This window comes from Gymnoscopelus microlampas, assembly GCF_963454915.1.
Source record: "Gymnoscopelus microlampas genome assembly, chromosome: 1".
NCBI lineage: Eukaryota > Metazoa > Chordata > Actinopteri > Myctophiformes > Myctophidae > Gymnoscopelus > Gymnoscopelus microlampas.
Genome location: NC_139962.1, coordinates 52,010,382 through 52,077,513, shown reverse-complemented (window position 1 = coordinate 52,077,513; position 67,132 = coordinate 52,010,382). Strand labels below are relative to the sequence as shown.

The 67,132-nt window shown below is 41.2% G+C and overlaps 5 protein-coding genes across 8 annotated transcripts in view; 2 read left to right on the top strand and 3 right to left on the bottom strand.

The window, feature by feature from the left end:
* Window positions 1-10,621: 10,621 nt before the first annotated feature.
* LOC311043983 (UDP-glucuronosyltransferase 2C1-like) lies at window positions 10,622-12,740 on the bottom strand (the record flags this gene model as incomplete). Its single annotated transcript, XM_084055406.1, has 2 exons — window positions 12,730-12,740; window positions 10,622-12,224 (listed from the first exon to the last, which is right to left on the bottom strand). The coding sequence occupies exon 2, from the start codon at window positions 12,215-12,217 to the stop codon at window positions 10,622-10,624; it is 1,596 nt and encodes a 531-aa protein (XP_083911532.1). The 5' UTR covers window positions 12,218-12,224; window positions 12,730-12,740.
* Window positions 12,741-16,383: 3,643 nt separating this feature from the next.
* LOC311043972 (UDP-glucuronosyltransferase 2C1-like) lies at window positions 16,384-18,666 on the bottom strand (the record flags this gene model as incomplete). Its single annotated transcript, XM_084055395.1, has 2 exons — window positions 18,624-18,666; window positions 16,384-17,986 (listed from the first exon to the last, which is right to left on the bottom strand). Exon 2 carries the CDS (start codon window positions 17,977-17,979, stop codon window positions 16,384-16,386), a length of 1,596 nt encoding a protein of 531 aa, XP_083911521.1. The 5' UTR covers window positions 17,980-17,986; window positions 18,624-18,666.
* A 5,478-nt stretch (window positions 18,667-24,144) lies between these two features.
* dhdh.2 (dihydrodiol dehydrogenase, tandem duplicate 2) lies at window positions 24,145-32,320 on the top strand. The gene is made up of 7 exons (XM_084075020.1): window positions 24,145-24,263; window positions 25,679-25,790; window positions 26,674-26,837; window positions 27,508-27,760; window positions 29,197-29,321; window positions 30,272-30,422; window positions 31,899-32,320. The coding sequence occupies exons 1-7, from the start codon at window positions 24,168-24,170 to the stop codon at window positions 32,003-32,005; spliced, it is 1,008 nt and encodes a 335-aa protein (XP_083931146.1). The 5' UTR covers window positions 24,145-24,167; the 3' UTR covers window positions 32,006-32,320.
* Window positions 32,321-32,435: 115 nt separating this feature from the next.
* pkma (pyruvate kinase M1/2a) lies at window positions 32,436-55,205 on the bottom strand. Of its 4 annotated transcripts, none has more exons than XM_084072564.1 (11): window positions 55,089-55,205; window positions 45,949-46,133; window positions 45,465-45,556; window positions 41,500-41,631; window positions 40,607-40,793; window positions 39,640-39,910; window positions 38,988-39,138; window positions 38,370-38,522; window positions 36,785-36,951; window positions 34,639-34,820; window positions 32,436-33,935 (listed from the first exon to the last, which is right to left on the bottom strand). In XM_084072564.1, the coding sequence occupies exons 2-11, from the start codon at window positions 46,103-46,105 to the stop codon at window positions 33,829-33,831; spliced, it is 1,599 nt and encodes a 532-aa protein (XP_083928690.1). In that variant the 5' UTR covers window positions 46,106-46,133; window positions 55,089-55,205; the 3' UTR covers window positions 32,436-33,828. The 4 variants fall into 4 exon arrangements, with proteins under 4 accessions (XP_083928690.1, XP_083928691.1, XP_083928688.1 ...); XM_084072565.1 differs by lacking the exon at window positions 55,089-55,205 and adding an exon at window positions 54,964-54,986; XM_084072562.1 differs by lacking the exon at window positions 55,089-55,205 and adding an exon at window positions 50,543-50,835.
* Window positions 55,206-65,664: 10,459 nt separating this feature from the next.
* Window positions 65,665-67,132, top strand: part of LOC311056450 (protein mono-ADP-ribosyltransferase PARP6-like) — a gene marked incomplete at its 3' end in the record, with an annotated part of 34,170 nt that continues 32,702 nt past the window's right edge. The window contains 2 exon segments of the mRNA XM_084073063.1: window positions 65,665-65,758; window positions 66,923-67,000. Of these exon segments, the coding sequence (XP_083929189.1) occupies window positions 65,756-65,758; window positions 66,923-67,000 (81 nt within the window). The 5' untranslated portion in view covers window positions 65,665-65,755.

Here is a 67,132-nt window from a genome sequence, read left to right as displayed (position 1 = left end):
AGGCTCTATGCACAGCAGCCGTATTGGAAATAAATTGGGCCCCTTCCCTACTTCCTTCACAGGTGTTACCAATGATACTAATTAAGGCTATGTTCTATTCTGGTCAAACAGAGTCAGGGTGCTGATAGTGTGCATATTGCTCACTGGAAACACATGAGGGGGTTCCAAATGGCCCCTTGCGGGTGTGTAACTCTGAGAGTGTACAAATGGAATTTGGTTCCATTTGCACACTCTCAGAGTTATGGGGGTCCTTGCAATTAAAAGGTTTGAGAACAACTGTGCTAAACTTGGAACAGAGCCTTCATTAGTATCATTGGTAACACCTGTGAATGAAGTAAGGAGAGTCCCAATTCCCTTCCAATATGGCTGCTGTGCATAGAGCCTATTCATGAGCCACAGCCAAGTAGGCCTACCCAAATGGCTACTTAGCATAACAGGTTGTGAGTGTGCAAAATGCATCTTCACTCCTCGCATAGGCTACACGGTAAGCAACACAGCCGCTGCCACCATTGAAGAAGAGAAAGCTCATTCAAAGCAATCTTTTTAGTTTCAGCTCCTAAAGTTCAAGGCGACGTTCCTTGAATTTGTAGTAGTTTAAAAAGACTACAACTAAGCTAAAAACTAGTCACTTCCTTATACAAATGTGTTTCCTACTTTAAGGGAAGATGATGTGCGCGCATGCACGTGAAGTCATTAAAACAGCGTTCCGCCAGGGGGAAAGAAATCACCATTACACCCCTGCCTAAACCTAAACATAACCTCAGTAAAACTGTGCCAAAATGTAACCTTAATCCTAAACATAATCTCAGTCTCAATCTCTCAAACTATGCCTAACCCTTAATTTATTTCTAGCCTTATCCTCAGTAAAGCAAATACAAGAATACAAGAACCGCTGGGGGGGTTTTGGGGCGAGTCTTCTGGGTACCGTCTCTGTGTGGTCACAGGCGTTTTAGCGCCGGAGTAGAGAATTTATAGCGCCGGTTGCCTGACAACGCGGCCAACCCAATCACAGCGCGAGCGAACGCCCATCCCGGGTATGGGATGGGACACTGTACAGGCTCTACCCGGAGGAGAGGTCCTTGGATCATCGAGTTATAATAAATCTAGAGGGCGGACTGCCACGCCCCCACCAATTCATTTCAAAGCAAATTGCTCAAAAGCGCATGAAGCACCCAGAAGTACCTCTACTTCTTATTGGAGCCAATAGAGCAGGCGCACTAGCGTTTCAGACGATTGAAGCATGCGCAGTAGCGTATTAGATGCGGAAGTATTGCAATCTCAGATTTGACCACCAGGCGACGGCAGCGTCTGTTCTACCGCAGTTCTGGGGGCTTCCCAGCTTGGATAGAGGTGTCCACGGTGCGATTCTGAAGCTTCAAAGATGCGCACACGTATGCGCATCATGATGGACGCACAGGGCAACGCGTCATCATAATTCATTAGCAAAAATAAATAATTACGATGAAAGTGCTGCTTAAATGTGTGCCGTGCGCATTATTTATGCCCTAATAGTCGTGTCCTGTGCGCAAAAGGAGAGGGCAAGGTTGTTGACACTTGGCAAGGCAAAGGACCGTGTCCCTAAGAGCGCACAGACACGCACGCAATCTCACACACATAAACACGACACCCCCCCCACCACGGTTTTAGTGTTTATCCCTTGCAGTGGTGGAAAAAGTACTCACATTTTTTTTACTTAAGTAAACGTATCAACTGCAATATGTAAATACTCTGTTACAAGTAAAAGTACGGAATTGAAAATGTACTAAATGTAAAAGTACAAAAGTATTGGCATCAACATGTACTTAAATTACCAAAAGTAAAAGTACTCATTATGTCAAAATCTTGAAAATAGCAGATCTACAAGCTCACAATGCTCACATTGCATGCATTGTGAGCTTGTATTTCGGCTATTTTCAAATGGCCGAAATGTTGAAGTGGGTAATGTTTTTTTTAATGTTTTGTAATAATAATCAAAATCTACAAAGTAACTAGTAACTAAAGTTTTCAAATAATTATAGTGGAGTATCCGAGATGTAGTGGAGTAGAAGTAAAAGTACTGAAAACTGGAAATACTCTGGTAAAGTAAAAAATACCTCAAAATTGTACTCAAGTACAGTGCTTGAGTAAATGTACTTAGGAAACCAATTAGACCCTGGCAACTACCGCCCTATTTCTATTCTAAGCTCCATCTCGAAAGTCATGGAAAAAATAGTCTATGAACAGGTCGACAAGTATCTTGCCGTGAAAAATCTAATCTACAAATTCCAATCTGGCTTCAGAACAAACCACTCCACTGACACATGCCTTCTCTATTTGAACGACTCTATCAAACAAGAGATCGAAAAGGGTAAATATTGCGGCATGGTCATGCTGGACCTCCAGAAGGCTTTTGACACCGTTAATCACCCAATTATGATCAAAAAGCTCAAAGCAATAGGTTTTGATGACACGTCAGTGAACTGCATGAGATCCTACCTGGAAGGGAGGGAGCAAGTGGTGGAAGTAAACGGCACCCAGTCCCCCCCCCTCCCAGTGACTTGTGGTGTTCCCCAAGGAAGTATACTAGGACCCTTACTGTTCCTGATATATGTGAATGACATGTCTTCAGCCTGCGACTGCAACCTGTTCCTGTTCGCAGATGACTCGGCCCTGCTAGTCTCGGACAGGGACAGGCTGCAGGTTGAGAAAACTCTCAGCTCTGAACTCAACAAGATCTGCATCTGGCTCTCCGACAACAAGCTCTCATTACACCTGGGCAAAACGGAATGCATCCTCTTTGGGTCCACTCCTAACCTCAGAAAGGCAGAGAGCTTCACGATCAAAGCGGGTGATGAAATCATCAAAAGAAAAAACGAAATTACCTACCTGGGCTCTATCTTGGAGGCTGACCTCTCTGGTGACAAAAATGCTGAAAAAACGACCAAAACGGTCCACAAAAAAACACGCTATTTGCGTAGTATTGATCGTAAAGTCAGTAAGAATACCCTGAAGACTCTTGCAGTGGCCCTCATACAAGGTCATTACGATTATGCATGTACTTCATGGTATCACAACACCTCCAAGGCCTTAAAAACAAGGCTCCAAACATCCCAAAACAAACTTGTAAGGCTACTTCTTGGCCTCAATTACAAAACCCATCTAACCCCTGATCATTTTGATAGGATTGGATGGCTTAGGGTTGAGGACAGAGTACAGCAACTTGCTATGGGCCTGGTCTTCAAGATATACCACAACATTGGGATCCCCCTGTATTTGTCAAAATACTTCCAAAATGTTAATGATGTCCATGATCACAATACCAGAGGCAGCTCCACAAACCTTGTCCAACCCTTTTTTGGCTCAACAAAAGGGAAGTAACTCGTTCTCATGCTATTCCTCAAAAATGTGGAACGCCCTACCAAAAGGAGTAAAGGAGTGTAAAACCCTACTCTCCTTCAAAACTGCCCTAAAGATACACCTTCAGGAGGCTGCAATTGGAAAATGGCCCCTGTCTAAGTCCTAACCTTACCTACCCCCCCCCCTCTCCTTCTTCTTTTGTACATATTTCTCACTCTTTATACCAGTAACCTGTAAACTGATTGTATGACATTCTATAGTAGTTGTGTATAACTGTCTGTCTCTTATATGTCACCATGATTTGTGTGCATGGGGAACTCATTTGAAACAAGCTCAGTGCTTTTATGAGTCTTCCAGTTTAGTAGACCTCGTATTGTGAATTTGTACTTCCATGTACTGTTGTTCTCATGTCTTACTAAATAAAGTACATCAATCAATCAATCAGTTACTTTACACCACTGTTTTATCCCTTGGCTATTGAATATGATGGGCACCGTTATGACTTTTGTCATGGAACAAATGGTCCCTTTTGGCTGCAGGTGGTCTGATCGCATCACCTGGCAGTGGTGGCATTTTCTAGAGAATTTGGTATTGCTTGCTTTACTGCAGACAAAAGTTCAGCTAAGAATAACTCACAGACACTGCATGCGTTCACAACGTCACTCAGCTGAGCAGCTTCGGATTTCATAGCCTGAAGCCATGTTCAGATTTGATTTGAGTAGAATTTCCCTTTTTGTTATGATCTGTTGTTCTAAAATGAACAGAACAAATCAAATGGTGTTGTCAGCACAGCAGTTTTCGAGGCTGTTTTGTTTATAAATAACATTTCACAGACATAGATACAAAGATTGCAAGATCAATGTTTCATTCACCTTCAGTATATGGCTATAAATCTGGTAGTGGGGGTGTACTGTGCAGTCTATGCTAACATTCTATACATAACAAATGTTATGTAATATTAGTACAATTCTGCACGGTGCAGTGCACATACCTTAAAGTAGTTTCATAGTGTTTACAATCTCACCATTCTTGTTTTAATTCAGTATAGGAAATGTACAGGGCAAAGGGGAAGAAATAGCCCCTATCAAATCCTGACACCAGATTGCCCTCAAATATACTCCTGTTATTTCAACATGTCTCTTCTAATTTCCCATGCAATACAATTGTTACATATGTCACAAGGTGTGTAATTAACACTAATAGTCATGACTGAGCATATCAACCTGGGAACCCATTTGGTTACATTAAAAATCTGTCCAGAGAGATTATGAGCATATAATGCAGAGCATGGCAAATTATCATTATCCTACAAATACCAAGTACCAAACAGCCAGTAGTGAGCTACATGGGGTAAACACTGCCCATAAATCTATCAACATCCTTCATGATTTATCTTGATGAAGATCCTTAGGTGATCGAAACATTGATTTAGCAATAAACATAGTGTGAGTTTAACTGCAGTGTTGGGGATTTTATTATTGCTGATTGTTGCTGATCTTCCGTAGTTTGTCCTGCACCTGATTACCAGAGTGGATGTGCATGCTCTATCTTTCTAAATTATCATGATACACAAACAAAATCTCCATTCAATTTCGTCTCACCAGACTGCTATACATGACAACTAAATCAACGTGTTGCCCCACATGTCCAGTTTTGAATAGGCTATAAGATTATGGAGAAACTCCTGAGCTCACTGAGCTCATTTGTAGATTAAGACCCGTCACAACAAAGGGCTGGGTTCAGATCTGAAGCCAGTATGTACTCTATCACATCCAAGACATAATATCCTAACATGGCCTCCTATAATCCCTTGTAGCAGTGGTGTGTTGCTGCTGCTACATGGGTGACCTCATGTGGTCAATCACGGCAACACAACACAAATAAAGCATACTTCCACAATTCATTTTTTGTGGTACAAGATAAAATTCAAAATATAGGCAAACTTTTGATGCACTGGCATTGAACTGGGATGTGCTTAGAAATATTGCAGTGTTTAACCCTTCTTAACCTATACATTTATGGTAAAAAATGTCTTTCATTCTATTTAGTTTGATTCCAAAATGTTGTGCTATTGTAGTTGCAGTGGTATAGTTCTGACTCATTCACTGTTCTAGGCCTACCAATGTATGCATGTTTTCATGTTGGAGAGGAATTGTAAAGGGCCGGTCACTGCTCAGTAGCAGAACAATGTTCCCTCCACTTTACTCCCCTGCCTCCAGTTTGTCTGTGGGACGCCGCGTTTAAAATGTAACCCCACCTGAAACCCCTCACGAGCCAATCGGCTGAGAAGATGTCACAGCACACGACACACCCTCCTTTGTTCAAAACCAATGAGAGTGGAAGTGTGGCATTTTGCCCGAGGGGAAAAACTTACCCCTGGATGTGTTAATTACGCATCACTTAACTGTTGAGCCAATGTGTTCACAACGGTGGACACTCTGTTGGGCTTTTTACCTCTACTATTCCACTTTTTTGGTCAATCTAGTATGGAAAGTAGACAACAATGGCTTACCAGGCTGAAAAATGAACTTAGCAACAGTCCTGTGGTGTCAAACGTGGCTTTCGGCTTCATCCTCATGGGACTAGAGAAACTTGTGGAGCTGGAGTTTGAGTGTCCTTGCAGTCCTACATGGAACGGAGTGTTTTCATCTGCCTTCTTCATCATTCCGGCTGTCATGGCCTTTTTCCTGATGCTGATCATCCAAGGATGCAGATGTGAAGCGTGGTGCAGGAAAACTGTGTCCCTCTCCAGCTTTGTCCCCGCTATCGTTTGGCTGATTTTACTATTCCTCGACGGCCAGTACTTTGCCTGTGCCATGACAGACTGGAAAGGTAGATTTGTGATTGTTGACAAGGCAGCTCCGCAGAAATGGTGTGAGCCAACTAGTGAGGGAGACGTCACACCTCAAGAACTCATGCTCCGCTCACAACAGTTATTTGTTTTCTCTCAGGTAAGTTCAATATTCCCCCTGCTTGTTGTATATTATTGTTTGAGTCAGGGGATGAAGGACCTCTATGAGAGAAGTAGTGCATGCACATCCACTGCATACTGCAGTGTCCGGGTGCAGGAAAACAATAGATCAACAAAAATACAATAAAGTCACGTCTGCACACTGCTAAATATTAAGCTCCCTCTGATTATTACAAGCTCACTTCAACACAGAGATAATGAAGATCCAGAATGGATCAAACAGTTGTACTGAGCGCTTGCAATAAACAGTGGGAGCATATTTAACAGTGTGTGGTCTTTGAAGGACCTCTATCTCATTGGAATTATGCAATTTAACCATACCCTTACATATTACAATGTTGCTGCCATTAAGGAAAATGAAAAGACTGTTATCATTTAGAGAACTCTTATCCATGTGTGCTGTGAGCGTGTAGTTATTTTGGAAAATGTATTCTTGAAATGACCTGTGACTTTGACCTGTGACCTAGGCAACTAAAGTTTGCTGCCAGTGTTCCTGTCAATACAGATGCATGTCAAAGTAGGTTAAACATAGGCCTACAGTAGTTTGTGTTCGATGTTGTGACAATATGGAGAAAGTATTGACATGTTGTTGTGTGGAACTATATAGTCTCTGTCGGGTGGAAACCTATGTCCAAAAACCAAAACTAATACTTTTCAGGATTCCAATTAAAAAATTGCAAAAGTAGCAGATCTATCACTTCGTGCCACGTTTCAAGCTTTTGTGTGACGCTGTAGCACGATCAAGTAGGGCATTAACTGAACACAAAAAGTTAGAATATGGAGATATAGAGGTTTCTGCCTGACAGCGATGATATAATGGTGTGATGTGACTAGCTATGCTTTGAGCCAGACAGGGTTTTCCGTCGAATTGCATTGCATTGTCTCCTGCTGCAATACTAAAATAATAAGGTAACAGGATAGGTGGGCACCAAGGAAGAGTGCACCTCGGTGTTAAATTGGCAATTTCTTCCAAAATGTTAAAACATTTAAGTGAAGTAAAGTATACATGATTAGAACATGATTAAACATTCGACAATTAAGGTCTAATATTTCTACAATTGCTACGAATTGCTACAAAACCTGTATATCCAGTCATTTTGGGGCATAAACGCAATAAAAGAAGTTGAAGGATGAAATTAAGTCTGATAATGATGTACCGTGCATGCTCACATCATGTATACTTTACATTCAAATATTTTCTTAACATTTTTGACAAAATAGCCAATTTTACATCGAGGTACCCAAATGTCCCTAGTGCCCTTATCCTATATCCCTAAAATATTGATCACTTATGCTTTGAAATTTGAATTGTTGTCTCTTGCCTTATTTCACCTTTCTGTTTTCTAAGCACCGATACAGATTTCCTTAACACTGCCCTTTGCCTACTATATCATCATTTTCTTAACAACTTAAACCTTCTAGTCTTAGTGAAACAGACCTGAGTTGCAGCTGTACTCCCCCCCCCCCCCATCTACACCAATTCTCTTGATCCAAAATAGCCGATCTAAGTTCACAACGCGTTGAGAGATATTTTTGTCAAATGTTCTTCCCAGAATAGGCATGCTGGGGGTTAAGTGGTGGTTAATTCAATTTTGTCTTGTCAATTAGTTTTTTGAACCTGGTAATATTTACCACTGCTTAACTGTGTATTTTGTGTTGCAGGTTATAGGCATAATCCTCCTGATATTCATCTGTGTGGGACTCATAGTATATGTAATCAGAGAAAGCTGCCAACAAGAGGCGGAGATGATGCGGGATGCAAATGAAACAGAGCTTAATATGATCAGGACAAGCTCATGACCGGGACATCAAGCCCTGCCCTGCCCTGCTGCATCAGTGGATTCTCATCCAGGCTCCCCTTTCACCTCGCAGGAACAGACTCTTTACTTGTAAATAATGCTGAATGGATTGTAATCATCATGTTTCATGACTTTTGTAAATAAGTGCCTTTTTACATTTTCTCCACTCCAAGAGATCTCTGGTATGGTTGACCTTTTCACATCCAGGGAAGTGATCTATTTCATTTAAGAATGTTGAATGTTATTGTAATAATCACTCGGTGGATTTACATGTATATGGTTTAAGATGTGCCTTATCATTCAGGAAATACCTGGCATACCTGTCTGTCTGACTTCACTTTAGAAGAACATTTGCTTTTCAATACCACTTAAACCCTACACTTCATTGTATGTCAAATAGCGAATAGCCGATCTACAAGCTCACAGCACATTGCAATGTATTGCGTTGTGAGCTTCAAGCTTATATATGATATTTTCGCCAAATGTTTGCCCATTTTTGACAAACGTTGTGTCGCCTATTATGAAATGGCCAGAGTAGGGACGCTAGGGTTCATGTGGTTAAAGGCCAAACTATCAGGTATAGGGACCTTGGGAAGCATGACTTTCATGGATTACATTATTAAACAAATCTATGTTTCAATTAATAATACAAATCAATGGTGCGAGCGTTTCAACAATACTAAACTTTCTTACCGGGTGCACAGTCTGGAAAAATCTCAGTAAGAGAATACCAGCACTCACGGAACAGTCCTTTTAAGGCACTTTTATTCACATATATTTAAGTAGGCATGGTATGCTGCAGAGCAGACAGGACGTACGTGTTTCAGCGTCAAGCCTTCATCAGCGTTGTGTGCTGCGGGCAACGGAATTGTCCCATTTATAGTGTCCGTAGGTAAGGCAACTTCCCCTGTCCATGTACAGATCAACAACTACCAACCAACTTGTACGCAAAGCGTAGTCATAATACAAATTCATAAACATCACATTACATTATACACGTCAGAGTCCTTGAGTCTTTGAATACAATTAAGTAAAGCTAATCTGAGTCTGTTCCAATATAGGGGTCGAAGTAAAGTAGTAAAGCATAAACATATTAATTCACTAAATACCAAATACAATAATAATGCACAATTGGCTGAGTCCTCACAAAGGGGGGTAAGGAACCCATGTATATACTTAGCAAGGAAGAAAAAAGAAAGCAAGCAGTGCTTAAGGTAAATATGGTATTACTGCATGTGTCTATCCCTTATCCAGTTCTTCTGGTATATAAAGTAAAATCATATTACTTCCACTCATATATAAAAAAAAACAAAGCAAGTTGTTTTCTTTTTTAGACTCAGATTAGCTTTACTCAATTGTATTCAAAGACTCAAGGACTCTGACGTGTATAATGTAATGTGAATTTATGAATTTATATTATGACTACGCTTTGTGTACAAGTTGGTTGGTAGTTGTTAATCTGTACATGGACAGGGGAAGTTGCCGTACCTACGGACAATAAATGGGACACTTCCGTTGCCCGCAGCACACAACGCCGATGAAGGCTTGCCGCTGAAACACGTACGTCCTGTCTGCTCTGCAGCATACCATGCCTACTTAAATATATGTGAATACTGTAATAAAAGGACTGTTCCGTGAGTGCTGGTATTCAATTAATAATACCACATTTATTTCCATTGAGAGGTGGAAGACATAACTTCTTATAGGGCCAACGCAGCCAATGCTGGATGTTAATTACCCCTGAACTTATGTGTGAATGCTGCATGCAGTAAAATGAATATATTTATATTTATTCCTTTCAGGACACTGTTTTTACCTACAGTTTGAATTATGACTACCATTTGGTAAGAGAGTATTACCGTAACCACGTAAACCTTATATACTTCATTGACCAGGTACCCCAGGGTTCTATACTTGTCGCCTCTGAACCAAATCTCTTCGTCCGAAAATCGCAGATCTACAATCTCACATGGTTTCGCGTTGCAAGCAACGCGCTGTGAGCTTAAAGATCTGCTATTTTTTTGCTGAATGATCACATATTGTGACATGCCCAGAATAGGAACGCCAGGATGCATGTGGTTAAGATGACGACCAGATCAGTGAGACAATGCTCATATAGTAATGTATAGTATTTGCCATTCATATCAAGGCTGTATGCAGCCAAAAATACATTTTCAATTACTGTATTAACTGTCTGTTTGTAATTACAGTTTTTGTAATAAACACATTATTTATTTAAATTAAATGCCCAGGGTTTTCATACAATGTCCTATCAAACATAATGCTATACATTATTACAGAATTCATAAAGTTAAGAGGTGTTTGCATATTTGTAAAAAAAAACAAAAGTTATAGGTTGTTGATTACATTTTGTATGTATATTTCACTCATAGCAAAATGTTATTTGCTAATAACCAAATAACAAAAATACCATAATATTGCTATTTCACTATAATTATTTGCTAGGAGTGATATAGTCAAGGAGTTGAAATAGCTACCAACAACTCCTGCTCAATTAGTCAGATTTAATCTTTCTTCTGAAACATACCCTGACACATACACACTTGATTAGAGCAGCAAATAGAACCACAACAAGCAGCGCCACTGTTACTAAAAACAACATGACATCTACAGAGTGGTACGAGTACCAGGGCATTTTGTAGGACTCTGTGCGGAGGTGAGCGGCACCTTTGTGTCTCATAACGAACTCTATCCAGAAGAGGGCGCTGTCCAGTGGTTTCATTGGCTTGTCTCTGTGTAGCCTGGAGAGCCTCTGCATGTTCATCCTGTAGGAGGGCTCATGAAGGACCTCCTGTAATGCCTCCAGGAAGTTGTTATCTTTGTCCACTGTGGCCATCGAGAGAAGAACCGCGCCTCCTCTCTCTTTGAGACGCAGCAGGTTGTCGTATTGGTCAAAAAACAAAGGTAGACCCACAACAGGCACTCCGTGATAGATGGCCTCTTGAACTCCATTCGTACCTCCATGGGCCACAAATAGCTTTATCTTTGGGTGTCCCAGAAGATCGTTTTGTGGCATCCAGTCAAGCAGTAATGTGTTGTTCCCCAGAGTAGCAGGCCTGTCCCCTTTATGCCTCCAAATTACTTTCTGAGGTAGTTTGGAAAAAGAGGCAGCTATCTCATCTGTTATGTCAGTAGGCAGTCCGCTGACAAAGGTCCCCAGAGACATGACGATGACTCCATGTTCCCCAGAGCTCTGGACAAAGTCCTCCAGGTCTTGAGGAAGAGGTTTAGCGGGTTTGCACTGGAATCCTCCCATATAGATAACGTTAGGCATGGTGGGGCGAGGGAACTCGAACACAAAGTCAACCCTCATCAGCCACAGGTCTGCCCCCTGCAATAACTCATTGAATTTGACCTCTGGTCCAAAGAACTCGTCACAAAAAGCCTGATATACAGGAGTGACTAAAAGTATATTTTCAGCTTGATTTAGCAAATAGAAAAGCATGTTTTTAACTCTTTGTGCAAAATTCATTTTGTCTGATAATCCCGACATAGTCATTGGGATATAAGATAAAGGTGTGGGTGCAATGCTGTTATGTCCCTCCCCACTGGTTACCCATCGCACATTGTAGACTAGAGGAAGCTTTAGATAATGAGCCAACAAAATACCACCCCCCCATGCCGGGTCAGTAAGGACTAAATCATAGTTTCTCTCCTTGATGTCATTCATCAAATCTGTGTTTTCGAACATGTTTCTAGTCATTTCACAAACCATCCTGGGAACCCTTGTGAGGAAATCGAGTGCCTCCAATTCCAAATAAAAGAAATTCAAAGCAGAACTTTTGCCTCTTTCTATATCCAGTAGTTTGTCAAGAATTGAGTTCACAAAGTCCTCATTGAACCCTTCAGTCACAGGCACAGTGATTGAGTCATAATAGGAGGATTCCTCTTTGATGTACCAGCTTTGAGTTGTCCTCACCACTGTAATGGAGTGTCCCTTTGAGTGTAGAGCTTTGACCAGGATATCCATGTTCACCCAGTGACTTCCTTCTAACGGAACAACCAGAATCTTACCTCCTTGGCAGAATGGCCAGAGAACCATTAAACATGTCACAAGGAGGCAAACTGTCCTCCATAGCTGCCATGCCATCGCTTACCTATAGTTACAAGCAAAGATATATGTTCAATATCTTTTAAATGTTGAAATCTACACAATATATAATTGTTTACTGTATCAAAGAAATTGTAGTGTGATATCAAAAGTAGCCTGTCAGAGACACTATAAGATAAAAAAATATATATAATTCAATATTAATGACTTGGGGTATTAGTACTTCTTAGGCTTACAATGATTAAAATCCTGTTCTGTTTGATATGCTTCATTCATATTGGAATCAAATAATTCTCACTGACAATGCCTATTTATCTACTATGCCTATCAGCAACATGCAATGGTTACTGTAGATATCTCTTTTTGGAGATGCAAGTTAAGCAAATTTTGTCCTGGAGTAGTTATAAGAATTGTCTGAGATTTGCACCTTTATAACTAGTATGCTAATTCAGTACATTTAACAATTGAGCCCAGTTCGAACCGTCTGACAATGGAAGATATCAAATAAACTAAAGGTAACAATCCCATGAATCATGATCAAGTTTACTTACCGATATTGAAAGTCCACGAATTTAAAACAATTGTGTTGTCACTCAACACTGTGATAGATATTGGGTTGTTTAGTAATCTTTCCTAGTGAAGTTCAAAGTTGTGTGTGTCTGTGTGAATGAATGTGAAGCAGGGCGTTGCTTAAAAAGCATCATGCTGTATACCTACCCTGAGTAAATAAAGGTTTAAATAAAGTTTTTTCTCTTTTTTAGTTCAACCTGCATGCAATCTATAGTTGTGTAATATGTCATGGGGTCAGTGGTCACAGTCCACATTCAAGGTTAACTTGTCTTAACACAACACTCACATGAGAGTTGCATGAAATGACATGCCATACAAGTAGCCTAAACATATGAACACATCATGCCACTGTTATAACTTGTTACAGCATGTCTTAGCATTTCAGCATTTCAAAGTAATATATTGGCTATAATATTATGTTTTAGTAATGAAAGTTCAATATTATGATCAAGGCCCCAACCAATAACCATTGTGTGATTCAAGGTCCATACCAATAAACCTACAGTTGTGTTTCCCTTAATTGTCTATCAAAATAATACCTCACATTCTAAATTGTGCCTGATTTATACTTAAATTTCGTGTTACATGAAAATGACATGAAATGCCATATAAGTAGCCTAAACAAATGAACACATCATGACACTGCCATAACTTGTTACAACATGTCCTAGCTAGCATTTCAGCATTTCAAAGTAATGTATTAGTAATATCATTATGTTTTAGTAATTAAGGCTCAATTTTATGAATCAAGGCCTCAACCAATGAACCTATACGGTTGTGTTTCCCTTGTCTATCAAAATACCTTAGTTGAGGGGAGCTACAGTAATATGCTTAAGGTAACTAAGGCCAGAACAAATATAAAAAAAACCAATGTGTTTCTGCAAAAGCAATACAAATATGGATTAACTGTGAAAATGATTTAAAAATATGTAGTTCTATTGGTAAATTTAAGATAAGGTATAACATTTAAATGGTAATGAAATATATTAATATAATATGATAGGATAATTATATACGTTGCTATAGGAAATATAATGATGTGGAATTGTTGATTAAGCAATTATTTAAAGTATAGAAATATTATCAATGATTGATTATGCAATTAATGTTCTGTTTTATATAGCTTAGAAATATTATATATATTTAGATTTATATAGCATAGGAATATTTTCTTTTTCAATGATTGAGTATTATACAATAGATTTTCTGTTTTCAATAGATTATTCAATGCAAGGAGGGTAGGCACTATAAGCTAATAGCTTCAGCCTACGCCTTTTCGGTCAAGCAGTTTTGTTCTGCTTTGTTTTTGTTTTTAATTGTTTTGTCTTTTATTGTATGAAATGCCTATGTGTGTATGGTTTATTGACCGAAATAAACTTTAACTAACTAACCTCACATTCTAAATTGTGGCTGATAGTTGTTATAATTAAATGTCTTTATCAATGTTGCCACTTGCCAAGGCCACTAACCCTGCTCATGTCATGCAGTCATCAGGTACTTTCAACTGTCCTGGGCCCTGCTGCCACCAAGGATGAGCCAGAATATCTTAGCTCATAGTTAAAGGTAGGGTGACCTGGGTGAGTGATATTTTTTGGTAATTTAGTTTTTTTTGTTAAAAAAGGTTTAAGTACCATATTCTGTTATCATTGCTACAGAGCGTTTGTTCGGTCACAGGGGTCTCTCCAGCTCTTTAGTAAACAGAATAACGTACATTTTCAGGTAGGTGACACAATTTAAGCCAATCAGGAGAGAGCACTGAAAATGCATTTTCTGTTTAATAAAGAGCTGGAGAGACATGGGAGACTCCTTTTACTGAACAAACACTCTATAGCAATGAGTACTATCAGAATATAGAGCTATTTAACACGTATTTTAACCTTTAGAAGCCAGAGCCCCAGGCCTTAAACCACACTCTGACGGTAAACCAGGAGGATGGACAAAATAAGGCTATAACAGGTTGATGTGGCAAAGTTGGGTGGACCTTCTATCTGGGGTAGAAATCACACATTTTTGTTCAGACTCCTGACAAAGAACTGAATAAGCTAATTGAACCTGAATTAGTTAAAATCGTAGGACTTCAACTTTTGTTTTTAGAAAGACAATCTAGTCTTTCTAGAAACATTTTTTTCGGTCCTATTGAACAACTGTATTTTACCGCACTCTGTGAAGTTTCCAAATTAGTCTTGGCCTGTTTAACTGTCACCTGATACAATTTACATAGTCCAACAGGTTTTTAGGGGGTTCTGGTGCTTTCCAGTCAAGCACCACAGAACCCTACAGTATGTCCAATCACTAAATAATTACTTAGTAATAAAACCAGTACTCTGTTGGGTCACCTTCCTGGCAGCTAGCATCACGTAGAACTCTCGTCTCAGTCCTGGTCTAAAATCTCGACTCTCTGCCTAGCAACCACCTGCACAGGGGGACCCCTGGATAGCATGACTTTCATAGATTACATTTGGAAACAAATATATATTTACGTTTTAATTAATAATACATGCGAGACCATTACAAGCAATACATTTATTTTTATTGAGGCGGTGTACATATAACTTCTGAGGTTGATTACCCCCTGAACATAGGCCTATGTGTGCGTGCTGAAAAATGAATATTCTATATTCTTTTCAGGACACTGTTTTTACCTACAGTTTGAAAATAGCCGATCTACAAGCTCACAATGCTTTGCGTTGCAACGCGTTGTGAGCTTGTAGATCTGCTATCTTTGCAGTATGATCAGAATAGGAACGCTAGGATGCATGTGGTTGAGATGACAACCAGATCAGTGAGACAATGCTCATAGTAATTTACACTACAGTATTTGCCATTCATATCAAGGCTGTATGCAGCCAAAAATACATTTTCAGTTACAGTATTAACTGTCTGTCTGTAATTATTACAGTTTTAGTAATAAACAAATTACTTAGTAAAGTCAAATGCCCAGGGTTTTCATACAATGTCCTATCAAACATAATAATATACATTACATTACGGTCATTTAGCAGACGCTTTTATCCAAAGCGACTTAAAATGAGTGCATTCAACATAGGGAACAAAACTACTAATCACCAGAAGTATTAAGTGCATTCTCTTCTATAACAAGCAACTAAGACTATACCTAGCGCTAAAGTAAAAGTGCAATATATCAACTTTCATAAACAGATGAGACAAAATAGGAAAATCAAATGAGCACGAGCTAAAACAAATAAGTGTATCGAATAAACAAGATCCAATAAAACAATAAAACAAGAGTTTGTACAACTAGTTAACAACAAGTAGGCAAGGCGAGGAGGAAGGATAGTGTATACATTATTCCAGAATGTTTTTACAGAATAAAAATAAAAATAAAAACAAGTTATAGGTTGTTGATTACATGTGTTGTATGTAAATGTAACTGATAGCTAAAGTTATTTGCTAATGACCAAATAGCATTTATAACATTGCTATTTCTCTATAATGATTCGCTAACAGTGATTTAGGGCCACAATGGAAACAAGTCCCCAGGACTTTTTTGTGTTATCCTTTTAGCCCAAATGTGTGACTGTACCTCGTGCTGTTTGCATTTCTGTCTAATAAAGTATTCAATTAATCAATCAATCGTCAAGGAGTTCAAAGAGCTACCAACAACTCCTACTCAATTAGTCAGATTTAATCTTTCTTCTGAAACACACCCTGACACATACACACTTGATCAGAGCAGCAAATAGAACCACAACAAACAGCGCCACTGTTACTAAAAACAACATGACATCTACAGAGTGGTACGAGTACCAGGGCATTTTGTAGGACTCTGTGCGGAGGTGAGCAGCACCTTTGTGTTTCATAACAAACTCTATCCAGAAGAGGGCGCTGTCCAGTGGTTTCATTGGCTTGTCTCTGTGTAGCCTGGAGAGCCTCTGCATGTTCATCCTGTAGGAGGGCTCATGAAGGACCTCCTGTAATGCCTCCAGGAAGTTGTTATCTTTGTCCACTGTGGCCATCGAGAGAAGAACCGCGCCTCCTCTCTCTTTGAGACGCAGCAGGTTGTCGTATTGGTCAAAAAACAAAGGTAGACCCACAACAGGCACTCCGTGATAGATGGCCTCTTGAACTCCATTCGTACCTCCATGGGCCACAAATAGCTTTATCTTTGGGTGTCCCAGAAGATCGTTTTGTGGCATCCAGTCAAGCAGTAATGTGTTGTTCCCCAGAGTAGCAGGCCTGTCCCCTTTATGCCTCCAAATTACTTTCTGTGGTAGTTTGGCAAATGTGGCAGCTATCTCATCTGTTATGTCAGTAGGCAGTCCGCTGATAAAGGTCCCCAGAGACATGACGATGACTCCATGTTCCCCAGAGCTCTGGACAAAGTCCTCCAGCTCTGGAGGAAGAGGTTTAGCGGGTTTGCACTGGAATCCTCCCATATAGATAACATTAGGCATGGTGGGGCGAGGGAACTCGAACACAAAGTCAACCCTCATCAGCCACAGGTCTGCCCCCTGCAATAACTCAGTGAATTTGACCTCTGGTCCAAAGAACTCGTCACAAAAAGCCTGATATACAGGAGTGACTAAAAATATATTTTCAGCTTGATTTAGCAAATAGAAAAGCATGTTTTTAACTCTTTGTGCAAAATTCATTTTGTCTGATAATCCCGACATAGTCATTGGGATATAAGACAAAGGAGTGGGTGCAATGCTGTGATGTCCCTCCCCATTGGTTACCCACCGCACATTGTAGACTAGAGGAAGCTTTAGATAATGAGCCAACAAAATACCACCCCCCCATGCCGGGTCAGTAAGGACTAAATCATAGTGTCTCTCCTTGATGTCATTCATCAAATCTGTGTTTTCGAACATGTTTCTAGTCATTTCACAAACCATCCTGGGAACACTTGTGAGTAAATCGAGTGCCATCATTTCCAAATGAAAAAAATTCAATGCAGAACTTTTGCCTCTTTCTATATCCAGTAGTTTGTCAATAATTGAGTTTAAAAAGTCCTCATTAACCCCTTCAGACACAGGCACAGTGATTGAGTCATAATGGGTGGATTCCTCTTTGATGTACCAGCTTTGAGTTGTCCTCACCACTGTAATGGAGTGTCCCTTAGAGTGTAGAGCTTTGATCAGGATATCCATGTTCACCCAGTGACTTCCTTCTAACGGAACAACCAGAATATTACCTCCTTGGCAGAATGGCCAGAGAACCATTAAACATGTCACAAGCAGGCAAACTGTCCTCCATAGCTGCCATGCCATCGCTTACCTATAGTTACAAGCAAAGACATAATATGTGCGATGACTTTGACATTTAATATATAATGATGCAGTGTGATATCAAATATAGCCAGTCAGAGACACTATAAGATTACATTTTTCATTCAATATCAACGACTTGGGTACTTTAAGTAGACTAGAGCACTGAAATATTCTTTGGCTTACAATGATTAAAATCCTGTTCTGTTCTGATTCATATGCTTCTAATGGAATTAAGTAATTCTTACTGACAATGCCTATTTTCCTATGCCTATCTGCAACATTCAATTCTTACTGTAGATATCTCTTCAGTAATTTAGCACAGTTCTGCATGGTACTAGCAAAGGAGAACAATGGAACAGGAGCGCACACCAGTAGTGAGGAGGTGATGACCACAGGAGATAAAACTGTTTCCAAGAAAAGAGGTCGCACAGCTCGTAGCCACGATGCAATAACTTTTTAAAATTTGTTTTACCAACGTTTCAACACAATAATAGGTCTTCTTCGGGGTATATGTACTAGCAAAGGAGAAGGCAACAGTCTGACATGGAAGAGATCAAATAAACTAAACTAAACAAGTTCTACTCAAAACCTTTGTGCTCAAACCTTGGCAAAAAGGTAACAATTCCATAATCACGTTTACTTACAGATATTGAAAGTCCACCAATTAAACCAAAAACAAATGTGTTGACTGAACGCGCTGTGATATTGAGTTGCTCCGTTATCTTTCCTAGTGAAGTTCAAAGTTCAAAGGTGTGTGTGTCTGTGTGAATGTGAAGCAGGGTGTTGTATGCTGAGCACTTGTGCTCAACATACTCTACCTACAAGTAAATAATGGTTTAAAGGGATATTTCATGTTTGGGGTCATTATAACATCTAATTAGGCTTTTGTGAGCACCCCGGACATTTTTTAAGTTGCTCGATTCAGTATTTAGATATTTGATATTCCTTTTAGAAAACACCCGTCCTTGGTTCTGGTGACTCATACTGCCCTCCAAATATGTGAGGGGGGGTCATGTTTTTTTTATTACTTATAGTAATAGAAACAATATAGAAAAAAATGAAAAAGGGAATTGAAAAAACACGCCCCCTCAGGCATTAGAAGGACAATATCAGTAACCAAAACCAAGACGGGTGTTTTCGATTAATCTATCAATGGATTTTAAAGTTGCAATGGGTTTGTATAGGAAGTGGCCGTGTCTGATAAAATGAATATCAAATATCTAAATACTGAAACAAGCAACTTAGAAACTGTCCAGGGTGCTCACAAAAGCCTGAGTAGACATTAAAATCACCCCAAATATGTTTTAAAGACAAATATCCCTTTAAATAAAATTAAAAGGGATATAAAAAAGTCTTCTTTTTTGTTTTTGTTCAACCTGCATGCAATCTATAATTGTGTAATATGTCATGGGGTGGTCAGTGGTCACACATTCAAGGTTAACCTGTCTTAATAACATAACACTCATGTAACATGAGTATTATTACATGGAATGACATGAAAGTCATATATTAGTAATAATATTATGTTTTAGTAATTAATTAATCAAAAAAAGCTTGCCTGATTACATTTCAATATCGATGTTGCCACTTGCCAAGGCCACTCACCCTGCTCATTCTATGCACTCATCGTACTTTCAACTGTCCTGAGCCCTGCTTCCACCCAGGATGAGTCAGCATATCTTAGCTCAGTGTTAATAGCCAGACCCCCCCGGCCTTAAACCACACTCTGATGGTAAACCAGGAGGATGGGCAAAATTAGGCTATAACAGGTTGATGTGGAAAGACAATGTAGTATTTCTATAAACACAATTATCGGTCCTACAATGGAACAACTGTACTTTAGGCTACCTTAGTCTGTGAAGTTTCCAAATTAGTCTTAGTCTGTTTTACTGTCACCTGAAACAATCTACATAGTCCAACTGGTTTAAAGGGGGTTCTGGTGCTTTCCAGTCAAACACCACAGAACCCTACAGTATGTCCAAGGCAAGCACTACATAATTAGGACTAAATCCAGGATCACCTCCCTGGCAGGTATAATGATGTAGACTCTGGTCTCAGTACCGATGTAAACTCTTTACCCTTTCACTCTCTGCCTAGCAATCACCTGCCAAGTGACAGGCCATCAGGATTTTCTAACCTTGTTGCAGTGCATGTGTGTGTTATCCAGTGTAATAGTTCATGAGTCATTCACACAGATGTACCATAACTCCAATGGCCCCTGGGCTTAAACCTCTTCTTCCCACTACCAAAAGACGCACGCACACACGCGCACACGCACACACACACACACACACACACACACACACACACACACACACACACACTTCTAAACGATGTAAATTAAAAAAGTACTTCATACAGCACAGAAGAGAAAAGAGCAGGCCACAAATCAGATGAGCTATAGTCAGGCTAAAGTATGGCTGGGCCAGCATTCAGCTTGTTGTGCACCGGAATTAAGTGTCTGATGCTGACTGAGTAGGAGACCAGGGCTGTCAGTGCAACACGAGACGCCCCACACACACTTCCTTTCAATCACCAGGCTCTCATGGAAAACATCAAGCCACCGGATACATGCTCTCTCTCTAACATCATTCCAGTGCCAAAATCCGGAGATCTCTCAAAGCTAGACAACTACAGAGGCATCAGTCTGACATGTGTCATTGATTTGCAAAGTGCATTCAACTGGCCAGAGTGGAGGAGACAGCTAGAGGTTGGTCTTGGGCTAAACGCCAGGAACGCTGAGGTGATCATCACCTATGTAACATAATTCTGGACCACGCACCTCTAACAGCAACAGGAGGCACTGTGCTGTAAGAAGTCAGTGACTTCAAATACCTGCTGGGCTCATGTGTCAATTAGACAGAGAAACAGTGGAAAAATAACTCAAATGTTATACTTAAGTTAAAGCGCTTGCATGGAGGGCTCGTCTGAATGGCATGGCCAGTGTTTGGACGTCCAACCTCCCCCCGACATATCATTCATCAGCTTCTGTGTGATGGTAGAGTTTATGTTCTCCTATTTGACTGTGAATGCTGGACACAGAAGCCTGTCCTAAAGGTAGTCTGTGGATGGGTGCTACACCGGAATGCTACGAGCAGCACTACTAAGCATCAACCAGAACAAGGAGCACGTTACCAACACACAGCAAGCATCTGTTAGGGGGGTGCGAGAAGATAGCAGCCATGGAAGTTGAAGCTGGCTGGACACCGCAAGGAACTCTCAGCTAGCAAACTTTTGCTGTGGGAACCAACACACAGGCATCAATCATGAGGGTGTCGAGTGGACGTATATGAAAGATGCAGGGATGATCGATATGACTAGAGATGCTGCTGGAGGGCTCGTCTGAGGACAAGCAGCGATAGAGAGATTAACCCATTAAGACCTGAGGCCGAATCTACAAATGCCTTCTAAATGAATAGTTCTCAAAACTATTTCGTGCCAAGGATCCCCAAATTCATATGTATTTTATTTGGCCACGGACCCCCCATCTGAAAAGGTTTTGTGCCAGGGACCCCAGAAGAGAAGATGTGTGTTTAAAAAAAAACACTTTCAAGATCTGTTCAAAAACAGCAGATGTACAAGCTTGTAGCTTGTAGATCTGCTATTTTTGAATATCCAACGCTAAAATCTAAAATGACACAGATGCTTTCCCGGTTTTGTTAAACATCAGAAATACATCTTTTTTTAAATGCTTCAATTTCTGAGATAGTTTACTGTTTTTAAGCATTCTTTTATGATATTGGTGTAGCACAAAATGACATGTTTTCATCATGTCTTCAGAGGTCTACAAATATGCTGTTGGTTCCAGTGTACAAAAATAGGTTGCTGCTTTTCAAGGTGAGTCTACTCCACATAGACAGACAGGACCCCATAAATCCCCATAATTTGTTTTTTTATGTTCCAAAATGGTACAATGTTAAGTAGATTACCCCGTCTGAATTACACCTTATTTTCATGAAAATTACTTATACTCCAATCTGCCAATTATTTGATACAAAAGCCACTTAGTCGTTTGGAACTGAGCCATTACTTATTTATGTTTGGTCTTTCTGCAGTTATGATTGATTGTTCAACAACCAGGAATGTACATATAATATGTACTATAATAAAGTTAGTTATTACTAGGTCCACTGCAGGTCATCATCTTTTAATTATTTCTTTGACAAAATATCAACATTACTATTACAAATTAACAGGACAAACTGCAGTTACAATACTGGGAAAATAAAATAAATACAAAAAGAAAATTAAAATAAATATGGTGTTATCAATAGGTGTTATTCAAGGTTGCCTTTGCGACGTCACGCAATCAAAACGCATGGTTTGTTTCCACCTTGTGGTAGGAAAGGTCAACAACAGCCCATGTGGTCTCTGCCAGGCAGTAAACACCAGTGGTGTAAAGTAGAAATATACGCTTGTTTTATTGTTGTATTGTTTTATTGGATCTTGTTTAGTCGATACACTTATTTGTTTTAGCTCCTGCTCAATTGATTTAGCTATTTTGTCTCATCTGTTTAAGAAAGTAGGTAGCTGATATATTGCACTTTTACCTTAGTGCTAGGTATACTCTTGGTTGCTTGTTTTTGCAGAAAATGCACTTAAGGGCGCGCTCCCACCGCACTTTTATTTTCCCTCTGGGGCAGAATCTGCCAATGCTTTGTCAATGCAAATGCGTGGATTCACGCAAGAGCAGATTTTTCCGCTTGTCGCGCAGACCTTGCGTTTATCCACTCTACACGAAGAAGCAGAAAACTGCTGGAGGCAGGAGCTGATTTTCCCCCTCTGTCCAATCGGGTGAGTCGAAGGCGGACCGTCCCAAGACTCAGGAAGCAACATGGTGCTCTCAGTGGACCAACTGGTTGTAGCTGTTGCTTCTCACCCAGTACTTTATGATTTGACCATGAAAGAGTTCCATATGACTGACATTAAAGAACTGGCCTGGTTACAAGTCAGTGCGGTCGCAAAGGCTTCAGGTTAATGTAATAATATATTTAGTGTAATTATATTACTCTAACTATATATTTAATAGCCTTGTCAGTTAAAAATAGTCTTCACTTTTGCACTTGGGTTCGTACATCTATATACAAATTCAGATTTAAAATATAAAGTGCTTACCCCATGGCCACGGATTTTACAATCATGTACGGGCCCTCAGAAGTACCCGTATCTTCCGTAATGTTCAATAAAAAGCATTTTAATCCGATTGGTGGCCATTTTCCCATAGAGTTATGATGTACCAACAGTGCAATACACCTCTCAACCGCTAGGATCGCGCAGTTGAAAGCATACGGAGAAAATTACCACTGATTGGATTAAAATGCTTTTTATTGAACAATACGGAAGATACGGATACTTATGAGGGCCCGTACATGATTGTAACATCCGTGGCCATGGGGTAAGTACTTTATATTTTACATTTGAATGTGTATGTAGATGTACGAACCCCAAGTGTGAAAGTGCAAAGACATTTTTTGTCTAGTGTCTAGTGTCTAGTGGCGGTGCGGGCTACGGGGACGGTCTTGAATGAGTGACAGGTGCGTCACAGCGTTATTTTAGAATCCGCTGGCTGCAAAAAACTGTGGCCGCGCACAACCTGCGTTTAACAGCGGCCAGCCAACTTTTGGTGAGAGCGCGCCCAAGACTTCTGGTGATTAGTAGTTTTCGTTCCCTAAGTACATTTACTCAAGTACTGTACTTAAGTCCAATTTTGAGGTATTTTTACTTTACTGGAGTAGTTCCAATTTTCTACACTTTTACTTCTACTCCACTACATTTCAGAGGCAAATATTGTTATTTTACTCAACTACAATTAGTTACTTTGCAGGTATACCACTTCAGTCCTATTTTGTAAATATCCGATCTACAAGCTCACAATGCCTCGCATCGCAACAGTGAGCTTGTAGATCTGCTATTTTCAAACATTTTAGTACTTTTACTTGTTTACTTTAAGTACATTTTTATATCAATACTTTTGTACTTTTACTCAATTTTTAATTACAGACTTTTACTTGTAACAGAGTACTCCCTACGTTGCAGTATTGATACTTTTACTTAGGTAAAACATTTTGAGTTCTTTTTCCACCACTGGTAAACACTACAGTACGTCTCCACCTTGTGGTAGGAAACAGCAACAACAGCCCATGTGGTCTGGTCCGGACAGTAAACACTACAGTAACAGTCAGTCCAACATGGCAGCAACTACCCGGTGGGGAATCTGTAGTGCCGGGAAAATCAGTCATGATTTTACAGTGGCCTTGAAAACACTGCCTCCAGGGGACCATCAGGTACAGTATGTCACTTATGAGCATTGTGTCATATTTTGCATTAATTCTTCATTTTGTAGCACAGACCTGTTAACGCTTCCGCCATTCTAGCCCTGAAACATGACAGTCATGGATGAACTTTAACATAGTGTTTGCACCTTCTCCCTTTTTGATACGTACATCTACATAAACATTCATATTTCAAATATTAAGTGCTTACCCCATGACCATGGATGTTACAATTATGTACGGGCCCGCAGAAGTACCCGTATCTTCCGTATTGTTCAATAAAAAGCATTTGAATGCGATCGGTGGCCATGTTCTCCGTATTTCCTCCATACGCTTTCAACTACGCGCCCCTATCGGTTGGAAGGTATACTGCACTCTGATACATTTAAGCTCTGTAAGAAAATGGCCACTGATCGGATTAAAATATTTTCCAGTGAATAATACGGAAGATACGGGTACTTCTAAGAGCCCGTACATAATTGTAACATCCGTGGCCATTGGGTAAGCACTTTATATTTGGAATCTGAACGTGTATGTAGATGTACGAGCCGTAAATGGACAACAAGCTAAATTAGGTTGAAGTTCATCCATGACGGTCGTGACAGACGTCATGTGATCCATGGCTAGCCTAGCACAGCCACAGACCTGTGTCAGCAACTAAAACGCTTCCGTCATCCGCTGGTGGAATGTAGTTCATACAATAACAAATGCAAGATTGTTCTTTTACTTCGTATTGATCTAGATGAAACCCCCACAGCCACAGACAGAAGCAACTGGTGTTATTACTGCTAGCCACAGAACTGACTTATTTTTACTTCTATGGTTTAAGTACTTTTATTTGTACAAAAATACGTTCATTTGTGTGTCAGTAGGAGACGCAGATTTACTGTTTATGGACTGCATAGATCACTGTTTGTTTCCCAAACAGTGGGTCGGGACCTATCATTCTCGGGACTCGGGGCCCATGGGTCGCCGACCGGTTTTTATGGGTCACCAGTAAATATCAGTTTGTTTTCATTTACTACAATTTTGTAAAATTTTGTTAAAATTCCATGAATAAAACAAAAATATTCAAAGACATTCCATGAATTAAAAACAAATAAAATAAAATAAAACAAAAAAACTATTCAAATAGATTCCATGAATTGAAAATAACAAATACAAAAATAATTGGGTCACATTGGGGAGACATAACATTTCCCTTTTGGTTCTCGAGCTAAAACGTTTGGGATTCACTTAGATTACAATCTGGATTTGATGGCCTGGTTTACTCGGGAGGATAATTAACTTTGCTAGACTTAATAATAATAATAATAATAATAATAATACATCAGACTTATATAGCGCTTTTCTAGTACCCAAAGTCGCTTAAATGAAATGACTTCAATGAATCAATGAATGACAAGTGTAATTGCATTTTACTACAGATTGTGGCTGTGTCAGCTCGCAAGCTGCAGGATGCTCAGGACTTTGCAAAGAAGCACAGCATCCCACGAGCCTATGGCAGCTATGAAGAGATGAGCAGAGATCCAGACATAGGTCAGTGCTCTGCTAGCCTCGGAAACCCATGGCTTTTTTAGTGCTCTGCAAACCTAGCCTGGTTCCAAACCATAGACCCCGCCCAGGCTGATAATGGCTACTGCAAACCTACATCTAGGTCAAATGACAGTGTCAAACATTTGCTTTGAAAAAGCTTGGTGGTGCCAAATGGGTGATGATATCCAGTTATCCACACAATTCACATGGTTTCATATTATACTGCATTAGTAAATATTCTTAATTGTCTCTCAAATAAGATACTTTTACTCAAAAGTTGAGAAGAAGTATCCTGTCCATTAACCATTAAGACCTGAGACCGATGCTACAAATGCCTCCTAAATCAGTAGTTCTTTAACATTTTTATGTGAAGGACACCCAACATTATATGTATTTGTCCGCGGACCCCATCTGAAATTTGCGCCAGGGACCGCCAGAAGAGAAGAATTGTGTAAAAAAATGTTTTTTTTAAAGAACCACTGTTCCAAACCAATGTTCTAAATCCCAAGAGTTTTCTGAAAAACGTATGTTGCTATACATATAGCTAAAATCTAAAATGACACAGATGCCGGTTTCCCGGTTTTAATGGGATAAATCTCTCAAGCCAGAATGGGTTCCCATATTGCTAAATTGCTTTTCTTTTTAAAGATTTTTTTTGTGGCTTTTATGCCTTTATTGATAGGATAGGATAGTAGGCTGACAGGAAATGGGGAGAGAGATGGGGGGGTGACACGCAGGAAAGGCCGTCGGGATTGGGACTTGAACTCGCAACGTGCTGTCAGGCTACTTTAGAGCCTAGGTGCCTGGATCGTGCTTTTCTTTTTAGCGATATAATCATATCTGAGTCATTTTACTGTAGCATTACCATTTAGGTTTGTGTGTGTAGATGTGGTGTATGTGGGAGTCATCCACCCGTACCACCTGAGCGTGAGCCTGCTCTTTATGAACGCCAAGAAGAACGTACTGTGTGAGAAACCCCTGGCCATGAACTCCAGACAGGTACAGGAGATGGTGGCCTGCGCCAAGATGAACAATGTCTTTCTGATGGAGGTACGTGGAGCGCCAGCTAAAGTCCTGTTTGCAGAAAAATTGCAAATTTTGGTATAGTACAATAGTAAAATATGTTGTCACTGTTAATGCTAAATGAACATAACTTAAATGCAACAACATACATGCTGTAGTATAATTGTGGTAATCATTATATCAGATTAAATTAGCATTTTACACACACAGTGTTGTTCTTTTAAGTTTGGTTGTTGGTTTCAGTTGGGTTAGGTTTTAGTTATTGATTTGAAGCTTCCAGCTGTTTTTATATTAACATATTAATATATTAACATCGGTGGTGTGATAAAGAACCAGCTAGCCCTGGCCATGTCAAGTCTAATTTATTATCTGTAGTACGGCGGTGTCACCAACACATCACATGAAGATCAGCTCTTGACGGCAAAGCGAGACACTGTTGTATGATGGAGTATAAATTACACTTAACCCCATGAACCCAAGTGTCCCTATGCTGGGCTGAACATTCTGGGGAAAATAGCAGATCTACAAGATCGCAATGCATCACAACACACATGTTTTTTTCCGCGGAAAATATTTAGTTCAGAAGGCAAAAAGGAGTACTAATATAGAATCCTGGGGGACTCCAGTAAAGTGGTTTTCTGTCCCCTTCAGGATGTACCTCTGTCTCTTATTTTGTCCCTCTCTCCTCCTGTCCCAGGCGGTGTGGACCCGGTTCTTCCCAGCCTCTCTGGAGATCAAGCGGCTGTTGGCCCAGGGGGAGATGGGCGAGGTGAAGATGGTGAGGGCAGAATTTGCGGTTCCCCTCATGCACGTGCCCAGAGCCGTGGAGAAGGAACTGGGTGGCGGGGCTCTGCTGGACATCGGCGTCTATTGCCTGCAGTTCATATGTATGGTTTTCAATGGCGAGAAGCCAGAGTGCATCCAAGCCACTGGAGGTTGCTTGGACACAGGTAAATATAAATAGAGGGGCCTGTAAGTGACAAAGTCCTTTACCTTAACACTACTGGTTGCTGGCGGGAATGATTGTTTTAGACGTGTGCTCGACAAACCGATGTCCGTGCAGTTCATAACTAAAGTGTTTATTTTCTGTTCATGTCCGTCACTCTCAGGACACAAAATAATTAAGCAAAATACGGTAGTCCACAAATGTAATCTTGGTCACAGAGCACTGAGTCAGAAACTGTTTGCTTCTCCCGCCAATCAGCAACACCTGCGCTAGATTGACACCTCGTTTAAGTACCTGGCCAGCCTGGGACTTGACCGTAACCCTCTAGTGATCTAATTGAATCCCAGAAATCCAAATATGGCTCTTACAGGGCCCCTGGGGTTAACTGGGGAAACTAACAGTCAGTATTGTTTTAATGCACCAAATATGGTGCATCACGCACAAGTTGTACTGTACTGTACTGTACTGTACTGTACTGTAACTGAGTTCTCTACACCTGAACCGGGAGCATCTTGACAGGTACATATACTGTTGGGGTTGGGTGTCCTTGGTGAGGGGCATGTTAGTTGTACAATATACATTGTGTGTGTGTGTGTGTGTGTGTGTGTGTGTGTGTGTGTGTGCACGCACGCACGCACGCACGCACGCACGCACACAGAATTGCTGATATTTGGCTATTTTGTTTTTTACTGTGTTATCCACACTGTGGAGGAAGCTTGAAATAAAATAATTTCCGTGCCTATGATACTGCTAAAAGCTGTATTGTGTGATTATATAACAATAAACCCATTGAACCTTGAACCACTGAACTAGCTGACCCAAACCAACTACTTCTGCCCAGATGGATGCATCTTATTCTCATATAGGCTTCTACTTTTGTATCAACAACATATCAATGTCCATACTCAGTCACTACTGAATTTTTAACCAGTAAACTGGTGACCTCTTTGGGGTCATTTTAGCTTACTACAACTGTTCCTGTTGCACAACAACTTGGAATTTACAACTGTAAGAAATATTTTGCAATAGATTTGCCAGTAGTAGTAGTTTCATTTCCAACTATTCCTGTTGCTCAAGAACTTGGAATTTACAACTGTAAGAAATATTTTGCAATGGATTTGCCAGAAGTGTGAGACATTTTAAAACGGAACCTTTTTTTGTAATATTCCAGGCAGAAGAGGTCATATTATTGCTAGAGTGAAATTTCTGTTATGTGACAAGGTTGCATAAACACAGGTTTAAGCTCTTGTTTACACAGTTAAGTGCGTTACAGTAATGTTGGGTTGATGTTCTCAATCCATGTTGTGTAGTGAGACAATATGACTCTAAACTGTCATAATCGTCACTGAGCGTTGTATGTTTTGGTATTGTATAGGCCCAGCTGTGGAACTCTCTGTATTAACCATGGGTCTTACTGTATGTGTGTGTGTGTTACTTTAGGAGTGGACGAGGGCATGGTTGTCACTCTGAAGTTTTCCGGCAACAGGATGGCAGTGTTTACCTGCTCTGTTGCCGTGGAGATGCCCAATGATGCCATCATCGTCGGCACAAAGGGCACTATCAGGGTAGGTCACAGCAGGAGGCCAGGTTCAGCCCACCGCAACAAAACTCTTGGGATTTCTAGTCAATCAAAACTATCTTTACTTGAATCTGGATTACCATACCGGTACATTATTATATACCATAGGAAGTTATATTAATAACAGACCTGGGTCATATACTTTGCAGTTTACTTTCTAGTTACTTTCTATACTTTTTAGTTTTGTTTGATTTAGCTCACTTAGGAGCCAGATTATTATTAAGTAGTGAAGTAAATTAAACTAAATTATATTAATGAAATTACTGCAACTATTAAGTTATAGCCTGGAAACCAGACAAATTTGCCACAACTAAAACATATTGCCCTAGTCTGGCCATGCCAGGCTAATTAAGTTACAGTAATTGAAGGAGTAAGTGGAGTTATATTATGTGTGATATTGCATATGTGTCTGGGTAGTATCGGTAGAGCACTCGCCTTTGGACCACAAGGTTATGGGTTCAATCCCGGGCACTGCCAACTCAGTATGAGTAGCACGGGGTGGGTAACTTGTGGTAAGTACTGGGAGCTGATTGCAGGTGTTGTGGTCCACCTCAGCAATCCATCTCCCAGGGGTCTAGCGCATTGAAAAGGGGATAGACACCCTTGCTCTCTGCCGATACTGACAACTACGTCTGTCTTACGGGCCGTTCACTATATAACGATAACTACTGTATAACTATAACTATATTGTTCATCCTTGTCTTTTTCATAGTTGAGGAGTGGACACTGACATCCACTGTTAGAACATATTTTAAAACAATATCCTCTTCATAGTTACTGTATATTGCTTGGTGTGAACAGCACTTTAGAATCATTATGTAAAGTGAATGTACCAGAACAAAGATAAGAGATATGTGTACGATTATGAAAGATGCGGGCAAGCTATGTGCAATGTAGAATACACACAATAAAACAAATTGCATTTACTTTGTGCAGATCCCTGCCCACATGTGGTGCCCTACTTCACTAGTAGTGAATGGGAAGGAGACGGAGTACCCAGTACCAGAGCCCTATCTGCCGCTCAACTTCACCAACAGCACTGGGATGCGCTACGAGGCTGAGGAGGTTCGGCAGTGTCTGCTCAAAGGTACTGTGTAATCTTTAAAGAGTTTGTTCTACTGAATTGCTTTGGCCTAGACCCTGGCTGTACATACCAACTCAGAAGCACTTTAGGTTTCATCTCAGTATCAGTCAGCAAATATACATTTTGCAGTATAGTAGTAGTATTGTAGTAGTATGTAGTAATGGAAATCAAAGATTGTGCAAAAATCGTCCCATTAATATAGACCACATATTTAATACAGTAATGAGATAGTTGAATAAATACATGCATTTAATCCCATTATGAATACCCGGAGGGTTAATAGTCATTTAATTAATTAGCTTGGTCTGCTGCGTAGATGAATATTATAAGCTGTTGTGAGCACAACCTGTAATGTGGTTTAGTCACCACAAGGTGGCATCAGGACACTTCAACTTCACTTAATTTGTCACATCACAAGTTTACAGAGGTGTAAGAGAGAGCATTTTCTGTACAAGCTACCCATGAATTGCAGTTTGCATTTAAATAAGAATAGAACAAAACAATGTAAAATATACATAGTATACATATTAGTATACATATACATACTCATGTGCAAATAAGACGTAGCAGCAGATATCAAATATGTATGAAATGTGTTACATATGAAATGTCGTATACGTAAGGATAAAGGATAAGGATAATTCCTTTTAACAGGTTGTTCATGAAAGTCCTTGCGGTCTTGTTTCCAATGAGAACCTGTGAGCAATTAGGGGTTAAGAGTCTTGCTCAGGGACAAATATCATTTCATCGACACATATGCTTGCCTGGCCTGGAATCGAACTTGGGCCAACCAGGGCCTCTGGCTCCCTAGGCGGGCTCACTAACCACTCAGCTATGGCCACCTGCCACGTATGACAGTTACGTATATACATAGATAATCATAAAAGTGATAGTGCCAGTGTAATGGAGCATGTAAGACTGACATGGCGGACAGGGCACAGTGCCTGTTCAACAGCCTGATGGCCTGGCTATGGAAACTGTCCCCAAGGCTTAGTCTGTTCATTGGACATTTGATACTGCAGTATCGCCTGCCTGTTGGTAGCGGTGTGATACAGCTCGTTTCTGGGGCAGTAAGTGTCTTTGAAGATCTGCTTAGCCATGGCTGACTCACTGGTCCTCTCCACTGCAACACCATTGATGTAGATCAGGAGTCTTCAACAGGGGGCCACCAAATGTTTGTGTGATATTTTTTTACATTAACCACTTGAACCTTAGCATCCCTATTCTGGTGGTTAAAAGGAATGTCTGAAGATATGTATGAACAAGAAACACTAATTTACACAACACCGATGATAGTGCTGTCAAACTAGTCTATGAAGCCATCTATGAAATCTCTGAAAGTGTTCTATATAACACAATTTTATATATATTTGGACTGAAAAACTTTGAAGACCCCCGATGTAGATGATTGTTCCTTTCCAGTAAAGGTACTACAATGGCTAAATTACATTTGGAGTGTCCCATTTCTCTTTCCTGTAGGGATGAAGGAGAGTCCAGGCATGTCGCACGCAGATTCTCTCCTACTGGCTGAGCTGGAAGATGAGGCTCGTCGGCAGGTGGGAGTGGTGTACCAACAGGACCATTAACACTCACCCCCCATGCCACGGCCACCACCCTTTGTTTAATAAAAGGGTTCAGTTCTGGGGAGACTGTGTGTCATCAAGTACATTTTGCACTGACCTGTGACCTCCCTATAAGAAGACTAAATTACTTCTGTAGGAGTCCAGACAGTAGATTCACAATGAGACCATGTGTGTGATGCCAATCTATATTAAAATGACTTCATGGTCCAAGTGGGGGGTTATATTTTTTGGTACAATAGTAAATAAAATATTGCCTTTTTTAAAACAAATTAGCATTTTGCAGTACTGATATTTTTTTAGTACAACAGAACATTGTTTTTTTTCTCTAGCGGTAAAGGTTTTGACTTTATGGCAAAGCCCTCCGGTATGTACTATACCCAGAATTCATGTACCCATAATTCATGAAAATTGTATTAAAGACACATTCAGGACATAAGTGCTCATCTCTTTTATTGATGGAAATCCAGACAGATCAGTACACCACATTAGTATTGTATTACCCTTTACATCATGTTAAGACTCACATCATAATCAAAAGCGGGAGGATAGTTAAGACACACAGCTTGGTCACTGACAGACAGGAGCGAGAGAGAATGAGAGTGAGCGAGCGATGATGGCAAGGATAAGGAGGATGAGAAGGGGGTTCGATCCATAATCCACTCGTTGAAGAGGGACAGGGTTACATCCTTGTAATCGCACGCCCTCTCTGGTCCCCAAAGAAAGACCCTAAAAGTGCTCATTCATAACGATCAACTTTAATGAACCATAGAACATATAGCTCTTAAACGTGGGAGGATATTATCCTAATGTAAAGGGCTTTCGAATACTTCTCTCACAACACAAAAATAAAATAAACTGCACTGAAAGACCTCTGTAACACACGGACATCCAAAACTAACATTTCTCTAGAGTTAGACAAAATATAAGTAGTGTTGGATGCCCAGAAAACAAAAAAAAAACAATCCACATTCAAAAAAGTCAACTATAATACAGAAGAATGTAACATTGTCTACAGTAGATTGGGAGTGCAACACTTACAAGATATACTCTTAAAATACAGTGAAAGCTGGTATAAGAGAACCACATACATAGACAGCCACTATTGACCATATTCACACAGTTACACTTGAGGGATGGGAAAACCCGACCATAAGAACAAAATGAACAAAATGGCTGCTGCGTGAATATAGTCAATAAGAGGGCTCGGTTTGGTAGAGCGACAGAGGAGACCAGAGGCAGGGCCCTAAGAGGAGCCCTTTGATGCATTAAAGCCACCACTTTGTTCGCTTTGTAGGCAGAGGAGGAGTGTGTTCGGTAAACAAAACAAACTTTTTAAAAGTTTTACAGTTACAGAAGTGCAGGTGCCATCTTTAGTTCTACCTCGCCTCTCCCCCACCAACTCCACCGAAACAGACTTGGTTTTACTTGGAATAATACACATGTTTGTTTGAGTAGATACAACAGTTTTGTGGTGATGAAATGAGTGTACAAAAACTGAAGCCCTGGAGACTGGGGTCAGTTGAGAGAATGATAGTGAGAGGAATAACAGCGACACTTAGCTGGAATTGTGTTCGGACTAGCAGCCACCACCCGCAGCACTTGGGGGGCGGGGGGGGGGGGGGGGAAAGCTGGACAATTTTGTTGCTGCATTATTGCCTAAAGTTGCCTAAAGTTGGTTGGATGGTCTGGAGTCTGTAAGCCCATGGTGGTGGGATGAGAAGGGCTGAGTGTGCCGTGGTGGGATGGATGGGGGATACGGGGTGGGGTGGTGGTTATGAAAGACAGATAGGGGGACAATCAGCAGGGGGTTGCCCTGTCGGCAGAGTTCAGGCAACCGGGACCACACGCATGGTGTTGGTGTAACCAGAGCCAGGACGCCAGCCAGTCAGCACAATGACCACGTCTCCCGCCTTGAAGAAACCACGTGCTTTGCCTAGAGAGGAGATTAAAAACAACGATGTGGGCATTTAGCAGACGGGACAATCTTACAGAGACAAATTGCAAGGTTGGAGTAAGCGACATGAACCCTTCTCAACCAACAACGGCGTCAAAAGTGGTTGAGTAATTGGAGTGCTCAGAAAACAAGTATGTGCAACTAAGTAGCTAGGACGGCAAGTAGACGTCAAACCTACCATCCATGTAAATAACATCTAGTTTGTCGACACAAGAAATATGTCAGGATTGCACACGTAAAGGTGTGATTCTAACTATTCAATTTGTGTCAGGTACTGCATGATAGGGTTTCTGTTAGGAATTAAATCAGTTAATACATTTAGACGAGTTTATACATATTACAGTTAATACATTTAGAGGCGAGTATATTTAGACCTCTACCTGTGTTTGGTAGAGGTGAGTAGCATCCTTTTATTTGTGTCTTTTGGTTCCTTTGATTATTTAGGTTTAAGTAGCTCATGACATGTTTACTTTGCTTGTTTATAGTTTTGCCATTAGCCCACCCTGAAGCCACAGGATTTTAATGAACCATTAAAAGGCTGAGAATGCTTTGTCGCTGTTGGGTTTCTTGGGAGCTGCTGGGAAGAGAGAGTCACTCATGTTGTACCCCAGTTTTCCCCTCTATCGGGTTGTAACACAGGTTCATGTTCATGATGTGTACGCTGTCAAATATCAAGTCTCACCCATTTCCATGGCGAAGTTGACCCGCAGGTCGACGTCCTCTGCCCACACATCATGGGCGGGCTTGTTGTATAAGACGGGGAAGATGCCACGGTACAAGTGGGCCTGGCGGGCCGTCTGGGCGTTACGGGTCACGGCGATGATGGGGGCGCGGGGCCTGTACCTGGAGATCAGGTGGGCGGACCTACAAAAGAAAATAAGAAAAAGAAATACCTTGGTACTCGAGACCGACTACAACTTAAGATCTTTTCTGCGGTTGGAACTTTATAAAACTAAGAAAATATTTCAGCTTTAATTTATAAATAATGAACAAAATGTGATTTGACAAATTGATTATAATGATTAGTAAAACACAGACCAAGACAAATCCGGAGGACAAATACTAAGGATTTCATTCCAGTGTCAGATATACAACTAGACACACAAAGGCAGCTCAAAGACAAAATAGATATACTGTAGAAAGGCTGAGGTTGTTTTTGAGTATATATATATATATATAAAATACTGTAGGTGTGTCATATATATATATATATATATATATATATATATATATATATATATATATATATATAATGTTAACTGACACACCTACAGTATTATCTATGAACTATGATTATTGGAGATCTCAACTATTTTGCTTTAAAACTGGCTAAATGTAAACATGAAAAAGATTATATTGATGAATACTGTTTTATCTCGTTTATTACACATTTTTGGTGAGAATAATAATCAGACTTTCTGGAAAGACATGACATAGGAATACTGATGACCATGATATGAAGATAAAACTCATGTGCATGTAAACATCACTGTAGACTTCACTTCTGTCACCCAAACTATAGAGTGTTCTGCTGCATTCACACTGGTGGTGACAAAAGCTACAAAACTGTTTCAAGTGTTGCTCAAGAAAGACACACTGTAAAGGAAAAGGCTAAATATCCCTGGTGCCAAGAGTTTTTCTTCCTTTAACGGAACAAAGCAGGAATTGTGCGAGTAGAGAAGGGGAGTGAAAGTGGTGAAACAAAACATGATTGAGGCTTCATTGGAGCGCTGAAAAAGTTCAAAGTTTTTTTTTTTATAGTGTGTGTCGGGCGTTATTTTGTAACATCACGTCACTGGTTTCCATTGACAATGACTTGTAGCCTGTTGCTTTGTCGCCGCTAGTGTGAACACAGCAATACTCTATCTGGTACTAGAATACTGTACATCTCTTGCCAGTGTCAGACTGTGTACACAGTACACCACCATGATGCCGCAAGATACTTCTCACTTAAACCATCCTGTGTAGTGCTGCACTTCACACACACGCACTCATTCACACAATCAAGGGGGGGGGGGGGGGACAAGATCTGAGATCATGCAGGTAAATTTCTTGCAGGTTGATGGTGGGATAACAGAGGAGTCGGGGGTGGACAGGCATGCATCTGTGAGCACCTTACCTCCTGGGGTCGAGGTCCCATCCTCACCTCTCCCCCTCTGCTCAACCTTCCTTCTCCTTACCTGCCGGTCTTGGTTAGAAGGATAATGGCGCTGGCGGTGCATTTGAAGGAGGCCTCAACGGCTCCTACAGCCACAGCCTCCGAAGGGTCTCTGGTCAGTTTGCTGCTTCGCCTCAACTCCTCAAAAAGCTGCCTGTGGAAGGTGGCTGCCTCCGCCTCCCGTGCAATCTGAGCATGTGCACGTATGATGGACCCGAGGGAGGGAAGGGTAGGGGGTAGGCAGGGTAGCAGCGAGTTACACTCAGACACACCACCACTACACAAACTGGAGTCACTCACTGGGAGGCAATGACAACCGCTTAAGATAGACTACTGAACATTCAATGTTTTCATAAGAGGCTAAGGGACACTGAGCAAGGACTCAGTGTGATATGGTTTAGCCTGAAGCAAGTCCAGAGAGTTCGGTGCAAAAGAAATACTTTTATACTGCTATTGTACCGCAGTGTCATAACTCTGATTAGTGTATCTTTTTACTGGTTTGGATTACATTTACCCAATAGTCAATCTAAGCAGTTTGGCATCCCCTTCCAGTTAAGTCAGTCAGTCAATTGGTCCCTATCTGTCCCTACTCTCTCCACCTCACAAGACCTTCAGGTCTCTGTGTTTGTGTCCTCCGGGACCAGCTAGCCATGTGAGCCTGACTGCCTACCTTCCAGAGCCAGTGAGCACAATGAAGGCTGAGGCTAAGATCTTAAAGGAGGCCTCGACGGAGCCGATAGCGATAGCCTCGGCAGGATCGGTGGTGTTTGGCGAGCTGCGGCGCAGGTCCTCGAACAACTGGCGATGGAACACAGCTGCCTCGGCCTCACGAGCGATCTAGCACGGGTGAAGAGCAAGATGCCACACACCAGGCAAAAACCACACCAGGCACACAAATGTAGGAGAAAGGACAGATATGAGAGAGAGGAGGTGGGAAAGTGAAAATGTAGGAGAAAGGACAGATGAGGATGAGGAGAGGAGGTGGAATGGTGGAAAAGTGAAAATGTAGGAGAAAGGACAGATGGGAAGAGAGGTGTAGATAGACAAGAGGGGGAAATAGATGTGCAGAAAAATAAAGAGGTTTTAGTAAAGAATACAGTTAGTGGGACAAACAGAAAACCATTAAACGTATAAAAAAATGCTTGATTTAAAAAACTTTCAGTGGTTTGGTAAAAAGGTACATGTATGTATTTAGGTATAAAAGAAAAGGCTGATTGGACTTTTTAAATGGCAATTTCATTGCTGCGATGACCTTCTAAAACATGCCATCCAATTTGATTTTGTTCAGACGGGATGGCTGTATAAGTGATTGCAAAGAAGCAGACTACTCAAGCCAATATGGAGTCAAGTCATGCCGCACGAACTGCATGCAAATTCGATACATAACAGTCGAGGAAACAAGTGAAAGATTCAGAAATAAAGGTACTAAAGGTAAAATGTTAGAAAATGACTTAAGACAGAAGGATAACCAAAATGTTAGAAAATTACTTAAGATAGAATAAAAGTAGCCAAGCAGCTTAAAAGCGGGGTTAGTCTAGATAGGAGAACACTATCATCCCTATATTTGTGTGACAGTATGGATTCAGATCAGTACTGATGAAACAATGGTTTCAGTTGCAACACATGCTGAGGCCTAGATGCACATTCATGCTGAGTCACTCCTGCATGATGCAACCAGGATGACTGCAGGAATAGAAAGGAGCCCAATACAGTAGAGGTTAGGAGGACAGGCCTGAGCAGAAGGGCCATGGATAGCATATTGTAAGCCGCGTTATCCATCCATGCAAATTCAGCTATCGCCTTAACAGTATTCTTCTTGAAACGCAACCGTAAGTAAGGTTGTAAAAATACGGTTTACAAATTGCAATGCTGACCCTGTCAAACATACAAAACAAAAAAAAGCAGGTAAAAAAAGCAGATGATGGCCAGTTGGCCACAAAGGCAGTACAGTATATAGAAAGGTAGATAGCACATGCAAATCCACATCCACTTTAGTGTCCAGGACTAACGGAAGATCAACATAAACAATAACGTACACTGGTTAGATGCTCCACTTGTTTATTGCATTTTGTGTTCCGATCAAATCGATCTTCATTCTTGAAGAATACCGATTTGATCGAAATGGTGAATGCGATAAACATCCGGAGAATCGAACCAGTGTGCAGACGTTATCGTTTTGCTTACAATATAAACGGACAATGAGCTGAGGGGTGAATTAAAGTTACAAAAGGAATTGGGTGGGGTCCGTCACTCACCATGTGCTGTGTGCGTACTGCCTCGATGGGGTAGTCGCCCTTGGCGGTCTCTCCACTCAGCATGATGCAGTCAGCACCATCCAGCACAGCGTTTGCTACGTCGCTGCCCTCGGCGCGGGTGGGCCTGGGCTTCTTGATCATGCTCTCCAACATCTGTGGTTGGCAGTGAGGAGATGTTGACCAAAAGACAGTGTCAGTAAGTTTCAATATGTCACGTATGCTTTGTTAGTAAGTTTCAATATATGTGACGTACTATGCTTTGTTAGTTTCAATATATGTCATGTATTGTTAGTTTCAATATATGTCATGTATTGTTAGTTTCAATATATGTCATGTATTGTTAGTTTCAATATATGTCATGTATTGTTAGTTTCAATACATGTCATGTATGCTTTGTTAATTGTTAGTTCATCTCAAGTATCTTTGTGTACGTGAGACGGCACCAGGCAATACATAAAAGTAAGCAGGACCAACTATAGAGACCTGGGGGACCCCGGTCGGCAAATTTAAAAAGGCTAATGGAAATCATTAAGATTTGAGTTGATAACAGGAGGTGTATATTATTGAGTCAGTAATTATTCAAACACTGAAACATGTCGTCATTACTACTGAACTGACCTGTGTGGCGCAGGTGATTGGCTTGCCGGCTTTGTTGCAGCGACCAATCATCATCTTCTGTGCAAGGAACACCTTCTCCGTTGGGATCTCAATACCCAGGTCACCACGGGCAACCATAATGCCGTCACTAGCCTCCATGATCTCATCGAACCTGCAGATGAGGTGTGGAAGGTTTTATGAAGGAAATAAGCCTGAACCCAATGAAAAAGCTGTGTGGGGGGGGGGGGGGGGGGGGTTGTCTGCTCTCAAAATATAAATAGGTGCAGGATTGGGTATGAAACATAATGCAACTTGATTAGCCATTCAACGATATTGTGGGCTGCATGTAAGCTTAGCCAAGATGAAGACAAAATGTCAGTATAAGGTACTGTGGATGTGGATTGATCACTGTTCAAAGTAGGTGTCAAAAGGAGTGATTCTGAAAGTCCACAATAAACTGCTGAAACCTTTCTGGAGGTGTCAGAGAAGCTAATTCAACCAAATATCTGAGATGAAGAGGTCTCCACTTAATACCAGCTGACACATCTGCTCCAACCACCCTCGCATCCCTCTCCCCCAGAACCTAAACTAGAATTTCCCATAGGTGCACCTCCTAAATAGCATTGAGGAGTTGGTTACATCATGTCCTGTGTATTGGTAAACGCACGCATACCTGCGCACTCCCTCATGGTTCTCCAGCTTGCTGATGATCTTGATGTCCTTGCCCTTGTCCCCCAACACGGCTCTGACTTCGGCGACATCTGCGGCCTTGCGGATGAAAGAGGCGAAGACCATGTCCACTCCCTGCTCCAAGCCAAACTTCAGGTCCTTGATGTCCTTGTCTGAGACGGCAGGCAGGTCCACAGCAGCGCCAGGAAGGTTCACTCCCTTCTTACTGCCTAAGGTGCCTCCGTTGTCAATCTCACACATCAGGTAGTCATTGCCTATTAAAAGGGAAAATTCCACCTTCAGAGACTCACACATACCGGTAGATATTTATCATCAATTCAGTAACAGTCAATGTATTTAAGGAGATACAGGTTTTCTACATTTTCAGAATGCTGTTAATTCATCCATAGCCACTTGAGCCCCATTTCAAAAATAGTGAAAATAGCAGATCTACAAAACATTTTGAAATGTGCCATCTTTGAAAAATGTGCAAAACAAGGACACCAGGTTTAAAGTGGTTAATGCAGCAAGTGCATTTAGGACCATTGAGAATATTGTGGGGGTACACATTGATTTTCTCTTGCTGTACAATTGCTTAACGTCAGGGTAAAATGGTTGAGTCTCAAAATAAACCCTTGGTTTTTCATTTTGAACACTAAACAATCTGAAACATAAACCACATATCTGTCAGGTTTTAAAGTCTTCTTACATTTGGCTAATTACCTACAAGCACCAAAATGGAACCAGAAATGCAAGGTAAGCAGTGTGGATATATCCTTTTAAAAAGGGAACTTATAAATATATACAATATATATTTTTTACAATTTGGTACAGTAGCTTGATGCGCAGAAGCAAGAAGCGCAGAATCAGTTTTAAAATAACTTTATTTCTTAAAATCACCAGAATTTAATTATTTCCTTTATGGTTAGGAGAAAGCTCAAGTGGGTCTTGGTCACTCCTCCAGCACTCACCGATCTCCTGGACCTGGAGGGATATGAGTCCATCATCAATGTAGATCTTGCTGCCGATCTCCACCACATTGCCGATGTTCTTGTAGTCCAGCCACAGGACCTCGTCACTGCATTTCTCCATAAAGCTGTCGTCCCACGTCAGCTTGAGCAGGTTCCCCTTCTTCAGCTCCACCTCAGCTGTTCCACTCTGTTACATCAGAAACACAGGGTTTATTTTGATAGGACAGTGAACGGAGAGACAGGAAAGCTGCGAGAGAGGGGGCGGAGGATGACATGCAGTAGAATGTCTGGGGTTAGATTCAAAACCCGGGCCAGCTGCAGTAAAACTACTACCTTTTTTGTATGGTACGCACAATGTACCGTTACTCGCTAATCCCCAAGGCACACAGTGTTCCTTAGCTTTTGTTTTAGCTCCTTTCCCCTCAGACAGAGTAAGCTACCAACAGTTATCGTTGTTAGTCGTTCCACTTTTGGGGCGGTGGAAGTAACCGATTAAGTGTCTTATTCACTCTCCTTACCCCTGCATCACCTAATTGTCTGAACAATAAAGCAAATGCATTTTTTAAAGTAAACATGAACTTTGTACAAGTTTCAAATTTCCAGCATAACTTGGAGTTTTCAAAACAATACCGGTGTTTTGCAAACACTGGCTAGGTCAACCAGCCACTGTGGCCATCATATTGATTATGACGTTTCCTCTGAATTAATTCGACAGTGATGGGCCATCAGAAAGAAAACTACTGCCATAATAGCAAACAGAGTCAAATTAAAGTATGGCAGCTATACAGTATTTTCATTAAAAAAAAAAGAGAATAGAAATTGGAAGGCTTCCATGCAGGGTTCCATGCATATTAAGCATATGACGGGAGGACCAATGACACGAGACTACTTACGCCATCGATGAGTCCAGTCCTGATCTCAGGACCCTTGGTGTCCAGGGCGATGCCAATGGGTCGGTAGTGGATGCTGCCAGGACCAAAGCTCTCGCATGCCTCACGGATATTCTTGATGGTATCACAATGGTACTATGTATAATAGAGAAGGTTCAAGAGACATTAATGCTTTCAGAAATGTATGCAAACATTTAATGACTTCAAAGAGGCATCTGGTGTCAACCATCAGGAACTGAGCATGGCCACACTGATGAAGAGGCCGTTGATATGGATACAGAAGCTTAAACAAGGAGTCTGTGGTCAGATTCATAGCACCCCTTATTTAGATTATGGGCATGTAGACGATGCTCTTACCCAGAGATAACTTACTGTGAGTGAGGAATGTGTGTTGCTCAGCAACAATTAAACAGGACAGCATCAAACCTTTTCTAACCCCCCCAATCATTGCACAGAAATTGGAAGGCACCTTGTATTATGTTTGTGATACACTTTAACCACGCACATGAAACTGTGATTTTGCTGCCGCCATTTTATATATGGTGGATATGTTTGTTTTCCATCTGCACAAGAAGCATTTATCCCTTTCATAGTGCCATTTATCAATTATGCACCTTATGTAAATTGGACTTTGCACATTGGATTTGACTGTGCCTTCCTGTTATTTTACTTGTTCTGTGTTCCTGTCTTCTCCAGTCTCTTTCCCTATTCAAATTCTTCCTGTAACTGTAAATGTTGAGAGCTTGCACAGAAAAGCATTTCACCCACTGTTTTACACCCTGTAATCGTGTGATGTGACAATCACGTTGATTAGGATACCGATTCTGATAAGTAAAGAGGTGGCAAGGCAATTAGAAGATAAGGCACATCTGACAACTAGCAACGATAGTCATAAACAGGACTCACAAAACATAATTGCTGGGTTATCATGCCATCTCCATGACATGTTACCCTGCATTATAAGTGTCATGGAGGAATTTAGGAGCAACAGGGTTTATTATTTAAGAACAAACAAACCGTTTCATCAAGGCAGTTATTGAGTAAAACACACATTAAACACTATATTGTTAAAGTAAATAAACCTGCCGAGTGAGTGTCATTGACCATCATGTCCTCGATTTGCACTGAATTGAAGCTTCTCCAGTCCTTATACGATGTCTGTTAGTAATGTCATGTGAAACTGAGGTGTGAGAGTTCTGGCCGCACTATTAACTACAGCAATTACTGAGGCGTACAAAGAAAATAATTTCTTCCTTCTTTCCTGTTTCGCTTTCTGATGAAAACTTTAGTACAGTAACTGTTGGTGCAGAACTACATTCTACCCAAAGAAAGGGAAAGTCACTGAAGGATGACACAAGCTCACACAGGACCATATGAAACATACAAGTCTATTGTCAACGGCCTATTAGAGCAGATCAGATCGTGGGAGACAGTATAACATGGATGTACCCTGACTTTAATACTCTACCATCATAAAAACATACTGAATAAACGATTAAAAGAGGTACCACGAATGACTGAGGTAGATCATGACACAGCCACTTTTGAATTAAGGCATTACATAATGCAGCCAGGTGAAGGCTATGAGCCTGGCAAAGGACCAGCCTTTTGTTGCCCCGGGTCCTTGTAATGTTCGGTTTATGTGGCGTCCTTGTAGATATAAAATGATGAGCCGAAGGTTATACTAGTTATATCGCCACAGTACTGAAGCAACCACTTTTGGCATGGCTGTCTGTCTGTAAGATAGCAACCACTTTTGGCATGGCTGTCTGTCTGTAAGATAGCAACCACTTTTGGAATGGCTATCTATCTGTCTGTAAGATAACAGACTGGTAATGTAGTGTAGTAGAGCAAGGGTTCCCAAACTTTTCAGGCAACGACCCCCCAAAAGAATCATATTTGAACTGGGGACCCCCCACCCTGACAAGCACTTGGAATAGTGGGCATTAAATTTAGTTCTGACTCGGTTCCACAGATAAATATTGTGAAAATAGCCTAACTGCAAGCTCACAAGGTCTCGCACTGCGAGAGTATATACACACACCCCCTCTTCCCCTTAAAAAAAGAATCCTCTCCATACATTTCTCTCTCAAACTTTTTTTCTTAGCTTTTCTCCTTGTTCCCCTACTGAAACAAGCCTTTAGGATCATTGAAACATTTTCTGGTCACCCTGGGTCTGATCCTGTAATAATAGTCATAATCATGTCCATGTAGTTTTTCTTTCATACATTTTCAAACATTTTCCAAAAACAGTGGAAATGGTCGATCATTGAGAGTTCGTATGATAGGCCATTTCAAAAATATTTTAAAAGAATATAATGTCTATGTCAGCCATTTCTTTATATTTAAGTTATTTGTCATCTGCCCAGTGCAATGTTTGTTTACAAAGACCAAAAGGCAAACTGTAATTTGTATTAAAGTTGCAATGTCAAAAACAAAATTAAAATACCTACTTGTACCATGTACTATTGCTTGTAGTATTGGTGTTACTTGTAGTATTGGTAATGTAAAAGTCTTTGGGGACAGCCGTCGGCCATACGAGGCTCTCGCTACTAGACATGTCAGTAAGAATGTAGGTGATGGTTAATCACATTAGCCGTCAGTAATACTAGCTTTAAGCTTTACTACACAGCACCTGTGGCATAGATACGGTATAATATACACGTCGATACCGCATTAGCCGCCGCTGTTCATTGGGTGCTTGTTCGTCTACGCCGTGCATCCTAATGCACATGCCCCGTGTATGTCTATTGAAGCAGGAAGTCTTTAAAAAATTACAATGATGTGTATGACCTGTGGTACCTGTGAGTAACAGGAATGTTAACGGGAAAAATAGAAACGGCAAATGGAACGGAGACTTTACATGGCTGAATGACATGAGATTCATTCTGTTATTTCACCAAAATTCCATTATTATTATTATCGACATGATATAGCACAATCCACTACCTTGAGGTTAAAATCAAAGTAAACGGACCCCAAATGCTAGCTTGTGTACGTACATGCACTGTGATGCACACACAGTCTATACACCTCCAGGCTCTTTGCCAAAAGAGGTGATAAAAGCAGGGTGGGTACATAGAGATGAAGTATTGTAGTGTTCCCAAGCAGTCAATGATTAGATTTCCTGGTCTCCTGTTAGAATATAGGGCCAGTCTAACTGTCAGTCCTTCTTGAATAGCTCAATACTAAACACACATTTTTGTGCGTTAAGTAAAATAAGGCCTGCGTTTGTTTAGAGAGTAAATTAAGTACAATGACTGCAATCACACTAAACATGGTCAAGCAATTAATTAGCATAGCTATTTTCCAGTTTATTTGCACACTTGGCTTTCTGTAGTTTCTGAATCGAGAATCTCCTAACTCAAGATTCTACTACGATACTCTTTATCATTCATTTGAGTTTTAGAAATAATTTGTGAACAGATGAGTTCCTTAAGCATGTTCTCATGAAACAAACCTTACATCTGTTTCACTGGCAGTAAATGGGACACCATCGTCTGCTTTATTATTACTTATTTGTGCTACAAAGTTGATTATTCAGATGTGAAAACTAAATGTTATGACAACTTGGCTCTCTGACAAGGATCCTTCAGACAGAGAACAAACTCAAATAATTTGTCATTAGCAATTTGGTAGAAAACACATTTACAACCGGATGCGTTTTCCAATAACTTGTGGTCCATGTGTTACCTATTACACCCAAAGAGGATCTGTATGCTATCAGTAAACCACCTGATTACTGCAAAAAAAAGCATTTCTGATAAAGCATGTCTAGTTCTAGCTTCTGTGGAATTTATCAGCAGTGTGATATTATCAGCCCAGGTCTGTAAACAGACTGCTTAGCTGAAAGGTATCTACACATGCATTTTCATAATAGAGACAAGGTAAACAGACTGCTTGGCTGAAAGGTATCTACACATGCATTTTTTTCATAATAGAGACAACGTTAACAAGACTGTACTAACCTCATGTGAGCCATGGGAGAAGTTCAAGCGAGCAATATTCATCCCAGACTTGATCATCTCCTTCAGCATCTCCACAGAGCGAGAGGCAGGCCCTGGAAGAAGGGTTAACAAACAATTATTTTTGTGTTTTATTCAATCTGTTATGCTAATTCAATAGGTGCTTAGGAGTACAGTATGTGGCTAGAAATACTCTCTGGTTTAATTTCAGTTGTTGATACAGTACACATACAGTGTCCAGTAGTTCAGCCCGAAACTATGTTTATTAAAACAATGGTAAAAAAGCAGGGGGTAATGCCCTTGTTCTTTTTAGCAAAACACAGTAACACATTGCAGTTATTAATGTGTGTAACAGTGATTTTACAGTCTGCAATCTTAACTGCCTGTGTTTGTGACACGTGTTGCACAAGTTGTGTCCACAGGTTGTGTGTTCATCTGCAATTCTGTCTACTCTGTTCATTCGCGAGCATTTTGTGCTACCACCCACCGATAGTGCAGATGATGCCAGTGTTGCGGGCAGTGGTGGGCTCGGAGTCGATGTCCAGCAGGCACAAGTGTTCCAGAAAGGTGTCGGCCATGGCAGCATTGAGCTGCTGGGTCTGGATGAAGGCAGAGCCCATGTCTACCGTCTTTGGCTGAGGCATAGCAATCACACGTACAGCTGGAGAATTCCTGTAGTCCAAAAACAGAAAGCAGAGTGTGAGGAGATGTGGTCAGACAATTCTCGTCTCTTGGCGCCGGCCTGGCACCCTGACTTAAACCAGAACTTATCAGCCAAAGTGTCAACCACCAGGTTAAAGAGGGTTTTTAATGATAGGATCTCTGAGTAGTAATGACAGTTTATTTGTCAAAGTGGGTGGTAGAGCAGGCAATCTTTAAGCCTGATTTATACTTTGTTGCGCACTGAAAATCGCAAATCTACAAGCTCACAACACTCTGACGCGCTGTGGGCTTGTAGATCGGCCATTTTCAGCGTGTGACACTGCGTAAACAAGTACAAAATCAGTCACAGTACAAACCTACTAGTATTTGTACAAACCTACTAGTTTGATAACTCAACTTATATGGCACCACCTGCTGGTTTGACTTTGTTCCTCACAGGGCTTTTCATGTGCCAATTGCAAATGTTCTGCATGCCAAAGCTAAGGTGACATGAAAAGGGCCAGTAGGTCATTTAGATACGAGTTTGATTAGGCTGCAGTGATATCTAATCATGCTGTGGGGACTATGTATGGAAATTATAAACTTAACATCAAGATAAATAAGAAATTAAGATGATAAAGCTTATCAAACCAACTTGTACGACAATGCAGTGTGAGTGAGCTATTCTGCGCAACATTTACCTTTCATATTAGGGTTGGGCAATCAGCAGTTTACAGTGGAGAACCTTCTGATAAAGGTCAACATAAAATGTGGAAGGAAAAACGGAAGTGCAGTTGCAGTATGCAAATCTTCCAATCCTGAACACAACTGTCAATAGTTCAGTTAGGTAATAAAGACATCGATATTTAGTCGCACCGCGGAGGAACATGCTGAGACACATGCTGAGACACATGCTACCCAAGTCCACCTCATTGAGATGCTGTGTGCACAGCTTATCATGGTGCTTGCGGTACACATTGTACATTCTGCTCTTCCCCTCCCTGCACTACCCTGAGTACTAGTCACCCATGGCAACAGTGCCATCATATAAAACACCTACAGGCCTAGCATTGCATCTCGTCCGCCATCCAGCCACGGGCAGAACCATTTCATGTACATAATATTCATAGCAATCTATGACATGCCTGCTTTGTCCCTCTTCCTCCCCCATTTCCTCAATCAATTCAAGACAGTTTCCTAAATATGTGCTCAGCCTATTGTAGTAGCACACTAAGGCACAGTACGGGTTACCCAAAATCCTGTGAAAATGTCTCAATGCTGGGCAGTACACTGTGTGCAGGCATTTAGAAAGGCAGTTAAGGCACACTGTGTAATGCTCAATACAAACTTCCTCTTTTTAATCGGGTTCATCTCTGACAGATTTACATTCATGCACTCTGCATCAACCCTGCATGATAGGACATGATGACAGGCTAAAACAAACAGCCAGTAAGAAAGGGCTTGTTTGCCTAGCATGCCGCATCGCTCTGTCTGATGGTCATGAGGAATGTTTGCACTCAACACTGCTTTCCTCTATGGTGGGAGACTCCGGTTACATAACATAGCCTAGCATAGTTTGTGGCTTTTTACGCTTGGTTGGGGAGATTGAATTAAGATGACCAAGTGTCAGTGTTCGTATCAAGAGACAAGTGTACAACAATACACAATATAGTCTCTAGAAAACTGCCACTGTAATGTTTCCATGGTGCATCTTCCCTGCAATGTAATGAAAGCAAGGCAGACTAAAATACTGTAGCTTCTAGATTAAGCTGGTTGAGGGAAACAAAAAAGCAACAAATATCAAATTAGGTTAGGTTAACCTCAACAGCAGTCTAGTAAATCATTTTTTGGACCATGAGTCGGGATGCTTTGAAAATGTGAAACCAAACAAGACAGTCTAAATTAAGTGATCTCGAGTGCCTTGGATCAACTGAAAGGCACCACCAGGCCTCAATCCAAACCACCCAGCAGGGCAGATTGGGTCACTAAATTATACATTGGAACACACATAACTGACACTCTCACTGATTGCTTCTTGGACACGTCAACACTTTCCAATTCCTCTGCTCCATTCAGACCTAGAATGTTGTGGTGAATAGTCTAGACACAAGGAGTGTCCTGGATGTCCCTGACCAGGCAGGTACTACTGCCTATGTAAAGAGAAACACAAGGGTTCTTTGTGTTGACTTCCGCAACGACACACCTTGCAGGCCAGGCACCCTCTAAGAATTATACATATAGACCATACCCGGTCGGCGCAGCGCATCCGTGGGGGGATATGCGCACATGATCTGGCAACCCGGGAGGCAGTTTGTCCCATAGCTGGGCAGCCGCAGCTATGGGACGACATTCTTTGACACAAAAACGCTAATAAGAAGCTGAGATTTGATGAAATTGAAAAACGGGCTTCACAGTTAAGTTCAGATGGTAATGGTCAATGGCTGTGTGCAAAATCAGAGCAATTGGTCCAGCCAGTGGGGAGAACCGGGTAGCTTCACCACCACCACTACAAACGCACGCACAGAGGTTACTAGAATTATAGTAGGATTCAGCAGCGATGCTCAGGGGCCTCCTAGTAATAACACACACGCAGAAAAAGACATGCTCGTAGTGAGGCAAACCTCTAGAAATAACAGTGACATCTAAATATTTTCTACTGCAAATTGACAATGTGCGTTATCCAAACTGTATAGGTATACAGTTTTCGGTATTATGTATCCTAAAGGCAAAAATCGTGTCTTTCAAATCAACAGATCCTAAGAAGTACTGTGCCGTTCTCTAGAACCCAGCCTTCACCATCTTCAGTAGTGGGCAGGCCTCATGACATCCTGGGTACTAGGCACCATGGCAGGGGATTCCAGACAGCATCCGCTGTACAGCCAATGAATAGGCTTCTTCACAGGCAGCAGTTGAGCGGTGATGTAAGAGTGAGTAAGCAAGCAGCACACTGCTGTACGTGAGCACGGTCACATAATCCTATACTGCACACAGCGCAGCAGAGACCTGACCACAAGAGGATGGGAGGGGGAAGGAGCCCCACAATGATGCAGAGCCCATGCGGATGGATGCAAAGGGAAGAAGACTGCAGAGTGAACAGGAACCAGTCTGCCTTCTGGTGGTTTATTATTGGATTTTGTAGATTTGCATTTCCATCATCAATTCAATTTGATCAATAGCTTAATAGTTTCATAGAAGAAAGGAGCAAGCAGCATCAATGTTCTCTAAAAAGAAACTAGAGTAGTGGTGAATTGCAAACCCTACTGATCCTTGTTGACTCTGACATACCTTTCTAAATGTAAATTGTGTTATATTACTAGCTTTGTGTGCTGTGCAACTGTGCTATGAATTCGATGATCAGAATAAGAAAATAGATAAGACAAGTTAGATTTACAAGAATCAAAGATATTGTGTTTTCTTGAGTCATGACACTCATGATGTCTGCCAACAATCACTTTCTTGGGTTCCTCTAGCCAGAAGATGTCATCTCTTGAGCTATCACAACATTTGTTTGACATAACAGGCATTGTAAAAGAGAAAACTTACACAGCCCTTGGAGGAAAGCCCCCGTGAACAGTAAACACAGTTGGGTGGCAGTGAGTGGCACATAACAGGTGCAATGGTGTGTGTCCAAAACAAGGTTAGTCCAACCAACCCAAGCCCTCAGGTTGTTATGAAAGATGAGAGAACTGACTGCAAAGCAGAAGGCCTGCAACACTCCAGGTTAAATGAAAGTCTTGTGCACGGCTCAACAATGTCATGGAAGTAAGGAAATAGCCAGCACACAATGAACGTCCTTTTCACATAGTTTGTTTTATTTACCTCTCAAGGAAGAGGTAAACAAAAAGCTTACGTGAAAAGGACATTCATTGTGTGCTGGCTATTTCCTTACTTTCATGTTATGAAAGATAACACCAGTTACAGAGCAACACACCTAACAGAGATGGATTGGATCCCAAGGACTAACCTTTGGGACAGTCAGCCATTGAAGTGCACTGTACTGCCACAGGCAGGGCCAGCACCAGTAGCAGCCAGTAGCCACAGTAACCCTGTCCCTGACATAGATGCAGGGCTAACTTTAGAGCAAGACTGCTAATAATCCCTTCCAATCCCTTTCCAGCAAAAGCACATCCCAGTCATCCCACTGAAACTGCACTGTGACTATGGCCTCTCTGCACCCTTTTGATGGCCACTGACTGTCTTTGTACACAACACGTTATCCATTTCTCCAATCTACGTTTGACTATAAGAAGCTCACACACAAATTGTGCCAGTGCAAGCAGAGGTCCCATGACAGCGCATGGTAATATTAACTTTCCATTAACAGCTGCCCACCATGACAGGCTAATCCAAATTTGGTGACGGCAGAGTTAAGTCCTTTATTACCCCACTCACCCACTTATGGCTTATGGCCTGCTGCGGGTTATGCTGCCAGTACGTACCCCCGGTAGGTCTTCCTTCTTATTGAGATGAAGCACGTGGCTGCCACGGACCTCCAGAGCGACGACGGCCCCAGCGTGTTGTAGCCTCTGACACTATCAACAAATGAAGCCCTCCGCTCTGCAGCAGTAGCACAGCCACCGCGCCTGACAGGAGAGTCTGACACGGCGAGCGTGCAAATGCATGCCTCGGCCAGGGGATCAGGAGTAAATCCCTTCAGGCGGGATGAAGAAGGCCACAAACGGCTCCCTCTGTGTCCGAGCAGCCGCCATACCCTCATGCCGGCCATACGAGTGACCTTCTGAGCTGCTACTGGTAGAGCTTTCCCCCACCGACCACCACCATGTTACACTAATGTAGGCCGGCAGCTATGGTCATATACACCCCCACCTCACAGCTGACAAACAGAGAGCATGGACTAATAATAACACCTAGCAAACTGAGTAGGCTTGCCTTGTACACAACCAATGCTTGGAATGTATGATGGAATATCTGCAGACAAGTCAATAACATGTCATCATGCTACAAATGGATGGCACTACTATGGCATGCCATGCATGCATGACACTCTGTAATGCATTAGACCCGGGGTCTTCAACAGTGGGTCTTCAACAGTTACTACAAGGGGGCCACCAAATGTTTGTGTGACAGGAACTTTTATTTTTACATTAATCACTTTAACCCTAGCATCCCTATTCTGGGGGAACATTTGCCAAAAACAGCAGAGCTACAAGCTAACATCGCACTGCAGCGCAACGTGTTGTGAGCTTGTAGATCTGCCGTTTTTGGCTAAGAGATTTGGTGTAAAAGGGAAAAAGCACATACAAAGTCCAGAGAGGTCGTGTTGACCAAGTATTGATGGTTTAAGTGGTTAAATGTCTGAAAATACACATGAATTCAACATATTCATACAAAAGATAAATGTGTAAACAAACAAAACACATTAATTTACACAATTTAATACACTGGTGATAGTGCTGTCAAACAAGTCTATGAAGCCATCTATGAAATCTAATGTGAAAAAAAGTGTATCTGCAGCACAATTATATACAGTATAACTTGTATGTGTATCGTCTTGTGTATTGAATCCGGGTAACTCAGTTAGTAGAGCTCTCGTCTTTGGACCACAAGGTCATGAGTTCGATCCCGGGCACTGCCAACTCAGCATACGAGTAGCACAGCTTGGGTGCGGCAACTCGTGCGGCAAGTACTGGGAGCTGATGGTAGGTTCTACTTCAGCTCTTTCTCAGCTAAGAGGTCATTGGCCTGAAAAACGTTAAAGACCCCTGTATTAGACACTTAAGGTGCAATGCTGTGTAAGTCACATACACAGCCATTTTGCTTGTCAAATTTGTCCACTGCAACTTCAAGTACCATATTAAGCATGCATACATTTACATTGTACATTTATAGGATGTGTGAGGGAACCGCCACACTCCACCCCCAAGGCAAAGGAGTGCCTAAATCTGGCAGGGTCACTTAAACTCTAGCTCCACAGCATTAATCAGCAAACATGCAGCTGCTTCAGGTAGGGGTCGCATTGGGAACAATGCCAGCTGCATCCAGCCTAGCCTACTGCACCAACACCTGTGGTTAACACTTCCCTGCCACTAGAGCAGGTCAAAATGACAAATAGAAGTCTTTGTCATCTAAAGGTCAGTGCTTGCTGGTATAGCACAGAATTCAATAGAACCTGTCATAGCAGCCTTTTACTTGGCAGATGGCACCCTTATTCAGAGCAATTTGCAATGAGTCAGCACATAGGGATGTCACATTGTCTTCCTCACAGACATCTTGAATTGACTTGTCACTGTCACATTATTTTAATTTTCGTTAGTTGCTAAGCCACCTGCGAAAGTGTCATTGTTAGTAAGTTAAGACTCAAATAATTTGCCCTAATTCAGTAAGAACGAAGTGGCCATGAAATAGTGTAAAACTAATGGGCTCATGACTAATGGATTATAAATATTTGCAGACTTGGAGATGTGTGACAGTTTCTGGTCAAATAGTTTCTGGACAATATCTGTGAGTGTTATAGAAGGGCCACCCCCCACCCACCCAGTCATGCTTCCTGTCTTGTAATCCTGTAAATTTCCATCAGAGTGAATTGTGCTGATATCCGTTCATCTAGGTTGGGCCTCTTAACCTATAAGTTATGAACCACAAGGGACCCAGTGGATCCCTGCATGACTGAAACACTACTATTTTACTGAGCCTGGCTCCCAAGATGACACTAAATTTACTCAATCTTGTCCCTTGGCTGAAAAGTTTCAAAAGCCCTGGGGGGTGAAACCTAAGACATGGACTGAAAAGGCCCAATTATGCAATACATAGCTTGATCTCATTAAGCATCCTTTATTTATTCACACAGGTTGAGCACGGCCCTGACCTAACTCAAAAATAGTCACTAATCACTTGACACAATGAACTAACATTCACCCTCTGGGAAAGGCTACCATTTTGTCAACACAGGGCCATCAGCCAAAACAGGCTATTATACAACAATGGGCTGAGCACCTGGAGACTTTTGTTAGACCGGAGGCAAATACAAAATAGCCGACAAGCAAGACGCTTTATCTGACTACATTAGACCGCAGAATAGACCTCAATAAAGCATGAAGTAGCTAGCTTGATCTGTGTATGATTTCCTCAGTTTTGCATAGTAGTTGTATACTTTGACACGTGATGTATGGTAATAGTCTTTAGAGACTAAACCTGGCACAGGATGAGAGCTGAGCAACAAGTAATCGTTGAGTACTAGACAGGTCTAGAATTGAATACATAGGACCACAATGGAAACAATTAAGTCCCCAGGACTTAGTGTTACCCTTTTAGCCTTAATGTCTGACTGTACCTTGTGCCTTTTACATTTCTGACTAATAAAGTATTCAATCAATTAGAAAAAAAAGGCAGTCAAGGAGAGCTTGTCATAAAATCTGAAGAACTACAGATGGGAAGCAGACAACAGTAGTAACCATATTATCTACACACTGACTGCAGGCCCCTCAAGATGACATGTTCCAGACTGCCTGTCTGTGTCATTCAGTATGCGTTTAACCAGGGTGGTGGCCTGGTGGGACAGTGACAGTCACTGCAGTAAGTCACTGCAGTCAAGAGATTAGGCCACGATGTGGGCACAATCCATTTAAGATCAACTTAAACAAAAAAACACTACCCCAAAACTAGTTAAGCAAAAGATGTGGGGTCATCACAGCATCTAGTTCACTTCAAACACAATTTTGCACTGGTGGTGACAGTACATCAGTATGAATGAAATGATTACAAGCTGGTCAACATGCCACCTGTTACATATTAATGTGGGTACATCGTGTCAATGCGCAGTGCTTCAGTCGATGCGCCAACAGTCACGTTTCTTCTGTTTCTTCTGTTCTGCGTCACATTTTCCTGAACCAGGAGAACGTGCACGTTGTGCACGAGCCACACGGCCAGCCAATGGGAGTCACGAGCTCCGCACGCGACCACACCCACAACCAGGAAGCGACTCTCACACAGACGTTTTTTTAAACACACCAAACTATCTCAATCATGTCAAAAAAGACATGAGCGTTATCTTAGCTGCGCCTTTCACGTTTTACAGTCAAACTGAAGACATTACGGTTCATGAACTACGTAGGCGAAAACGCAATTCATCCCCGAGTCATGTCTCCATTCATCCATCTGTATCAAGATAGCGAATTCAAGAACGCTCGCCCCAAAACACGCTCGCCCCGGGCCAAATCTGACGACCTCGGAACGTTCGCCACCAGTTATTCCTCAACGTAACCTCAGTAAAAAAAACTTTCTTAAACCTAACCTTATTCGTAACCTCGGCAAAACGAATATAAGAAACATAAAATGGGGGCGACTGTTTTGGGGCGAGCCTTCCGGTTACCATATCAGCAGCTTGCTTCCTGCTGTTATAAAACGCCGACGCTGTTACAAAGACAGCCATCCTTTTACAAAGAATACTTTAAGTTTGTGTTAAACGCAGATAGTCCACACAGTGTGGGGTTACTTATTACAACAGCAAACATATTTAGAAAGCAGTCAGGTAGGTAGTAACTTGTCACGTTATCTTGCCACCGGCCGGCCGTGGTTCTTTTTAATGGCGTGGTCTGGTCTTTTAACTTTAACACCACCAGTCTGATCAAAAAGGTTCCCTGGCTTAGTATAAAAAGGACATAAAACAAAAATAAAACACCATAGCAGTTACTACTAGAGTGTGTGCCACAAGCAGCTTGTATGGCACACTCTGGTTGTAATTGATATGGTGTCGTCTTATGTCGTTTTATGTCCTTTTCATATTAAGCCATGGGTACTTTAACCAGACTTGTGGTAAATTATAATAACATTAAGACATAAAAATAAGTTAAACTGTCGGTATATTCTAGTGTAATGTGGTCTTCATGGTAGAGGTACTCGCCTTATCTCGCAGAGAGGCAGACAGACTGATGCTAATATGGATGTGTTAACACCCAGCAGACAGAGTTAGAGTTATAGTAATGTATAGAGTTGTAATAATGTGGTGTTCATGGTAGAGATACTCACCTTATCTTGCAGAGACACAGACAAACTGATGCTGGATGTTAACACCCGGCAGAGAGAGTTCAAGGTGATCTCTTGCTTTCACCGGAACTCGTTTTATTCAGATGACACAAGAACACAAATAGTACCCATCCGAGGAAATATATAGGTCCATGTTGAACATGAACTATGGCTTAAAGGGTTAGTTCAGATTTTTTGAGTATTTTCTGTAGGAAATACTTACCATTAATGTAGTGGTTGCAAAGGTATTAATTGATTGCCCGAGTCCCATGGTCAGAGTTATGGTCCGTTTCTGATAAATATGAATGTAGTTCCGGTAGATTAGTAGATTTGGTGGGGGCCACTCATTAAAAATAAATAAATTAAAAAAACTAGCGTCATTTGTATTGTTGACCTATTTCTACCATATAGAGCAGGTTTCGTTCAATTTCGACCCCTCTGTCACATGGTACTATTTTTTGTGTCATATATGTTGTGCGTGAGTAGGCTGCCGCGGCGCAGTGATTCTGGACACAAACATTAGTACCATGTGACAGAGGGGTCGAAATTGAACGAAACCTGCTCTATATGGTAGAAATAGGTCAACAATACAAATGACGTTAGTTTTTTAAATGTATTTATTTTTAATGAGCGGCCCCCACCAAATCTACTAATCTACCGGAACTACTTCATATTTATCAGAAACGGACCATAACTCTGACCATGGGACTCGGGCAATCAATGAATACCTTTGCAACCACTACATTAATGGTAAGTATTTCCTACAGAAAATACTCAAAAAATCTGAACTAACCCTTTAAGCATTTGACCTCGCTCTGGTCCAGACTCTGTTAGGAGCAGTGCTCCTCCCATATACTGAAAATGCAACTACCGTGCGAGGTCTCCAACTGTAGTAAAAAACAAAGAAAACTATTTCGCTACTCATCGAAACAAAGGCTGTTTTGTGTTGCTGAAGGACTATTCTCCGTGGTGGGAAACGTCTCAGGATCCCACCTTTCTGGTAATACACATTTTGAGCAGAAAATCAAATATGTCCGCCAGATGGAAATTATTTTAATTATTCATATGCGCCCTCTACCGATCTGGTCAATACAAATTACCATCGACCGGATCTGTAGAGGGCGCAGTGGAGTGAATAAAATAATTTCCATCTGACGGACATATTTTATTTTCTGCCTAAAAAGTATATTATACAGAGAAGGTGGGGTCCTGAGACACTTCCCACTGTGGAGAATGGTCTTTAAACAACACAAAACATCTTTTGTTTTGAAGAGTAAGGAAATCGTTTCCTTAATTTTGTTACTACAGTTGGAGACCTCACAGTCACACGGTAGTTGCATTTCAGTCAATGGGAATAGAACCGCTCCTAACAGAGCGTTAGAGACCACTGTCAGAGCTCGTCTTTGAGCTTGACTTGACACCTTTTTACATGGTTTATGCTTGAGACTGAATATACGTTTTATATGTGTGGAATCATTCAAGTCATTTAACCTGGAACTCGTTTCTGTTGACAATGGGAGGCAGAGAAATCGTGATAACTTCAGAGAGACCGAGCGGAGGGATATGCAATGGTTTCTGGTAGTAGTGCTGCATGGGGACCAATCAGAGAGCAAGAAAGCATCTCCAGAGAGGCGTGATGGAGTGACCGTCACGTGACCGTGGAGGATGATGATGCGGTAAGGAGAGTTTCATCCGTTTGAGCAGAGAAGTGTTGTTGCCAAGTCTGCTTATTATAAGCGACCTTTGCCTTGTTTGTCTTTAAAGTCGCTTGTTGTAAATATTGGTAGTTGTGTTGTGGTTTTTTGGTGGCTTGAAAGAAGTGTAGTTGCTTATTTGGGCTTGCTGTGGAATGGAATGACATGACATGAGTCATGACATGACATGACATGACATGACATGACATGACATGGTCTACAACGTGTCACATCGTGAGCTTGTAGATTGGCTATTTTCAAATAGCCGATATTGGGTCAAGTAAACTGTTTGATTATGTAGCCTAGTCGCTTCTTTGGGGCTTTTGCTTATTTCTTTTGCAAAATCTGGCAACACTGAGGGATCCCATCATCCGAAAGGATCACAGCTGAGTTGAGGAGACGTGACATATTTCATCAGCAGCACATGTATCTGCTGCTATATTATGCTTACGACATTGAAGACAAAACACATGTTTTAATTTGTATCGTGTGTGTTATTATAATTAGTAGTATATTGAAGGAAAAAAATACATATCTACCTCGTCAAAATGAGGGTTGTAAAGTAGACTCTTGTCACACTCCCTTCATCATCAACGGTTGCCAGACAACCAACTAGCGACCACCCCTCCGCCCTATGGGATATACAGACGCTATTATTTTATTTTAGATAATATATTATATTTGACACCAATTTGTTATACTGTTATTTTACGCCACTACAATTATTTGAAAACTTTAGCTACTATTTACTTTGTAGATTTTGATTATTATTACAAAACATACATTAACCACTTCCTGATGCATTGTGAGCTTGTATGTCTGCTAATTTCAAAATATTTGTTTGAAAACTTGTGAAATGTGACATTCTGCATAATGAGTACTTTTACTTTTAGTACTTTAAGTATATTTTGATGCCAATACTTTTGTACTTTTACTGAAGTACATTTTTTAATACCTTACTTTTACTTATATTTCTACAGTGCGGTATTGATACTTAAGTAAAATAATTTGAATACTTTTTCCACCACTGCTGGAAGCATGAAACATGACTGTCATACCATGAGCATCATGTGAACCATAGCTAGAAGCATCCCAATCTATTATTTTTAACCCTATGGAAGCATCCCATTACATTCCTGTGCAATAAGGCAGTGGTTCTCAAACCTTTTCATGCCAGGGACCCCCATAAGAGAAGATTTTGTACGGCTCTAGCTGTGATGCTCAACTATTTTCATTTCAAGGACCCCCAGTTTGACATGCATTAGGCTACGGACCCCCATTTAATGTCATTTCTATCACTTGGACCCCAATTTATATTGTAAAATCTATGTTAATGTAACTCTGAGAGTGTACAATTTGTACACTCTCACAGTTACAGACCCATAAGGGCCCATTTGGTTCCTAATCTCTCTTTTAGCTTGGGACCCCCTGGAACTCCGAGAACAAATGCAATTGAATTGCTTTTAAAAACAAACAAGGAAACTGGTTCCTCTTGCATTCAGCGTGGAAAGAACGTCAGAATCACTTTATTATGTTTGCATGTTCCAGTCGTTCGGGTAACGTATGAGTCACAGTGGTGGAAAAAAGTACTCAAATGTTTTACTTACGTAAAAGTATCAATACTGTAATATAGAAATACTCTAAGAATAAAGTCCGGAATTCAAAATGTACTTCAGTCAAAGTAAAAAAGTATTGGTATCAAAATGTACTTAAAGTACAGAAAGAATAAAGTACTCATTATGCAGAATGTCCCATTTCACAAGTTTTCAAATATGAAATGTACAAAAAATCTTTTGAAAATAGCAGATCTACAAGCTCACAATGAGTCCGCCACACATTGTGAGCTTAATTGTAGTTCAACTATTTTCAAATAGCCGAAGTATAGGGCTGAAGTGGTTAATGTATGTTTTGTAATAATAATAAAAATCTACAAAGTAACTATATCTAAAGTTTTCAAATAATTGTAGTGGAGTAAAAAAGTACAACATTTGCCTCTGAGATGTAGTGGAGTAGAAGTAAAAGTACTGACAATTGGAAAAACTCCAGTAAAGTAAAAGTACCTCAAAATTAAGTACATTCCTTGAGTAAATGTACTTAGATACTTTACACAACTGCAAAATACACAATTTGTTTATTTAGATGTTATTCCAAGCCAGCCAAACACTCAAACTAGACGTGTAAATCTTACAGACAACAGTTCCCTCTGGTGGCGATGATAGATATAACAACAGCTGTGAGAATTCTTCATGGTAATGTATTTCTATATGATTGATTTGCTGCCATTGACTTATTTTTTTATATAACATCATAAATACCAAAGCGAGAACTTAAGGACGGGAAGATTGAACTGAGTGATTGATTATTGTATTGAGTGAATTCTTTTTCTTCCCATTTATGTTTATAATGGTCTATATTCTGTGAACTAGACTTGAAATATTTGTCAGGTCTTAGTAATTTATAATAAAAGTAGCTGTTATATTAACATATTTTTTGCAGGCATGCATATGGAGTGATGTATATGTACTGTACTGTATTGTTTTTTTTTGTTTTTTTTACCTCTCACCATGTTCAGTTTCTATTACTGTGACAGTCAGCTCTGATTTAGAAATGTCAGTTGCATATTTATTATAGCAAAAGAATTCCACACAATTCATTCAACAAACATTTAACTTGCACATTTAGCACAGCACAGTGCATGGGAGACAGACAATGTGATCTACTATGCTCTACCGCTCAGCAGGATAAGTCCCTTGTTGTGATAATCAGCTCTGTTAGGGAGATGGCAGACACAAGTATCTAAACCCCTTCTACCACAGACAGACAGACAGACAGAGAGACAGGCATGTCTGCTACAGCCATGCAATCCAAATCTTAAGTTTTCAAACTTTCCAGGTGATTCGCCTCCAGGCAGCCTGGGAAAGACACTGTAAAGTATGATACTTACACAGCTCAATATAACTCATATATTAAATCCCATTGCATTGGGTGCACTGTGCATACAGACATGCCTATTATTCCTCGCTATACTGCCGGCACTGCAGCAAGGGCTCTTGTAAAAGGAAATACAATGCATACATGGTTCCGTGAATTGATTTCCTTTTGCAAAACGTTATACATTGATTTCCTGTGTCTCCATAGGCCTACTTTTCACCACCCACCCCCAATCCCAGCCACCATGACCTTCTCCCCTCACCTTATCTCAACAGTTTGGGTGCCTCCACTGCTGCCGGTGCCCATGTTGAGTCACTGGATGCCAGCCGCTGCGTGGCGTGCGTCCGGCTCTGCTACTCCTGCTGTGAAACCCCTGGTCGGCCAACGGACACACACACACACACACCTCCTAGCCCAGGTGAGGGACAAATCCACCGTCCAATCAACCCTAGTCGCTGAGCCAAGGCCCCAGGCTGTCACAGTCTATTAGTGTCTCCTTAGGGGAGAGTATGATACCCTGGGAAGATCCTCTAGCTACGTAAATCCCACAGACGCATGCTGACTAGACTGGACACTTAACCACTGCTGAGCAATGTTATGGAATGATAATACGATGAATACTAATATATATATTTTTTTTTGCTTTAGATAACATTAAATAGTATAGGCTATTATGTAAATACTAAACGCAATGTCAAATATTAAATATAATTAAGGTGTTCGTAATAATACAATGGGGCTGACTTCATTATGACCTATTCAGCAACACAGAAATGGCACTAGAGACTTTGTGACGGTAGTGCAAAACAAAAGTAGTTTCCAGTCCACTAAATGATAATTACAGTGATATGTACTGCAGCATACAGTAGAAGTGTGTTGGTCAATGATGATTGAGGGAGATGAGGTAACATGAGGTCTTCATAGTAAATATATTAACAATTACGATTACAATTTAGGCATTTAGCAGACACTCTTATCCAGAGCGACTTACAAGTGCGAGGTCATAATAGCAGGGTAAACATGTCAACACAAACAACAATGTAAATATTAAAAGTAGAGTGCAGTGCTGAGAGAATAGTGCCTCAAAGAAACTACTGTAGGATACCAGGTAAACAATGAACCTAGCGTCCGTCTATAGTGTCTAAACAACATGCAATCTAAATAACATTAACATTTTAAACAGGAGTCTATAGGGTAGAGCTTCTATGTTTCAAAGATGTTGAAAGGTGAACTGCTATGGTTTTTAAAGATTGTGTTATTTATTTTTATTTTTTATTTTTTTAATCATTTACTTACTTACTTACTTTACTTACTTTACTTACTTTACTTACTTTACTTACTTTACTTACTTTACTTACTTACTTACTTACTTACTTAAGGGCAGAGAGTGGATGACATGGAGTACAGGTCTGCAGGTAGAATCAAACTGGAGACTATGTGCTCGGCACATAGTTTCGCTACTACTACCCTCATAAGGCAACGTATAAAAAGCATTCATTTATGACAATAAAAATACAAATAAACAGTTATAAGATGAAATGTGGACATACACATTCGGCCTGATAGCGGCTATCACGTAGCTCTGTGCAGTGTTCTAAACTGCTTTACACAATAAATAAAATGAATAAAAAATTACAATTAAACCATACAAATTAACAAAAATATTAGCAGAAAAGATCAGCATAATAAATAAACCAAATCCCCCAAAAATGTACAAAGAGAGGAAAATGTGCAGAATGAATATACAATTACCAAAAGATTTTCCTGGACAGGCTTGTTTTAAGAAGTGCTTAAACAGGATAATACTGAATTGACCAGAACAAATGCCCTGTCTCCTTATTTATTCTCCCGCAAATGGATTTCCTATCAGTCTGTGTAGACTTCCGTTTACCCCTGAAGCCTAATTGCACTTGTGTTGTTGGCAGCAAAATGCACGCACGCACGCACGCATGCACACACGCACGCACGCACGCACGCACGCACGCACGCACGCACGCACGCACGCACGCACGCACGCACGCACGCACGCACGCACGCATGTACACATTTAAACTATAAGAACTCATCAAACTGAAAACAAGGAACACCTATTTGGCTCAAGAGACCGCAGCGCAAAACCTTTTGATGTGCCATTCAAACATCCTCCACTTATTTGAATTCATGACGAGGAGGGAAAAAAAACCTTTTTATCAGGGTCACTGCTCTTTTGTTGGCCTTTGTATCGCCTGCCAAAACACATCAGGGACGAGCAGGGAGATGTTTCTTTTATTGTGCTCCGTTTGGCAGCTGGAGGCCGCGCCACTGAGCAGGACATTTGTCCCAACACCTGACCATTAATCCATCCATAGGTCAGGCCACCTGGGTCATTGTCCATTCGTCCGGTCATTAGCTTTCAGCGTCCATGATAACCAGGGTAAACACTGATTAGCATCAAAGCCTGCATGCATGCATGGCTGCTGATGACTATTGTCTCTCATCTGCAAAGATGGATATTTACATAGGAAAATACCCCCGATATTAGTGAAATGTGTTTGTTAATATGCTTGTATTTTCCTATAATGTAATCATGTTTTTAAATTTCAAGTCATGTTTTAGCACAAATGATCTACAGAATTCTGTTATTCAGACTAAAATGTGGATGAGAGCAAATAATCCCCCCCCCCCCCCCACACACACACACACACACACACACACACACACATCATATATATTGTAAGCAGACACACACACACACACACACACACACACACACACACACACACACACACACACACACACACACACACACACACACACACACACACACACACACACACAGTGGGGAGCCATTTTCCTCCATTTTTTCTCTCTCTCTCTCTCTCCAGCCTCTGATCCTCTCCTCAGCAGCAATACTGTCAGCTGCATGGGTCACATGACCAAGCTGCCTGCTCTCACTGAGCATGCTCCGGACCCTCAGTGTTGTCAGGCAAAAAAAAAATAAGACAGCAGTCGGAGCAGAGATCTGCAATAGATAAACACACAGACACATACACCAGCTGGCTCGCTGTCAGACAGAACGCCGACAAGCACACCAACGGAGCCAGGCAGGCACGCAGGCAGCATCAAAATGGAAGGGATGGCTCTGGCTCCGGCACACCTCACAGCCGTTGCTGTCTTTTAAAAAAACGGGCTTATTTTTCCACATTGTCATCATTACAGCGGAGAGAGAGAGAGAGAACGGCCACCGACAGGCACAGAGAGGCAGGTGCACCCTCTAAGAGTGAGAAAACGGAGGAGGAAAGAAGCAAGGACAGCATCATCCATCCCCCTCTCTCCATCTTCTGTAAAGGTGAGTGTGGATGGCGAGGATGGAGGATGAGGATGAGGATGAGGATAGGGGGGGTGGGGGTGTGAGAGTGGGGGGGGGGGTGTGTGCAGATGGGGGGAGGGCGAATTGGCCCGCATTAGTGTGCGTTAAATGGTTATTGGGGGGGAGAGGGGTTTCCGTTCGTGTGCTTTTCTGACTCCATTGGTATGTGAGACGACAGAGGCGAGGGGGGCGGGGGGGGGTTGGGGTACATGGCCGGGCCAGCAGGCAAACAGAGCAGTGGAGAGATGGGTGAACGGTGCAGGATCGTGACGCCGCCGGGAGGACCTGGGTTTCGGTGTAGGTGGATGATGATGATGGGACACGATCAGACAGCATGTGGAATGATCTGCAGTGCCTTTTTACATGCATTTAAATCCCTTTAGAACACGTACAGAAGTGAATAACCGGACTAGCAAAAAATGACAACATGATTCTAGGCAGAGGACAGCATTTAGAAATACATAAATATTCACATAAGATTTGTCTTGGCATGCAACATCTATAATATAAAATGGCTCAGATCTAAGGACAGTGCCCTGAGCAAGAGCGACAGACAGACACAGTCACCGACAGACAGACAGATAGATAGACAAGCATATACGGTAGATGACAAAGGAGGAAAGAGAAAGCAAATTATTGGGTCGTCATTAATTGACCTACAGTGCATCTAACAGAGAGATCCCGTGTTACTCTGTACACTGTATTTGCTTTTGTTTAACTCTCCACTGATATTATTTTTGAAACTCTGAGCCATCATGCTACTGGCCGGCGAGTGCTGTGCTAGAACACATTGACAAACATGTGGCACTTGTCTAATAATAGACATGTATTTCCTGTGGGGGCACACATATATATATATACACAGTATATATCATTGTATTGTTCATTCCAGTGTGATGTGATTCATGCAGTAGTGCTTCTCAGGGCTTGCTGTGGTTAAACAGAGCCGTTGCTCTTTGTTTACATGTCTGAGTGAGGGATACAGAAGGTAGCCGCAGTGTCATCTGGGATGCTGCTGGTGTTTGTAGTTCTCGTTCATCGTTGCAACGCGCCATGTGACATTTCACATGTGTACATGGACCACCACAAAGGAAACAAGCCCCCTGATGCTTTCCTTGTGTTATCCTTTCAGTGTTACCTTTGACTGTACTAGATTTATTGTCAACAAGCTTGTTAGCCCATTAAGACATGAGGCCGATTCTACAACATATCTGTTTTTAGAATGTCTTCTAAAGACTGTTTAAAAAAATGTATGTTACTATGTCAGTAGTTCTCAAACGTTTTCATGTCAAGGACCCCAAAATGTATATGTATTTGGCCAAGGACCCCCATCTCAAAATATTTTGTTCCTGGGACCCCCAGAAGCAAAGATTTGAGTTACAAATGTTCGCTTGAAAAAATATATATTCAAAGATTTGCACAAATCTTTACGATTTGTCAAAAACAGCAGATCTACAAGCTCATAGCGCGGCACTCGGTGCCACGCTACGTATTTTTCATTTATTTTACCATTTAATTGTTTTAGATGTCTTAACAAATGTCTCTTCTAATAAAACTGTAGTCACATTCCCCCCCTTGTGTTTAATAGTCTCACAGTGGTTCTGAAAGTGGGGTCCTCAGCCAGAGTAGTTAATATATATATATATATATATAATATATTATAACCACTTTATCCATTTATATGTTGGACATTCAAAAATAGTAGATCTACAAGCTCACAGCGCATCACTTGAAAGGGCCCTCGAAAATACCGAAAGGCCCCTCGAATGACAGATGTGTGGTGGTGGGTGGGGGTCCATGGCCAAATGTATTTGGGGGTCCTTGACATTAAAAAGTTTGAGAGCCACTGGTGTAGCATCCACAGCTGCAGTTCTCCTGCATCCAGTGACTATTATCTTATGCAGTGGTGGAAAGTAACTAAGTACATGTACTCAAGTACAATTTTGAGGTATTTGTACTTGATACTTAGTATCTTGATACTGCAGTATTGATACTTTCACTCAAGTAAAACATTTGAGTACTTTTTCCACCACTGATCTTATGTGGCCCTAATCCATAAAGGGCAGTGGTGGTCACGTCAGAGGATGTGCTGTTCTCTCCACAGAGACTCAAGGTGTTCTCGCCTATAGGTGCTTTGATATAAATAGGTGTAAAGTACAGAGATAAATGTGGAAAAACATCCTGGGTACACAAGGTGCAGAAAATAAAGACCTCTCTCTCTCTCTCTCTCTCTCTCTCTCGGTCTCTCTCTTTCTGCCTCTCTCTCTTTCTCCCTCTTTCTCTCTCTCTCTTTCTCTCTCCCACACACACAGTCTCTCCGCTGTGATTAATGCCACTCTGACAGACGGCAGAGATGGCTGTTGCTAGGATACATGGCAAGGTGGAGTGCGAGTGGCGATTAAAGGGAAAAGGAGGAGGAACGTGGCACTTTGCTTTGAGGACAGACCAGCTTTTTGGTTCTTTTGTGTTTTTTTTCTCCCCGGCCGCGAGCTGAGACTTTTATGCATTATTTCCATCCCTGGTTTATTTATTTCCCAAGGTTCCTGTGGATCTTGAAGAGCGTGCGAGACGGAAAGAAAAGGGGAACGGATCCTCCATTGGCACTGCTTTCTACCTGGGGGGCTCAGCTGCCATGGCTGACAGCAGGAAGAGGCCCAACCACCGTCTCTGAGCGAGTCTTATGAACAACATACCCAATGGTAAATTGTGCTTCTGTTGGTCCTGCTTGAACTGCATTCATCCTTTCATGTTCCTTTTGTATGTCATTGGCATTAAATTACTACTGTATCGTCACCTTCTTAAAATAATGGCCTAAGTCGATTTGTGAGGAACATTTTATTTTTGCCTAAATCAGCTCTTCATGACACATCATGTTGTTCCCGCCCCTTTAGTATAATGGCCTATCTCAAGAGTGACATAACATGTGACTTGGGCAATTTTTTCACAATTCTTTTCACAATTTTTTGACATTGTCTTGTAACTTAGGCAAAAAAAAAAACCTAAGGCCTGGTCTCCTGGAGTAAGTCAGTTACTCCACTAAGTCAGGTTTATAGTTGCCTAAGTCAAAATAGAAGTTGGCCTAAGTCATTTAATCCTCTTATGTTACATAACTGACAGACAGTGTTATGTTTATGCCAATAGTCATATATTGTTATAAACCTTTTCAGGTGAAATGATTAAGAAATATCATATAGTTTGTTTTGGTTCAGTTTTTAATAAATGACGTAGGCCATTATTTTGAGAAGGTGACGGTATGTAGTACTGGAGTCAGTCATGCAAAGATAGACTGAGATGTACTGTATGTCTCCTCATCGGTTAGCAAGCCTCTAAATCAAAGAGACATATACTTCTTTCTTTTCAAAATCTTTTTATTCAGATTTCATAGTTCTAATAAAACATTTTAACAACTAAACCAACTATATAACTCGTTGGCTATGGGCTCCCTCAGGGCTCAATACTAGGTCCGCTAGTACTTCCCTCTACACCAAATCTCTTTGGCAAAAATAGCGGGATCTACAAGCTCACAACCCGTCACGGGTTGTGAGCTTGTAGATCTTGCTATTTTCGTAGCTTGTAGATCTTGCTATTTTTCTCATGCTTGGGGAGTAAATCATGCCCTCGCCTGTCTAGCTCTCTCTTCACATGCTATAAAAAGCACTGGTTTGAAGCCATTGAGCAAGAGCGGAGATGAGATGAGCCGAAACGATACGAGATGAAAGAACGGTGCGTGCGTGTGTGTGTGTGTGTGTGTGTGTGTGTGTGTGTGTGTGTGTGTGTGTGTGTGTGTGTGTGTGTGTGTGTGTGTGTGGGGGGGTAGTAGTGGTAGTCTCTAATGGTGGTCTTTTAAATGTGTCGACCCGCAGGACATCAAAGGCCAGTGCTGGACGGACGAGGAGTCAGACGGGGAGAATGAGTCAGAGCAGTTCCTCTATGGCATTCAGGTATCTGTCTGTGCGTGTGTCTGTGTGTGTCTGTGTTTCTGTGTGTCTGTGTGTCTGTCTGTCTGTCTGTCTGTCTGTTGCTGTATGTAGCCTAGCTGTATGTTTATCTCTCTATCCGCCTACACATGCTAC

Excerpts from the sequence above, each read along its gene's own strand:
- dhdh.2 (XM_084075020.1), top strand. The coding sequence starts at position 24,168 with ATGGCAGCAACTACCCGGTGGGGAATCTGTAGTGCCGGGAAAATCAGT. Across the intron at positions 24,264-25,678 it reads TGCCTCCAGGGGACCATCAG|ATTGTGGCTGTGTCAGCTCG; the intron begins GTACAGTATGTC and ends ATTTTACTACAG. Across the intron at positions 25,791-26,673 it reads GAGCAGAGATCCAGACATAG|ATGTGGTGTATGTGGGAGTC; the intron begins GTCAGTGCTCTG and ends TTGTGTGTGTAG.
- pkma (XM_084072562.1), bottom strand. The coding sequence starts at position 50,829 with ATGGCCGGCATGAGGGTATGGCGGCTGCTCGGACACAGAGGGAGCCGT. Across the intron at positions 38,523-38,987 it reads CAATCACCTGCGCCACACAG|ATGTTGGAGAGCATGATCAA; the intron begins GTCAGTTCAGTA and ends TGCCAACCACAG. Across the intron at positions 34,821-36,784 it reads GTGCTCACTGGCTCTGGAAG|GTCCGCCCACCTGATCTCCA; the intron begins GTAGGCAGTCAG and ends TTTCTTTTGTAG.